General features: G+C 36.1%; 9 protein-coding genes and 1 non-coding gene across 10 annotated transcripts; 5 read left to right on the plus strand and 5 right to left on the minus strand.

Annotated features, from left to right (window-relative positions):
- Positions 1–5,573: 5,573 nt before the first annotated feature.
- LOC143636574 (uncharacterized) lies at positions 5,574–6,616 on the minus strand. The gene has a single exon (XM_077104139.1). It carries the CDS (start codon positions 6,602–6,604, stop codon positions 5,678–5,680), a length of 927 nt encoding a protein of 308 aa, XP_076960254.1. The 5' UTR covers positions 6,605–6,616; the 3' UTR covers positions 5,574–5,677.
- Positions 6,617–8,312: 1,696 nt separating this feature from the next.
- LOC143636584 (putative helicase MAGATAMA 3) lies at positions 8,313–14,561 on the minus strand. Its single transcript, XM_077104150.1, has 19 exons — positions 14,271–14,561; positions 13,979–14,106; positions 13,694–13,891; positions 13,436–13,627; positions 13,275–13,310; positions 13,099–13,184; positions 12,967–13,017; positions 12,741–12,852; positions 11,930–12,035; positions 11,745–11,842; positions 11,542–11,655; positions 11,373–11,465; positions 10,519–10,572; positions 10,381–10,439; positions 10,212–10,296; positions 9,763–10,131; positions 9,558–9,680; positions 8,629–8,715; positions 8,313–8,559 (listed from the first exon to the last, which is right to left on the minus strand). Exons 1-19 carry the CDS (start codon positions 14,536–14,538, stop codon positions 8,356–8,358), a joined length of 2,463 nt encoding a protein of 820 aa, XP_076960265.1. The 5' UTR covers positions 14,539–14,561; the 3' UTR covers positions 8,313–8,355.
- Positions 14,562–16,293: 1,732 nt separating this feature from the next.
- Positions 16,294–21,694, plus strand: LOC143636570 (uncharacterized). The gene is made up of 9 exons (XM_077104135.1): positions 16,294–16,496; positions 17,072–17,319; positions 17,419–17,578; positions 18,029–18,171; positions 18,267–18,444; positions 18,653–19,235; positions 20,173–20,285; positions 20,362–20,604; positions 21,532–21,694. Exons 1-9 carry the CDS (start codon positions 16,294–16,296, stop codon positions 21,692–21,694), a joined length of 2,034 nt encoding a protein of 677 aa, XP_076960250.1.
- A 2,366-nt stretch (positions 21,695–24,060) lies between these two features.
- On the minus strand, positions 24,061–24,846 carry LOC143636575 (uncharacterized). The gene is made up of 2 exons (XM_077104140.1): positions 24,411–24,846; positions 24,061–24,213 (listed from the first exon to the last, which is right to left on the minus strand). Exons 1-2 carry the CDS (start codon positions 24,705–24,707, stop codon positions 24,127–24,129), a joined length of 384 nt encoding a protein of 127 aa, XP_076960255.1. The 5' UTR covers positions 24,708–24,846; the 3' UTR covers positions 24,061–24,126.
- A 745-nt stretch (positions 24,847–25,591) lies between these two features.
- On the plus strand, positions 25,592–25,663 carry TRNAD-GUC (transfer RNA aspartic acid (anticodon GUC)). The gene has a single exon. It is a non-coding gene; the product is annotated as a tRNA-Asp (tRNA).
- Positions 25,664–26,929: 1,266 nt separating this feature from the next.
- On the minus strand, positions 26,930–30,286 carry LOC143636585 (uncharacterized). The gene is made up of 3 exons (XM_077104151.1): positions 30,205–30,286; positions 27,897–28,577; positions 26,930–27,312 (listed from the first exon to the last, which is right to left on the minus strand). The coding sequence occupies exons 1-3, from the start codon at positions 30,226–30,228 to the stop codon at positions 27,229–27,231; spliced, it is 789 nt and encodes a 262-aa protein (XP_076960266.1). The 5' UTR covers positions 30,229–30,286; the 3' UTR covers positions 26,930–27,228.
- Positions 30,287–30,355: 69 nt separating this feature from the next.
- On the minus strand, positions 30,356–31,795 carry LOC143636586 (uncharacterized). Its single transcript, XM_077104152.1, has 2 exons — positions 31,091–31,795; positions 30,356–31,008 (listed from the first exon to the last, which is right to left on the minus strand). Exons 1-2 carry the CDS (start codon positions 31,170–31,172, stop codon positions 30,356–30,358), a joined length of 735 nt encoding a protein of 244 aa, XP_076960267.1. The 5' UTR covers positions 31,173–31,795.
- Positions 31,796–39,485: 7,690 nt separating this feature from the next.
- Positions 39,486–42,232, plus strand: LOC143636576 (cytochrome b-c1 complex subunit 6-1, mitochondrial-like). The gene is made up of 5 exons (XM_077104141.1): positions 39,486–39,540; positions 39,632–39,681; positions 40,565–40,646; positions 41,834–41,923; positions 42,018–42,232. Coding segments are annotated over exons 2-5 (207 nt in total). The 5' UTR covers positions 39,486–39,540; positions 39,632–39,679; the 3' UTR covers positions 42,051–42,232.
- A 4,551-nt stretch (positions 42,233–46,783) lies between these two features.
- On the plus strand, positions 46,784–49,063 carry LOC143636577 (cytochrome b-c1 complex subunit 6-1, mitochondrial-like). Its single transcript, XM_077104142.1, has 4 exons — positions 46,784–46,883; positions 47,195–47,279; positions 48,703–48,792; positions 48,873–49,063. Coding segments are annotated over exons 1-4 (210 nt in total). The 5' UTR covers positions 46,784–46,881; the 3' UTR covers positions 48,906–49,063.
- Positions 49,064–64,501: 15,438 nt separating this feature from the next.
- Positions 64,502–69,042, plus strand: LOC143636587 (dynamin-like protein ARC5). The gene is made up of 17 exons (XM_077104153.1): positions 64,502–64,845; positions 65,448–65,612; positions 65,703–65,822; positions 65,894–66,115; positions 66,302–66,435; positions 66,517–66,609; positions 66,745–66,808; positions 66,878–66,926; positions 67,013–67,095; positions 67,440–67,658; positions 67,732–67,794; positions 67,867–67,967; positions 68,049–68,106; positions 68,185–68,245; positions 68,360–68,532; positions 68,607–68,771; positions 68,852–69,042. Exons 1-17 carry the CDS (start codon positions 64,528–64,530, stop codon positions 68,924–68,926), a joined length of 2,163 nt encoding a protein of 720 aa, XP_076960268.1. The 5' UTR covers positions 64,502–64,527; the 3' UTR covers positions 68,927–69,042.
- The last annotated feature ends 1,692 nt before the right edge of the window (positions 69,043–70,734 follow it).

Genomic DNA, 70,734 nt, shown 5'->3' on the forward strand with positions numbered 1-70,734 from the left:
TCTGAATGGCATTAAGAGGCTACCAAACCATTATGAACTTTAAGACTACCTCTTAATCATTAAAATGATATATTCATTTTAAGTATAATAACATTTATAAAATGAATATAATAAAATTTGAGTGATTTTAATCTTTTATATTATAAAAGTTTAATGGAATGCGAATTACTAAACAACTGATGCACGACTCTACAAAACCATCTTTTTAGCTTCAACTTTTGTAACACGTGATATGATAAATAACTAATGTCTGTGAAAACAATGTTTTGATACTATCCTATTTTCTAATTTTAATCCTTTATTTTTCTCATACTGGTAGGGGGCTCCTTTCAATCACTCAAGACTCAGAGAGTACTTTTAAGACCGTGACTATGTAGTATAAATGTCTTACCCTAAGCATTTTGTGTTATCTGTCGTCCGGTTAATTTCTTTATATTTTGTAAAAATGGGGTGTAATTATAACTCTGCAGCAATCATTTATTTTTTTTTCGCATTTCTAATTCTTTTAATAAAACTAACCAAATAATATTTCGTTAAATAAATAAATAAAATTTATATATATATAAAAACTACTCCACTATGTCGGCCCCGTCGTCGTCTCCATCTTCATCATCGAACTCGTCTTCATCTTCACCGTTGCCCTCGTTCTAGACTTCATTTTCACCTGGAAGACGCCGAAACCAGGCCCGGTTAACGGGCTGGGCATCCGTGCAATGGGATGAGGCCCAATAGCTATAAGAGGCCCAAAGGATTTTATAACACATATATGTATATGACTATATAAGGCCCAAATTCACATTAGTTAAATGCAGAGGAAGAATGACCGAGATAATTAAATTCAGTTTCAAGTTTCAACACAATTAAAACTTTATTAAATTCAGTTTCAACACCAACCAAAATTAACTGAAAAAATATCTAGAAAAATAAAAGGTAGAGTTGGATTATTTAATGGGAAAATGCAACTGATTTTAACAAACTATTAAATATTAAATCAAGATATAATTGAACGTGGATCTTAACTTTTTAAGTCATTTAGTAAGGGTCATGATATTCATACAATCGTATATAAGCTATACGATCGTATGGAATAAAAATACACCAAAAGTACACATGCACGCATAGTGTACGGATTTTGACTGCGAGTCATACGATAGTATGACTCCTATACGATCATATGGAAACAAAAAAACAAAAACTAAAATTATGCTACATGTTTTTTCCTCAAAATATACGGGTCTCGCACCGAACAAACAGGACGTCGTTTACTAGTTAAACATTATAAAAGTTTAAGCCTTTTAAGTTATAATTTCTTAAAAAATTTATAACCAAAGTTCCGAATAATAAAAAGGTAGTTAACACATGCATCTACGCAAAGCTATACCCTTCCTCAAAACTCACACGTTCTAAAAAAAAGATCGTATAGTTGCTTGTTTAAAAAACTCACAAAAGTTGCAAATTGTTAAAAAAACAAAAAAAAAAACTATACTATCGTATGGAATGTTCCTGACAGCAGACAAAGGCTGCGAGAATCTGACAAAAGCTGCAGTCTTATACGATCGTATAAGAGCTATACGATCGTATAAGAGCTATACGATCGTATGTTTTCCAAGAGTGTGTGTAGGCCTTTAGTAAACCGAATATAACCATGAATATTATAATTTTTATATATTAAAATAGATTATAAAAAAAATTATGACGGGTTACGCTCAGGTATATAATCAAGGTAAATGAGGCTATGTAATCGGGTCAGGTAATTAGGTATATTACAAATCACATACCCGTTCAAACCCACGAAAAATTTCAAAGTTAATTGCACCAATTCAAAGGCAATCCCCCCCCCCAAAAAAATACCCTAAGGGGACGACTATTACCCTAAGGAGGAGGCCCAAATTTTATCTCGCACGAGGCCTAATTTTTTATTATCATTCTCGGGGACGGGCCTGGCCGAAACATCCAAGCATGTTGGACCAAATCCGTCATAAGAGCATGTATTTCTTTTGAATGCACAAAATACGCGTTTTCTAGTCTCTGCTTCAAAGTTGTTGGCGCTGGTGGTAGATCATCGTCCGGTATATAAGTTGGACATATTGCTCGACCGGCGTATTCGATAATCATGTTATGCAATATGATATACATATACATAGCGTTTTTCATTTTTCCAACGTCCATAGACGACATAGAGTTTTAACAAAATGTTAACATTGTTGAAGAACCCAAAACAACTATCGAGGTCATTTCGCGAATACTCTTGCACTTTCTTAAAATATTCTTTTTTTCATTGATCGAGTCTCTAAACATTATCACGATAATCGCATACTCCGGATATATCTCATCACCCAAATAGTAACCGTGTGTCGGTAGTAGTTATCGTTAGCCCAAAACGAAGCGACGAGAATGGTATTGGAGATGTAACCCTCCATCAAGGGAACTATTCCAAGACGTTTATGTCATTGTTGGAACTGGCGACACCAAAGAACATCAACCAACTCCAAAGGTTGTATGAAGCAATCGCCTGAAGACTGAACGTTGGTCCTTTTTTATCACCTCGTGTGTATTAACCTCATCATACGGTTGGACAGTTAGCACATTCCCAGTGCATAAAATCTATAATGCCGATCATGCGGGGTACACCATGCACCTTTGCATGTGCCTCGTAAATCTGTTCTAGACGTTACAATTTGACGTCTTAGATAATGTGGAGCTTACATCCTTATTTTTCCTATATAAAATAATTAATTAAAATCAATTTAAAAAAACAAGTGATATATATGTGTGTATATATATATATTAAAAATAAAATATACCGTAGCAAAAATACTTCAAGGTGTCTCGAGTTGTTTCATCGGCCATCTTTAAGTACTCGCCATTGATGTCGGTCGTGTTTCCGTAGGCGAGTACGCGTATAGCCAAAGTAACCTTTTGGATTTCGGTGAATCCTAGCGTCCCTCAATCGTCCCGGTTTTTGCTTAAAGTAATCAAACCCGCGCTCCAAATCTTCGGTAATGCGCAAAAAGAAACGTTTAGACATCCGAAATCGACGTCTAAAAGTCTTCGGGTTCTTGTATCTCGACGACTCATCGAAGTAATCTTCCATCAAACGAGTGTTCTCAGACAAACGGTCTCGTTCAATATATGCCTCAAAACTGCACCCGTATAATTTGTCGCGAGCAAAACTGCACTCGTAATCGCCTCTTCCTCCGCATCGTCATCGGCTTGTTGGTTCGTGCTAATAGTAGTGATAGAATCCATAGGTTTGATTTTGTAGAGAGTTGATTATGTGTAGAGTTTGAGAAGTATGAGTTTTGATTAAAGAGTGGATGAATTAAATAGAAAAAATTGTTTTTTTTAAATAGTTGTTGGTTTCAACAGTCAAAAGGGGGAATGTTTCAAAATTATGTCATTGCAACGTTACCTACAAAATGCTTAGAAAAAACCCAAAACGCTGCCATAACGTTGTGAGTAGACATCTAACACGAATTGGCATCTAAGTTTTACCTTGAATTATCCGAATGGATGGTGCTACTTCTTTCGATTACTCTAGCATTTTAATTTTTAATTAAAAACTAGTTTTATCTAGCAAAACTTTAAATGTCACTCGATACAAATTTAAAATAACATGCCATTATTTAAAATATTTTTTACAAGCACATTCATGTTAGAACAACATAAATTTTATTAGTTGATTTTTGGATTATATTAATCAGTTACACTGATAAAAAAAAACTAATAACCAAAAGTGAACCCTTTTATGATATATCCAACCATGATAAGAATTTTAGAATAATAAATTCTCTCTTCTCTCCTCTGATGTGTATTAGTTCCAGATTTCACTACTCTCCCAAAGTAACCTCAAGAATGACAGTGGTGTTACCGCACTACCCTTGATACCCGCAAGGGAGTCCCCGAAGCTGCCCCACCTCCCATATATATCATATTTATTGTCATGTGACAGTCAATGTATAGGTTTCAGCCAGGATATGTTCAATAACATGACATACACATCTCACACATGTATCATCCTCCTAGGATTCAACAAGATTCATACGTTTGAACTCAGCTTCTCCACCAATTGAACTGGTGCATTCGGTATCGAAATCATCCCAAAACTTGTTCTTAATGCTAGTAGCTAAGAGGTGTATGATCAACTTTTTTGCGTGGAGTGAGTTTGGACGGGGAAGGGAATTTTGTTCTATTTTTTTAATTAAAATTTAACCAAGCTAGCTAGCTCGGTTTAAAACCGAGCTAAGCCCGGACTCAAATTTTCAGCTGGGTTACAAATCCAAGCCCAAGCTAGGTGCGGCTAAGATCGGCTCTTGAACAGCCCTGTACCATACATTGCAAACTGGTAGAATAAATCTCTTGATCAGTCACTGTAAACTGGCAGGTCGGGACCTCGGGCAGGTTAGTCACGGGTCAAACATGGTCAGGTTAAAATGGGTGAAAACGGGTTCACGGATAGGGTTTGTTTTTTCTTTGTTTAGTTATTTAAAATCAGATAATGGCTGTAGTCGCTGCAAGTTGATTCAACAGTGAAGAAGAAGCAAGAATGGTTGTGATTCAACAGGGAATGGCTATAATTGCATTAAGTTAAAGTGGCTGTGATTCAGCACTGTTGTAGTTGTATAGGTTTTGTTATTTTGCTTGTTGCTTGTATGTTGATCTAAGAAGCAATAAAAGAATGAACGGAAAAAATGGAACAATCTATGCTTGTGTGACTGTAATGCACCAGTTTTGTTGCAATATAAAAGTTGTATTTTTGACCAGTTTTGATGTATAAAAGTGCATAAAATAGTAGACTATTTGCAAGCCCATTCCCACAAGATACGTTGACTTTCAAAAAGTCAATCAAAGTAACTGTATAACTAACACACTTAATAACAACCAAAATTAACTACAGCCATTCTTTTGAACTCAATCCAACACTTAGAATGGAATTATACCCTTTAACCTGTTGCTAATACCAAATCACTTGTTTAAGTTTAATCACTTCCAATTGAAAATTTTAGACATTAAACACACATGGGCAATTACAATTAATCATCTAAAACCAATATTACCCAATTAGACAAAGCATCATTTTTATTATTATAGGTTTTGTTATTTAGCTTGTTTGTTTTGTTCTCTCTTTTAATACTCCACTTGGACAGATAACACCATGCACCATATAAACCTGTAACCCTTCTCCATTAAAATTTATTCCTTCTCATTTTTGTCATCTTTGACTTCTTGGTCAAAATATTGAGACAGGATCAGCTCAAGTCTTCATTATAATGAAGGACTTCCATTTGTCAACTATAACAGTTTCTATCCTTACAATTTGTGCATCCATTCCAATAAAACTATTCTGCTTCAATACTATACTTCCAATAATTCCCAAATTGCCTTAATTTCACTAGATTTTCTTCAGCCTTACATGTTGCAGCATATTTATAAACTGATCAATGACCCGTAATTCCGAAATACCCATTATACCCTTTTCTGTTTATTTTTTATAACAACTAAACGTTACTACTCATCCTACTTGAAGGATTGATTAACTAGTATCAACGAGTGACGCTCGTATGGCAACAATATACAAAGAACATCTTTTATTATCAACCATTTATACTATACAAAACAAGCATTCAACAACAAAAGCCAGTCTTAGTCACAACATATTACCTGATGCATTCCCCTATCACTGTCCACAGATCACGTTAGAAGACGGAATATTTATCCGTCTCGGCGGAACACCAGTGTCCATCACCTGATCACCAGCAGATTCACCTAGCAAACAGTCTAGGGTTTCATCATCCTCCTGACTCAATTGTCTTACATCATCATCACTAGCCAACTCCAACAACCTGCCTCTCCTCACACGTTCGTCCGCCTTCGCTTTATACGATTCCGAATGAATGGGACCCGAATTAGGGCTCTTATCAATTCCCTCACCGTCTGCGGCTGGTAATGCATTAACCGTCTGATTTTGCGGTAAATGTGAAACCAGCGGAGACTCTATCGCCACGGGAAACTGAAACGAGTAGTTTCCGGTTATGTTATAAGCCGGAGGAGGCGGATACCTTCCTGTACCGGTAGAATTCACCGGCGGTGGGGGCGAGTTTCTCGAATGATGATTTCTATACTCCAGAATACCTCCTAATCCATGAACAGCCATATTCCGCCCGTAATGCATTCCCGGAACAACGATATCAACGCCTCCGATGGTAATCAAGGACCGGACCGACCGGCGCTGCTCGACGTGGATATCTCTGCCCGGAACAAGCGTGAGAACGGAATTAGCCGAGGGCGTGAGGCTGAGTAAGTCTATCATGGACATACGGCGTGGAATGACGTGGTACCGGAGAGTGGTGACGTAATTGGTGGCCGGCATTGTCATGTCGAGTGCGAATAAAGCGGAATTGATCAGAGCGAGTAAGGTGAAGTTACCGTCGGATCGGAGGTCGTAGTGGAGGTCGGAAGTAGAGATGGCGTTGGCGAAGAGGTGGTAGCCTCTGGCTCTCAGGACGCCGAACATGACTGTGAGTTCGCCTTCGCGGACGGCGGTGGTGGCGGTAAGTAGGAGGATGACGACGGTGGAGATGAGCACGGCGGAAGTAGACGCCATTGTTGACGGAAAACCGTTAAGAGAGATGAAGAACTGATTTTGGCGTCAATTTGTGTTTCTGTTATAACTGAACTGATTATTTATGTGAGGGGCCAAAAGCATGGATGGTCCGACCCGATTTCTATGACCCGTTTTTTACACATTCATTCATTGACTAAAATTGAACGATTATATGAAAGTTAAAAGGTGAAAGGCGATGCTGAATTTGAGTTGAAATTGAACAATTATTATGAAAGTTGTAACATGTTTACAATAAAAAAAAAATCACAACATTTAAACAAAAACAATTAATTAAAGCTAAGTTAAGTTAATAGATATATTGATTTATTCAATTATAATTTATAAAGCTAAGTGAAGTTAATAGATATATTGATTTATTAATTGTTTTTATTTGTATTGTAATTTTACTTTTCTATTTTTTAATATAATTAATGTATAATGCTTTATATAAATCCGAAAAAAATATTATTTTGTTCTCTGTTCTCTTTTTTTTTTCATCTAAAATTTCGAAAAATGTATTACAAATTTGAGACATGTAACCACTATACGGATCGTTTGGTTCATGGAAAGTTATCAAATAAATTAGAAGGGTTATTGGGTTATAGGAATTAGAGCATCTCCAATGATATTATTTGTCATGTGTTTCGTATTCCAAACAAGATTCATGGCCTGTTGTTTATTATTGAAGGGAGCTAGCTGAAGGAGAGAGACACGAAAGGATTTGTGAATACGGAACGGTTCCAAGGAGTCTGGCATGACCCATTTCAGCTTCCATCTTCCAAATCAAATATACACTTTGATTAATTTTCATCTTTCAAATCTCCTACTTGATTCATAAAATCAATCTATTGTATTCAAGCTGAATTGGTATTGTAAGAAAGAATATAGTGCTTTGTGTGTCATAAAAAAAGAAGAGAGGAGGAGGTGAGTGGATGAGAGAAAGAAGGAATGGTATATATTATTTTCTCCTTCTTTCATGTTTATAATCTGAATAATTAATAGAGTAGGGCAATAAATAATTACTTTTTGTTATGATACTTAGAAGATGATAAAATTTAATAAAGTAATTAAATTTATGTGTTTTGTTATTTAATTTATATGATATATGCAAATATAAATTATATAGTTATATTTAATAAAGAGAAAAGTAGGTGATAAGATGACGGTTTCAAACAAGAATAGGTATTTAATTATTGGAGAATAAATAAATGTTTTTATAAGTTGGTTGAAAATATGATGTGACATGCTAAGTTAAATGTATTTATATGTTGGTTTAATATGATGTGACATGCTAAGTTAATGCCTTGATGGTTTGAAACAAAAACTGGTGTTACATTGAAGATGTCCTTAAAAGTCGAATTTCACTGGGCAGATGAACCTTTTCCAATTCAAAATTCCTTTATTAAAAAAAAAAGTGATCAATTTTAGATGGACACTTTTCCAATTCCAATTCAATTCCTTTTTAAATCCATCCACGAACCAAACAGCACATAGTATTTATGGTTGGATTGATAATTTTCTCTTTCCAGGCCATACAAATAATCATATTATCATTAAATCCAATATAATTTGTGGACTAAAAATATATCATACTGAATAAAACATATTTTTCTGTAATAAAACTTATGTTCTAAGGGTAAAGTAAATAATTAAAATATATTTTAAAAGTTATATTAAAAAATAAACTATATTTAAAAAAATAGGAAAATTAAAATTAGCATGGATCCATGTCAATAGAAAAAATAAATATATTATTCATCCATGCCACCATCATCTCCCCCGGCATCATCATCTCCATAATCATCATCATCATCTTGTGGCACTTGATCAACTTCAATGTTCATATCATAATCAGGGTCCATATCAACAGGACCAAATCTATCTGGTACAGCCTCCTCTACTTTCATTGATGCGAGGTTATCATCACTAAAGAATTCCATATACGGCTTCGAAACCTGGAAAAAATAATTAACGAGTATTATAATTAATAATTTCATAGTTAACCAACCAATTATAAAACCAACCTTGAAGAGACAGTTTCTCTCCTCTGCACTTGTAATCAAGTTTTTCCAATGCTCGTCTTTTCTCAGTGCATCGGCTGAACCAACCACCTACGGTGATCATAGCATATATATTAATTGGTTAATTATAACAAAAAAAACGACACTATAAATATAAGAATAAACTATTTAGAAAATAAATGATTTAGGAGGTTGTATGCAATATGCATTTAAAATTGACTCTGGGCAACTTCAACTGGTTTAACTAGAGACGGCAATCCTGAAACGACCCGAACACAACACAAAAAAACATAGGTTTGGTTGGCTGACACAAGTCATTTTCTTAAACAAGTCAACCTAACCACAACCCATTAAAAAAGTGGGTTGGCATGTTAACCCGTTTGAGAGTTTTTAAGTTAGTTCATATTTTGATTCAAGAAATGAAATATGTTAAAATTTATACTTCAGTTTTTTGATTTTTAATTTTCCATATGACGATTTAAAAAGTGAAACTATTCTCTTTTGAACATTTTATCTACTCTGTACTTCCAACAATTTTATTATATTAGTTCTTCGTGTCCATTCTCTGATTATTGTCATTCGCTTATTCTAATCTCGAGCTAAATATATAAACACAAGTTTGTTAATTGAGAATGAAAGATAAATACAATTAAAATGTAACAAATTACAAAAAGGTTTCATATAAATTGTAGTAATTAACTGTTCAAACTGTTACTAAGTCGGTAAGTATTATCATATTGGTAAATGAAAAAAAATGAATAGACCAAAAACACGACCCGCCGACACAATTTTAAGCAGGTTAGACACAACATGAATAAGTTAGTTCTTTTGTTTAAAAACACAAATTAACACATTCCTAAGTAAACGGGTCAAAATCATTAACTCTATAATAGCAAAAAAAACAAGATTTAACAGTTAATGACAAATCATACCAGGACAGAAGCTCTTGCTCTAGTTATACCAACATTCATTCGCCTAAAATCAGCCACGAATCCGATACCCCTCTCTTTACTTGCCCTAACACACGAAAATATTGCAACGTCTTTTTCTCGACCCTGTATTTAAAACGTTATATTGAAGCTTTGAACATAAAAAGAACATATACAAAATTTTAAAAAAAAAATAACAAAATTTAACCTGGAAACCATCCACAGTGTTAATATCCACAACTTTCTCTGAATCGACACCAAACTTTTCCTTAAACTTTGAACGAAAGAGCTTCACTTGATATCTGTAAGGGGATATTATTGCAAGCCTGGAACTTGAATTAAGTTCTGGATACCTGCTGACCAATTCATGATACATTAGCAACACAAAGTCAACCTCATCAACATTTTCCCATGATCCGCTTCCGGAAGGTTGTGTTTCTTTCCCTTCATGTATATCAAAAAAGCAAAACGGTCCAAAACATCGGAATTTGTGCCATAAACGCTTTGTTCTGTCTTTAACATCTGATCCGTCTTCCAATTCTCCATCATAGAACTCTTTTGAAGGGAAGCTTCTTATCTGTGAAATTGTATATCTCTTTTAATCATATATTGACACGCTAATTGTATAAATAATTTGTACAAATGGTACGACCGGACCTCGGGATGCATCCTGTATTGTGTCTTGAGCATTTGCACTGGATACCCTGCCTTTTGAAACCGTTTAAACAGGCTCATACTGTAGCTGCAGTGCAAATACAATGAAGTCAAAGTTGGATGTCAGCTGAAAGGATGATGATAAACGCTGTATTCATTATTAAGTTTTTACCCATATTTCTCAGCAATGGGAGAAATAACTGTTGCCGGCAACTGAACAGGATCACCAACCTACAAAATAAAAGGTAAAAAAATAAAAAGCCATCATTTTTAGATAAATTGATGTTTAGAAAAAGCATATGTGCGATACCAAAAATACTTGTTTGCATCCACTGGCTAAAGGGACTAATGTTGCGGGCTCCACCTGTTGAAGTAAAAATTTGAAAGTGAACATCTTTCAAAAATAAGAATGGTAAATGTAACATTTGATCAATGACGTCATAAATTAAAAAATATGGTATTAGTAGACAAAACGAGCCGAGCCCAAGCCAAGGTAAGCTCGGCCCGTTAAAACTAAAGCCCAAATTTTAATATATATAAATTATAATCCAAAAGTACAGCCTAAATGTGTGTTTGTGTATAAATTATAAACTTTATTAATTATGCATTATGTTTATGTTAAAAATAATATCTTTTTTCCTTTTTATTTATATCAATGTGTGTAAAAATATAAAATTATTTTTTTAAAAATAAACGAGTTGGAGAGCCGAGCCACGAGCTAGCTCGAGCTTTTCAAGAGCCGAGCTCGAGCTCAACCTTTCAGCTTAAAAACAAGCCAAGAACTTGACTCGGCTCGGTTCATGTACAGTCCTATAATAAAGTCCCAAAACTTGTTTAAAATGCATGTAGTTTTGAATTTCTTTCTTTGAATATTAACTTGTTAACTCTTAAATTGGTTTAACAATGGTACAATCTTTTTCTTCAAACATGTTGAATGTCACTTTATCAAACTTGACCAATGTAAAAGTCAATTAGTCATTACTTTCAAAAATCAATGTGTAGTTAGAAGAGTTAAGGGACTTTAATACTTTTCGTGTATATTTTACAAGTTACAAGATTTTCAGTGAAAAATAAGAAAGTATATTGTTTTTTCTTATATTAACACTCGGTAAAATTGATCTTCAAATAACAAATTCCAGTGCCGTATTATCCAGAACAACTTACTGCTTGAGCAGCTTCATCAATCACAACAATGTCAAAATTGCGATTCAGTTTAGTGAAAAGACTTGAACCACTGAAACTAAGAGTAGAAAACACCTGCGAAAAAAACAAAATATTATAACTCATATGATATTTTAATATCACCATAAGGCTGAAAACTGGAATTACATACAATTGCTGACTCATCCATAATTGAAGCACGGATCGTGTCTCGGTCCCTTGCACCACCACCTTGCTTTTGTTTATCAGCAGTTTGGAAACCCATGCTTGCAAGTTTTTGTTCCACCTGAAAGTCAAACAATCAAAATTCCAATGTAATTTCTCATTTTCTATTTTGATAAGCTTTAATGAATGCAGCATTGAAAGAATAAATACCAGGTAATCCATAGATACAGCCTGGACAGAATGATGTGCCTTGAGACCAATTCGAACAATTTTAGGAGCGTAAGAACGATCATTTTCATCACGAATGCCTACAATCAGAAAACTGTGACATAAATGCACAACAAAAAAGATGAAGAAAAATAAAAGATAAAATTGGCATTATATTTGGCAAATACCGGTGCTTAAAAGTCGCAACACAATCTCGTCAAGTGCAGAGTTTGATGGAGCACACACCAAAACACGCACACGGTATTTGCGACTGGAGTTCACGACTTCTGGTTTCTGTGTGGACATTAGAGGAATATATTATATATAATAATATAACATATGTGTGTGTGTGTGAGTGAGAGAGAGAGAGAGAGAGGGAGGGAGGGTTATAGGTAGAACACACAAGTACACAAAGAACAAAAAAATCATTCACTTTTCTAATCTTAAAAGATCTTTGTAATATAACAAAATGGTTGAAATGCAATGTGTATTCATCTTTCCTGTAATTCAAAAACGATAAAAACAAATTTCATTTATATATAGAACTTACATACGTGTATATACACAGTTAAAATTTAAAAAAAAAACATGAACAAACTTGTTTTATGACTTTTTTATATACACCACATTTGTCACTTTTTTAATCTTATAATATCTTTATAATACAAGAAGATGGTTGAATTGCAGTGTTTATTAATTTAAGAACAATAAAAACAAATTTCTCTTATGTATAGAACTTACATATGTGTAGGTACGCGATTAAAATTTAAAAAACCATTAACAAACTTGTTTTATGACTTTTTATATACAACAAACACAATTGTCTTTAAGAAGCACAAAATTTTATAAAATGTAAATCATTGATCAAAAAACCAAACGATTTAGATTGGTTCGTTTTTTCTCGCAATAATGTAGTCTTCTGTAATGAACCGCATATATAAGTATATATGGACCACCAAGATAAATAAAATTATAATAAAACAGAACCGAGTAACTTACTAGATCGTTGCCAGTAGTGGGGTAAAAACCATCATCACCATCTTTAGGCATTATTGCATCTCTAGGATTAATTCCAGTTAACCATGGAGAAGCTTTTGTCCATTGCTTTTTCCTGTTAAAAAATATTAAATGTTTCACAAAACAAGATGCATTGTTATAAAATGTCAATATAAAAGAGATAACTGAGCAAAAGAAGCTAAAAGAATAAAACTGTGAGAAAACATACTTGTCTTCAATATGTAAATCTGGCCCACGTTTTATCTCACTTATTTTACCCCTGCACAAAATATTATGAACAAATGAAACAAAAGATAATAACATGATAACCTTAAGCAATGACTAATAAAGTTATACTCACTTAGTATGCATGCGAGCTGGAGTTGCATGCAATATAGCACTAAGAAGCCCGAGAATTGTTTGTGTTTTTCCTGTTCCAGGTGGACCCTAAGAAAGCATATAATAGAACTTTGTTTCTTTCAGGTGAAAAGTAAATTCAATAAAAGAAATATCAAGAAATCTCGGTACAAGAAAAACCTGAATCAGGACAAAGTTTCTGCGTGAAAGACCAGCCTGCATGAAACAAATATACAAACGAGAGTTAATGTACACGTGTGTGTAAAGATGTTGCCAGCAGTCTACAATCAAGGCAATTGAATGGCATCATGTCAAAGGGGGGCAAATAGGTAAGTGCTCACACGTATAGCTTCCAGCTGTGTTGAATTATGGTTTGTTTGGATATATTCCATAAGTGGCTTAGAAATTCTCCAAGCTTGATCTTCAGACTTGTTAATACTATCAGCAGCTTTCAAAATCAAATCCTTGTATGGCAAGAAACTAATCGAACGCATAGCAACATATTCACGAGCTATGGTTGATAAACTGCAAACCTAAAAAGAAGACAACAATTTCCAACAGAAATACAATAAAAGTTTGTAAAATACTAATTACATTACCTTCATTACATGCCAGCCTACGTCTGTATTGGTAATACGAGAACGCACATTCAAAAGTCTCTTCGAAGTGGTGACGTCGTTTGTGGACACTCGTTTTATTTCTCCATCTAACTGCATTCTAAGTCTAAGCTTGTCTGCCACACGATGCTCAACTAATGCAAACGCATAAGTAGTGGGACGTTTATTATCATGTTGAAACTGCAAAGACGTACTCGCTTTATCGTTGTAATGTGGCAGCATAAAGTTGAAAACATGAGAAAATGAAGATAAAATAATAATGTTCACCTTCTGTTCTGACATTAGCAAGAGGTCATTTTGTGATACGGATCCCCAATCGTCAACAAGTAGCTCAAGTAAATGAAATCCATCGGTTTCACAAGGTTTATTTACAATACCTAGCTTCCATTCGGTTTCTTTAAAACAGGAAAAAAGAAGACATAAATATCACAGTTAAATAGTCATACTACACCTAGGTTTTTCAAATGAGATAACCTAATGAGTCAAATTACAGTGTAATTAGCTAAGAGTGTGCATCAGCTGAAACTTATAATAGTTATAATAATAATAATAATAATACCTTGTTCTTCATCGTCTTTGGCTTGTAAGATTTGAGCTTTAACTTCTTCAAACAGCAGAGGCTCAAACGTGGCGAGATAGTCATCAACGTCTTTGTACGTCTCCTTGACGTGTTTGAGCCCTAAATCCTTTTCGTTTGCTTTATTGTTATTTTTCTTCTGGTCAATGCTATTTTGTACAAGACGAATGTAGTCCCAACCGAGGACTATTTTGTAGAAGCGGTGCAGGCATCCTGCTTCTTCTTCAATTAGGTTCCTCTCTATCGCCATCAACCAAGCAGCAGGGTTTTAGGGTCCTCTAAATCATTTATTTTATACTAGGCCCGTTTAACCCAATTAGGCTAGGGCTAAGATGATGACATTGAGTCGGTCAGATCAGGTGCTTTAACCACTTTAAAATGAGGGCCGCAATTGTTGACGTGACACGAAAATATGAGTCAGTTCGGGTTGACTAACACAACTCGTTTAATATACGAGTCAGTTTCGAGTTAATGTGTATAAAAACAGGTTAACTCCTTAACCCATTTAAGTATTTAAAATAGACTTTTGTAGTTTTATTTTTATTTATGTTTTATCTGTTTTCTAAACTTTTTTAAATACGTTCATAATTTTCAATATATTTTCAAGTTTATAGGAATTTATAAAAAATAAAAAATAAAAAGTATTCATAGTACCCACTACCCATATTAGTCGACCAACCCTAAATTATATCAATTTTGTTTTATTGCTATTTGTTTAAATAAAAGTGTCGTCTTCGGGTTGACCAAAATTTATGTGTGTACGGGTTAAGAACAAAATATTTGACATGAATTATAATATGGGTCCCATACAGGTTGCACATTTCAACCGCCAACCCGCTACTACAACTCATTGACCCGCCAATCCAACACAATTTAAACCCCTACTTTAAGATAAGTCATAAAACCATTTGTTATGGCCATGTTATAGTGGTTTTGGGGGGGCGCGATGCAAGCAAACCCGATGCAAAACATCATTACGATCAAGTGAAAAAGGGTGCCAACACCCCCCCCCCCCCCACCAACCCCATTCCATTACCACCTAAATCACATTATTTCTACATTTGACTTTTTTTATTGGTCTGACCGACATCATAATTAATAAGTTGTTTAACTAACGCCTTTCACTACACTTGATGGGTAAGTCAGTTAATGCATCAATGCTTACAAGACAATGACGTGACAGGACTTTTGGTTAACTCACCTTCTTCCATAACACATAGTCGACATATATAAAGACTCAATTACACATACTGTCCATGTGATTAGAGTCATGTGATTAGGTAGAGTATTAAGTAAAAGAAAAGATAACATGCATGGATATTGTGATTTTTATTTTGTAACAAGGTTTTATAAGGCTATTAACTACAACCATATGTTCTTGTGATTTCATATGTGAATACTGTTAATTTTATTTGATTATGTTTGTTCATTAAAGTTTTAAATGCTTTTAAGGAAAATTGGATTTTAATAATCCCAATTTAGTGCCGTTGGCTGATAATAATCTCAATTTTGAAAGTAACTGTCACTGGTCCCAACTTTCACACTATTTATTTTAGTTGGACCTCCGTTAAAAAAATTTAACGACGTTATGTTTTTTTCCAAATTTCAAACTGATATTTTAGGGCTTTTGATCGGAATGAGAATACGAGTCGATTGATTTAAAACTTACTTCCAAACGGTGGTCCAAACGACTAAAGGATGCTTCAATTTCGGTGTTTAAACATTTAATTAACAAAAATCAAGTTGTTTGAAGCGTCGTTTCGAGTTAAGTTTTACATCAATCGACTCGTATTCTCGTTCCGATCAAAAGCCCTAAAATATCAGTTTGAAATTTGGAAAAAAACATAACTTCTTGTCAATATACAAAATCGAAATTGAAAGAGAAGAGATGCATGTGTGTGTGATTCATATTGGGATTGCCACTATTTGATGCAATTCCTTGGTTTATAAGAATTTATTTGGGAAAAATACAAATTAATCCCTAATTGGATCGGATCGTAAAGAGATGGCCGCAGTTAACAACAACAACAACAAATCGAAGAACATACTGGATATCGTTAGAGACGGATCCATCAAATGGCTTCATAAGAGCCACAATTCATTTCACGACGAGTTTGAAGAGATGAAACGCTGTCCTTCTGCTGCTGAGAAAAACTGGATCTATGAACTCTCTTCAGTCGCCAATGCCATCGTTCGTCGCTGTTCTAAGTAAGTTTCCGTCGTAAACGAACCCAACGCTCGGCCAACTGTTTGGCGGTGACAACTTCATGTTCGTTCGTTTAACAAATTAATTAATACAAATAGAGGCTATGTTCATTCAATCGTGAACGTTCTAAAGTATTTTATGTTCGTTCATTTAAAGATTTTTTAATATTTTTAAGTAAAATTATTAATTAATTATATAAAACATAAGCCAATATTATGTGATTAATTAATTTTATATGTAAAATTAACATATGAGTGTTAAAAAACACGGATACAAACTCGGTAGCCAGAGTGAACCGTTGACACTGATCATTCTCGGTTAGGCAAATTAAATAAAACATCGTATGTCTTCATTCGTGTTTGTTCGTAATCTGTTTCTGTTCACAAACAAGTTAATTTAATTAATGAACAAGCACGAACAAGAAGTTTCGTTCAGTTAGGTGTTTTTGAATTGCCTGCTTGTCCGATGAAAGCTTATCGAACGAATTTGAATAAGACATTGTCCATTCAGTTTGTTTACAGTCCTTCGTGGAATAATGGATTGTGTGTACCGTGTAATGTAATTGTTTAATTGGAAGATTGTTTAGTAATTATTTGATGGCTGCAGAGTCCTTAATGTTTCTGTGGATCAGCTTCGTGCAAACTTTGAGGCGGGTGGCGTCTGACGTCACCAAAACTCCGTCGCGCTATGCTCGGAGTTTTCTAGAATATTCATGTTTTAGGGCTCTTGCTGCCACTACACAAGTGAATGGCTATATGGAGGATAAAAGGTTTAGAAGATTGACATTTGATATGATGCTTGCTTGGGAAGTTGCAGATGCTGCCAGTCAACCTTCCATAGATGTATGTTTCTTGGTGCAATTGTAATCAGATATTATTATACATTCATAGTGTAATAACAATAAATAATATGCAGATAAATGAGGATGCAACTGTGGGATAGAGGCTTTCTCCAGAATAGCTCCAGCAGTGCCTATTATAGCTGATGTAATAATCAGGAATTACATATTTGAGTTTCTTACTTCATCAACCAGAGGCAGGCTTCCATTTTGCACCTTTGAGAAATATCTTATTGGATTGGAAAGGTACTGAATACCTTTTAAAAAAAAATTTGTATAAATGTTGTGTTTATTATGATTACTGTAAGATTGTGGAAGACTGAAATAATTGATTTCCATTCAATAGGTGATCACAATAAAAAAGAAAAACATAAAAAAGGCAGTAATAATACTAATTAATAATAAAAAAAAACTAGTTTCAATCTCGGTCTATGACTTGCAAGTCCCAAATTCCGCCAAAACTCACAACCTACTTGTTTTTGCCATAAACAATAATCCATACTCTTCAATAATTGACTTTAGTTCTGTTTCCATCTTTATATACTGTAATCACCTGCTGAATGGAAACCAATTCAGCCTTTCATGTATGTAGTTTTTTAAATAAACAAGTTAGAAGGTTTTATGCATTTTGAATACACATTGAGCAAACTTCATGAACATACTGAACAAGATTGACCAAACTTGAGTTTCTCACAGGGCTATTAAGAAACTTAAATCTAACTCCGAGTCATCTCTCCTTTTATCTCAACGATCCGGGAGAGGGGAAAGGATTATAGAACTTGATGGTACTGTCACTACACAACCAGTTCTTCAACATCTTGGGATTTCAACTTGGCCTGGTGTGTTAATTAGTGAACCTTGATCATCTAATTAGTCAACCTTGTTATATTGCTGACGTTCTTACATGTGTTCTTGCATGAATTTATGATGTCAGGTCGGTTAACTCTGACGGATCATGCTTTGTACTTTGAAGCTCTCCGTGTTGTGTCGTATGATAAGCCCACAGTTTATGACTTGGCAGATGACTTGAAGCAGGTGGTCAAGGCTGAGTTGACTGGCCCATGGGGGTCAAGACTTTTTGACAAGGCTGTCTTGTATAAGTCAAATGCTTTGTAAGACTTAAAGCATATGCTATTATCATGTTTATCACTATAATTTGTAGGGTTGTAGAACTCGCTAGGCGCTAGTTGGCCGGTGGGGTACCGACTACTGATTAGCTGAAAGTTAATCTTTAACTCACCTATTAATCCTAATTTTTACAACACTGATAATTTGTAGAGATAACACCTCTACTAATTAATACAGTTCATTATAATGTAGATCAGAACCAGTTATTATAGAGCTTCCAGAGCTCAAAGGGCACGCCAGGCGGGACTATTGGCTAGCCATCGTACGTGAAGTTTTATGCGCGCACAAGTTTATTAGAGAATATCATATTACTGGTGCCGAAAGGGATGAAGCACTGCTAAAAGCCTTATTTGGAATATTAAGAATACAAGCTCTCAATAGCATGAACTCCATAGTACCACTATGTTATGAGGCAGGTCTTATGTACAATGCATGTGATCAACTGCCAGGTGGTGACCGGATATTGGAAAAAATTGCTACAATGTTGACTTCTAAAGAGAAAGAGGCTGAAAGAAATAATAGTAAACATGGTAATGGAATGCATTCGGTATCAGCTACTACTATGGCTTCTAGCCTAGGGTTTGTATTTGGGACAAATGCCAATGTGCCTAAACAATCACTGATTAATGTTGGTGAGCTAACTGTTGGAGAGATGACTCCTTTGGAGAAAGCTGTAGAAGATTCTAGAAGCACTTATAAGATGGTTGCAGATGCACAGGCAACAGTTGATGGAGCTAAAGTTGAAGGCCTTGACACCAATTTGGCTGTCCTTAAGGTTTTTACAACAAACAAACAAAAAAAATAGCATTTTTGTTTCATTTGCATCTGTGTTTTGTAGAGAGAGCAAGTTGAGTTGGTTTAATCTTGAATCCGTCAAATAGTTTTCTTTAGCTAAAAGGGGAATGGGTCAGGCGGGTTGAAAGTCACCTAAATCTACTTTTAATGCATACCATTCTGCTAAATGTAGAGTTGTTTAAAAATTTCGCGGCTCAAGGCTTGCTCGAAGTCGGCTCGCTAACGAGCTGATCCTGAGCCAAGGTAAGCTGACTTGTTGGCTCGCTCGCTTGGCCCGTTTAAACTAAACCCCAAATTTTAATATATACAAATAATAACACAAAGTTATAACACAAATTTCAATATATGTATTTATAAATTATAAATAATGTAGTTTACAAATTCTGCATTATGTTTATGTAAAAATAAAGAATTTTGTTTTTATGAATATATCAATATGTGTTAAATAAAAAGGAGTTCAAACTTTTTTAAAAATATATGAGCTAGCTTGAGCTTTTGATGAGCCAAGCTTGAGCTCAACATTTCAACTCGTTAAGATAGATGCTCGGCTCAGCTCGTTTACAGCTGTATTAATAAAAAAAATTGCTTTTTGTAATAACAGGGGTTTTGTAATCATAACTAACACTAACACATGAACTGCTTATTAAAAGTATAAAAAGTACTAAACGTGTTTGCGGTTAGTTTCGACTCAAACCCTTTTGGACTGGACCTATTACCCAACCTGGATGGCCCGTTCAGTTTTTCAGCTCCAATGTTATATAAGGAAGTTAAGTTTGAACGATGCAGCAGAATTTACCCACCCAAATGTTGATTTTTGTGTTAATATTTTTGTAGCATTTATCAAATTGCATTGAAATTTCAGTAACCATCATGATAAGTTGATAACACACTGATTGTTGTTTTTTTGTAATTTGCAGGAGTTGCTTGTTCCTTTAATTAACCTCGGGAACCGTCTTCTTGCACTACTATACTGGGAAGAGCCTGCAAAATCCCTTGCATTCTGTATAATATTTGCAGTCATCATTTACTGGTCAGCTTATCACCTATATATATTATTTCCCGCTAAATTGTTCGAATCATTAATTATACCATGTTTCGTTGTGTAGCGGATGGCTGGCTTACGTATTTGCATTTCTTCTCATATTTTTTGCGACAAGTATGATGCTAGCCCAGTATTTAAGTGGAGGAAAAGCAGTTGATAACCTTAAAGTCACCGTTCCTCCACCAATGAACAAAATGGAACAGCTTTTAGCTGTTCAAAATGCAATTTCTCAAGCTGAAGAGTTAGTAAAAGAAGGGAATGTTGCTCTTCTCAAACTACATGGCCTTAATTATCCATATTTCCACAGGTAATGTTTCCCCTAATGAGTTAAGAACTGCTACATATATAAAACTAATAGAAAATTTTACGAATGGTCCCTGTGATTTGACCGTATTGCAAGTCTTGTCCCCGGATTCTAAAAATTGCAAACTTAGTTCAAACATTTGTTTTATGAGAGGGTTGCATGTAGTGGCGAAGCTTGGACTACGACACCGGGGGGGGGGGGGGGGGACTCAATATGTATACATAATTTCACAAACTGAAGGGGCCAGGCTCAAATTTTCGGCCGAAAACGGCTAAATTTACACTATGTATTAAAAATTTCGGACGAAAACGGGTAAATTTACACTATTACGCACAAAAACCGGGGGGGGGGGGGGGGGCACCCCCGGCCTTAACTAACCTTCACCAGTGGTTGCATGTTTAGTCACCACCATTAATCCAAGTTAGTTTTTAACAGAAAGTGATGTCATGTGCCGTTTATGTGAGGGTAATTGTGTCTTTTCAAATTTAGAACCCTTATAAAATACTCTTTAAAACTCCAGAGTTACTAACATCGACTTCATCACCTTCACTTATACATTGAACCTTTGATTTTGCACTGACCTTCGAAGAACATCATCACCTTCGAGCACAAGGAAGGCAGAATGTGCTGGTTCCATATTTGAAATGCCACAATTACCCTCACATGAATGGCACATGACATCACTTTTCCGTTTAAGACTACCTGGGATCAACGGTAGCGACTAAACGTGTAATCATCTCACAAATGTCCGTATTAAATTTGCAATCTCAAAATCCAGGGACCAAACTTGCAATAGGGTCAAACCACACGGACCATTTGTGCAACTTTCTCAACGACTAATCTTGTGTTTTGTGTTTGTGTTCAGGCAAGCAATAGGTTTGCATGTGCACTTCTGGCTTTAGCTTTACTTTTTACCATTATACCCTTCAGATACGTGGTTCTTCTTACGTTTGTGGAAGAATTTACCAAGTTTTCGCCTATGAGAAGAGCAGAGACGGAAAGATGGATGCGGAGGTTAAAAGAGTGGTGGATTAGTATACCCGCAGCTCCAGTGGTTATTGAAAGAGCTCAAGAAGATAAGAAGAAGAAGTAATGCAATTGCATGCATTGTACCTTGAAGACATATGAAGCATGATGCATTTGGGCTGTGTATGTATATAGATCATAAATTTGTCATTTTGAGTTGTGAGTAGCTTCATGTTTTGTTTGCTAGAGGCCGCAAAAAGGTCGATTGGTGACCCGAAACACTTTTTGTATAGATTTTTTTATAAATAATTTATCTGTTAAGTTTATTGTTATTATTAATTTTGTATTATTATAGTAACAAACTGTATTTTTTTTTATTTTGTGATTTGGTATACTATGGTTGCTTTCAGTTTGTTTGACTCAAAATCAACTTATTTGACTTACTTACATACAGTCTCTCTCCTTGAAGATGAAGGTGTCTTGTTACTCTTGTAGATAATGTATTTCACTAGCTAGTGTATATATCGATCGATAGACACGAGTGTACTAAACATGCATTTAGAAAGGGTAGAAGTAGAACCAGAACAAGTGAACGCGAAACAACACAACTGTTTCTTACAAATGTGCAATAACTTAATGATTTGACAACTCTTGCAAGGATTGTTGAGGCACATATTTAATATATGCATAAACTTGTTTAAACTTTAAACTCTTATGTATAATATGGCTTTAAGAATTAAGAGTGATAATTGTTTTTCGAGAGATGATGTGGCAGTTCAATTTCCTAGTGTTATTTTGTCGTGTTGTTCTTAACAACCTAGATATGTGATCACTACATATGGATTATAGGAATGTCTCAGCCTAACTTGTATCTAGCTTGTTTGTAGTTGATTGCATTGTTTGTCAAGTATTAATTGCTTACAACAGAGTTAATTGCCTCTTATTTTAACTATGCCATTACCTATTATAAAGCTTTTTACCTTATTATTGCCGGTTCAAACTTCAAAGCCTTTATAATTATAATAATGAGATTTAATAAAGGAATTTAAGCTTTATATTTATTTCAGGATTTCAAAAATGATTAAGTCGTCTCTATTCTCACTCCCTATTATCTCACTCATGTTTAAAAACATTCTTAGGAGTCGTAACTTTCCTACAAGGAGCAACACTTGTTTTTAAATAATACCTTTTCTCATGGCATTATTAATAAAGCCAAATGGTTCAAAACCCAATGAATCGATCGGCAAACCATGTGGATGTATGTATCATTAAATGGTCTCTTTACAGATCACTTTCAGATTAAAGTATTTTTTTGATACTCTCAAAATATTTACTCGGATAAAACAAGGAGAAAACAACATGAGTATGTTTTTCGGTTCTTCTGTATGAAAACAAGTACCAAGTTCATATGCAAAAATAGCAAAGAGATTCCTTGCATATATAAAGAATCATCGCAATGTTTTGTTGAACCACTCTTTGTTACATGGTATATCATTGACGGTTAAAATAGTGGAGTTATTGAATGACATTTAGTTCATTAGTAAGCGTTAACTTTAATGTTGACCACCCAAGTTGTTGGTATACACTTACTGCTCATTGTAGTTGTCGTTACTCTAAGTTGCTACTAGTATCACTTGATGGTCATGTTGTCACTACTGATAGCATTTTATCGTTGATTATCGGTTACCATTGTTCAACAGTTGCAAACGACGATAAAACCCGTTCAAATTTTCATCAATCATGCAAATCTGAACCAACTTCTAATGATTTTCAACAAAGTAACTGTTACATTCACATTACGGCTTTTCCATCTATCTCCTACACTCATATAGAGTTATGAATCATTCAAATGTACACCTATTTAAAAATAAATAATAAATATAAAGTCAAAAGAGAAATAACTATTTTAAAGTTCAAGTCAAATAAGAGCGTTAGAATTAGTAAAACATATTTCCACACCAATTTTATAGATTGATCGATATAATCCTTTTAGAGTTTTAGTCTTGATTGTTCAACCGTGTTTGGATCTGAACTTATAAATATTGTTGTTCTCTCCAATAACGTAAAACATAATGCTAGTGTCCGATGCTAGAGAATTATCTAAAAGCACGAACATGTTGACATACCCATCGTGAGCGTTCTTTTGAGCCCAGACCTTGCATCTAGGCTCCAACTTAATACGAAATTCCACAACAAATGAGGCTTTTTACATGTTACAACTCACAACTAACCAGAAAAGGCTAAATTAAAATTTAGGGTTAATTTAATATGAATTTTATGTTTTATTCTTTTCAACCTAAAGAACATGGCATCTTGGTTTAGTCTATTTGCATGACCTTGCTAGTTCTCTTTTAAAAAAGTTACCCCAATTAAAAAAATAAAAAGTACTCTAACACAATAATTAGTGATTAAACAAAGAATACTCAAAAGGTTAATAATCAATCTCTTTCAATGATATAAACACCGGCTCTAATTCAAAACCCCAGCATCTTAATCATATCATCATTAACATAAACCTGACTCAATCAAAGTGTAAGTAACACCAAACATCATCATCATCTACACTTGCAAACCATCAAATCCACACTGCTTGTAAATCAAAGCCTGCTTTGACGGACTTATAGCTATTCCACAATCAATTGACGCCTACAACAAATAAAATTATCATCTATCATTTCACACATATCTCAATTATATTTACAACTGTGTAAGTATGTAATTACACTACTTGATTTTTACAGTGTAATTATACTATTTGATCCTCACCTTTAGCATGCTAATTTAATTTGTTTGTATTTGATCCAAACTCATAATAATAATTACTATTAATTTTACTTAATTACCTGCACAGATGGTGAATTTAGCCCTAGGATCCGGATCTTGGCATTCACATCGCCCATAATCTTCAACTCCACTCGATCATTAACCGTAGCATCTTTAATCAAATCCGCAGCATCCGCTTGCATCAGATTAACACGATCCACAATCACCGTAGTCTGAATCTGCCGTACACTGTGCGCCGGTTGGAAGAATCCAGGGACGGTGCCACGGCCTAACGGAATGCCGCGGTACATGATGCTTAAGGTGGAGGTGCCGTACTGGATTCCTACGGTGTTGTCGTTTTTGGCGGTGAAGAGCATGCGAATGGCGAGTGAGAGTGAGGCGGTGGTGGCTACCGGAGCGGCGAGGTTGATGTACTGTACGGCCACTTGTTGGAGTTCGAACTGAGGTTTTTTAGGCTTTACGGCGAGGATGATGACTAGGACGACGGTTAGGGTTAGGAGTAGGAGGATGAGGCAGCAGCAGCAGCCTCTGATTGACGCGCCACCGCCGGAGGAGGAGGAGGAGTGTGGATTGTAGTGGTGGTTGGTGGTGGTGGTGAGTCATGTTAGTGTTTACGGTGGAGGAATGAGTGGGACGGTGTGGAGTGATTAGTAATGAATAAACCATCTAACAATGAATAATGGCACAACTTTGAGTAAGAATTCCTTAAAGATAAAGGACAATTTGTTTAAACGCATTCTCATAAGTTTGTGCATGTATACTTTAATGTATCCAGAAGCCTTATATTCATGGGGATTCGGTAATTGAGTTTTAGATTATGAGAGCGTAGCCCTTGTGTCGTTAATCATGGACATGCAAGTTTTTTTAGAACTAGATGTAAGTTTAATATTGTTTTGCATGTGTGACCGTATTGGAGTTCTTTGACAAAACATTAATAGCGTAGTTGACTATTAACAAAATGATAAAAAAAAAAAAAAAAACACATCATACTAAACTAAAAATTGTTGTAACAGTTATTTATATAATTAAGAATTTATAAATAACACCAATATTTAAATATCACATTAAGACAAGATTATAAAATGCCTTGTTTGTTTGAGAAGTATGAAAAAGAAAAGCATTGTTATTCTAGACATAAAACGCGAGTATTTAATTATTTATCTTTAATAATAGAAAATGTGTCTCTATTAAATTAAAATTAACGTATATGAATGCCATATGTAAATTGTAATACCAACAAGTCGTTGTAGTATAGTGGTAAGTATACCCGCCTGTCACGCGGGTGACCCGGGTTCCATCCCCGGCAACGGCGTAAATTTTTTTGTCAACTTTTTCCTAGCCTAATCCAGCTCAAACTGCTAGTGGCAACTGATCTCGAGGTCTGGACATCTGCTTTCAAAATCAAAACCAACCAGGCAACAATCCAACCCCAAGTATGGTTCGTGTAAATGTTCATGTGGCTCCATGAACGTTTTGATTTCACGGTCTTTTTGCTTTTGTTGCATGATGTTATTTGCACTTCCGTCTTGGGTGCGTGTATTGTCAGTTTTCATATTGTTGTGTTGGATCACGATCCGCATAAGACCCAGCGCAATTTGGGCTGGCATGTTTTGCATAGGTGGAGGTTAGGCGTAGTATGGTGAATATTTGCATACGCTGGGTTGACGGTTGGCTATCACAAACCTTCGGCTTAAATTGTTTTCGCTTGACGACCCGACTTTTTTGTGCACCTTATTTGGTGTAGAAATAATTTTGAAGATGAAGATGAGAAGTGTAAGAGATGTAAAAATTGTGGCATGAAAATATATATTTATATACATAAAAACGGGTATATAATTTTTTTAAGTCCAGTGGACCAACGCTAATAAATCCATTGATAATGGTAACATGTCTCCACCACGCCATGAGTTCCAATACATGCTACCCTTATTCGCTTGAGCTACTCACCACAACCGTGCTAGCGTGATAGCTTTACCCGGGCTACTCGCTTGGTGTCAAGTTGAAAGCCCCGGTACCCTTAGGGTGCTATAAACATATTCAATAATAATCAAACGTTGGCAAAATACAAGCTAGAGTACATAGACGGTAAAAAAAAAACTAGAACTTGACATGAAACCTTAAAATTCGTAACACAAGATACATTTTTCGGATATTGGATTATTATCAAGAAATTGTGTATATAGCTTTATATGTTCTGGCCCGATTATGAGAAGACACCTATACATTTACCGAAAAATATTCTACTTTACATGTATGGCCCGATTATGATAAGACACCTATTCGTTTACCCAGGCCAAAAATATTCTGCTTTACATGTAGGTTGATTTTAATCTTAAAATTCTATTTCAATCCGATATAAGACTATGATTCACCAACATCGATGTCCCTAAAAGAGTACTTAGAGATGGTATTAGTCATTAACATTCTTCACTTTTAATGATTTAAATTTTTTCAGTTCACAAAACAATCCAAATTTCATATTATATTTCTAATACAATTAACTTAAAACATAAGCTCACAAACTTGATTTAGACAACCAAACCAAACCAAAAACATGATATAAAAGGAGGATGCAGGCTGCAAAAATAAAAGAACAAAAAGCTTGTAAAACCTAATTTTTCTTGCTTCTCTTTTCAAAATAAAAGAAAATGACTAATAAACCATAAAATCATCATAAGCTATTTCTGCTTTTCTCAAGTATAAGAAAAAGAAAAAAAAAACCCAAAAAATTCAGCAACAAAATCCCAGATTTCTTTGCACAACCAGAACCAATTCCCCTGATAAAACCCTAAACCCTTAAAACTGCAAATTCAAGCTTCCTTATGTTATGTACTTCTTATTCTTCATTCCAAATCTTCCACCAAACAAACAACGCTCTCAAGAGTCCAGCTTACCAATTGCCATTAATTGCTTCTGCAGTGTCCCATTTAATATCTTTGAAGCCGGCTTTACATTCATGTACTGCAAAGATAAATATAAGGATCATCATTTTAACATATTATTAATCTTATTCATAAGAGCCAAAAGAAGTGTTTGACGGGCCCGACCCCCCGTCATCCATCAAATTTCGACTCATACTATAAAATTAACTCAATTTTGACTGGAACCCAACTTAACCTGCTTCCCAACCAACCCGAGCTGTCACCCATCAAGATTCAACCCATACTAGGAAAATATCACATTTTGAGCAGAACAAACCTATTCGACCCATTTCCCTACCAGCCCAACCCGTGACAAGTCAAGTATCACCACATACTGGAAAAATGCCACATTTAACCAGAATCCTATTTGACCTGTTTCCCTACTAACCTGACCCGTCAAGTATATCAACCAATGCTAGAAAAACATCACATTTTGACCAAAGCCCTATTTGACCTGTTTCCCTACCAACCCGACCCGTGACCCGTCAAGTTCCGATCCATACTTTACGTTAATGAATTTTGTTGATGACTCATTTACTTTACGTTAGCATTAAGCAAAATCCACATAACCAAAACCAAAATTAAGGTAGTAAAATATCATAAAAAATAGTTTAAAATACTTACATTTTGGAGGAAAGAACTAATCTCCTCTTCAGTAAGGCCTTCCTCTTCCTCCTCTGCAGTTTCTTCCCAACCCATAGCCCGTAAAAGCCGGGCCTCTTCTTCCTCTGAATAAAGAATAACATCAGGGCCAGAACGGGCCTTACCATTAACACAAGATGTCATGGGCTCACCACCAGTATCATCACCATTGCAGGTCAGATCAACCTTAGTCTCAGTCTCACTAGACTGGTCGGCAACAGTTGACCCCGGTCCACCCTCATGAGTAGCCACGGGTTCATCACGGTTTTCATTGGGTTCACTAGAAGACGTGTTACTATTACTCATGGATTTCTTCCTCATAAGATTAAAGAAGTTGCTCCGGCTCTGGGCATGTAACGAGGGTTTCTTCTCCAAATTAGCAACGGTTGGGCCGTTTTTCAGTGGAGCAGGTCCAACAGCAGGAGGGTTATTTGGTAATTTAGTACCGACACCTGTAGGGCTTAAACTATCCTTTGCAGTGAGTGTTGTACCATTCCGTTCTCGTGAGGGTTTGAGGATGAGAAGTTTTCCCACAGTAGATGGCTTTGAAACATCAGGCTTCACGGCAACAGGTTTGGGAGTGTTTGGATTATTGGTAAGGTGTGAACTTTGAAACTGTGATTGTCCAATTTTCAATTTTTGTTTTTCAGAAGAGCTCAAAGCCTAAACAATATCAAAACAAACAGCAAATTAAGGTCTTGTGATCACATTTGATACTTTACTAGTATTAAAATTGAATTAAACATAAACTTGAATGAAAGATTAAGTTAACACTTAAAAGCCTAGTAAATTACAACTAAAGAATCTAAAGACATAAGTAACATAAGCTACAAGTATGAAATTTAAAACAACTACATAACCAGATATACATTGAGTTAATCAGATAAGAAAGTTAGAAACTACGAAAATAATCTAACTTAGAAACGCATTTTGGTATATTTAACTAGTGGCATTTTGGTAAATAAGTGGAAAACTAAAAGCATAATGTACCTAGTGGAAATTAAGTGTATAGAGTAACAAAAACCAAGTAGAGTAGTTTAATTACACTCAACAATTTACATGTGCAATTTACAAGTAGAGAAGATTACTCTGCACGTAAATTGTATAGTGTAGTTAAATTACTCTACTTGGTTTTCGTGATAAAGTGTAATTACACTATTCACTTGATTTCCACTTACCAATTTGCCACCGCGTTCAAAATTCCTTCAGTTCATATTCTTTGCACGTATATTTTACTTTGTATTTAATCTATCCTCATTATAACTATATATACATCTTCCAACATTAAATATAACCTAAACAGTTAATGCGGAAAAATACCGGATATCGGTCAAGGACCGATATCTAAGATATCGGTTATCGCAGTGAGATATCGGTGGGATATCGGTAATTTTAATATCATGTAAAATTCATATATATAACAATTTAACACTAATAATTCAGTATAGTCTTCTACCATTAACAAAGTAACCTTTTGCAAATTGCAAAAACACTAACAATCGTAGCAAGTAAGAATTGATTAAGACATAAAATACTAATGTTGAACACTAAAAGTTGATTATTAAGACTTAAAACAATGATATCGGGATTATCGGTGATATATCGGTCAAATATTAGTCCAATATCGGTCAATATCGTTGATATTATCGGTACCAATATTCCGAACCGATATTCAGATTTATATATCGCCAAGGGACCGATAACCGATATATCGGTGATATATCGGCGATATCGACTGCATAGAATATAACTTCAAAAGGTCATTTTATGAATAAACATTGCGCGTTAGAGAAAATATTCAGGGGGTGTTTGGGATTTCCTTATTTCACTCCCTCATAACTTTTCCCATTAGTTATACGTTACAACTTTGTAACTTATTAACTTATACTCAGAATAACACACAATACCAAACATTTTTTTAACTTTTACAAAAGTTAAGAAGTCATAAGTTTCTAAAAATAAACAATCCCTTAAAAGAATTTGCTCTATCCAAATTAAAGTATTTCCAAATAGTTCTACATTACAAATGTGCATATAGCAAGTCGAAACAGCAGTTATTTACCAAAAATTGAACCCTGGAAACTTTACATACCATATAAATACCATATAATCATTGTTACCAACATAACAAATAGTGTACATGATGTCCAAAAAAAGTATAAAAATGTATTTAGCCCCACAAAAGGAAGTGTATCGACTCTTACAAGATCAAAATAAGGTAATCTAAAAATTTTATAAAACAGAAACCAAACTGTATTATGTATGGGCTAAAAAAACAATAATTGCTTACCGATGTTTTAGACATAGGAGTCATGGGAATTAATTGCCTGGATTGCTTAACAGCAAGCTCTTCAAGTCTTTGAGTTCCCACAGTCAACTACAATGGATAAAATACTAAATGTAAGCATATGCTTATGATCATAAATTCACTATTTTCAGTTTTATGCAATAAATACCATAGGAGTCTGAGTTCTTGGAGGGCCTTGAGCCAAAGTTTCAGCCATGTTTCGTCCACCTGCAGCTCCAGAAACAGAAGCCGGATGCACCAGCGGTGCAACCGATGAGCCATTTCCATTACTACCAACAATCACAGGCACCTCAGCCAGAGCCGAGGTCCACCCATCCCCACCAATCACACCCGAGTTACCAACTGGCAGACTCTGAATCGCAGATGTCACCTTCCCTATATCATTATCCACTCCAAGAGACGGGAAATCCCTCTCAAAAGAAGCTTTCTTCACTATACTCAAATCACTCCCTACCTTTGCGGCCCCCGACTCGACACGTTTACCAGGTAAACTTGAATGTGACCGTCTTAACCCGTTTTTACCAAACCTAGTAGGCAAAATGTTACCTAACGGGTCAGAATAATCGACACGCCTACTTTCTAATCTTTCCTTATTTCTAAACTCAAATATGTCCTTATCCAGATCCCGATCGCGATCTCGATCACGACCCCTATCGCGTTGGTTACGGTTAAAACTACTGTAAGATCTTGAATGAGCCGAACCGTTATTAATAGAAGCACGGCGAAAAGGTCCTAAATCTTTTTCCAACGACTTGTTTCTCACTGTTTTCGAACCACCTTGTTCATCTACATCAAGAAAGAAACTAAATGAATATATACGATAACATAAACCTAAAAAGTTAAAAACAAACATGAATACAAGAATTACCAGAATGCAATGAAGATGACGCGCTCGAGCCTCCACTATTCTTTAACCATTCGGGTACAAATGTAGGCCTAGTTTTGTCCATAATTAATATCAAGCATCATAAGAGAGTAACAAAAATGTCCGAAACTGCATCAAGACTGACTCCAACCAAGAATGTAGTATTGTTTTCTCCTCTAACCAACCCGCTAACCCGTAAACGACTCCGAAACTATCACCTACACTCTAATTTCAGTTTCAAATCCCCATGGTGAACACAAACCCTAAATATTCATCACCAAGAAACACAAAATTGAACCCTTTGTGAATGAATTAACACACAGCCATTTGAAATGAACAAACCCTAGAACGAAATTAGCAGAAAGTGACGGAGTTAGGGTTTATCCGTCAAACGAAAATTCGTCAAAAACAGAGAGTGATTAACCCTAACGAAATTTCGCCTAAAAACCCCTAAAACGGCGGCTATTATATCAACGATTGATTATTAGAAATTAATAACAAGGAAAACGATGAATTTGAATTGGGTTAAATGAGATATTATTATAGAGAGATGAAAAGAGAGTGTGATTAATAACCAACCCTAACCGCTTTGAATAAACTGAAACCGGTTTGATTGCGTCTTGAAGAAGGAAGAATATATTATTATTATTATTATTATCGCAGTGTTTGTGTGTGTGTGTTTGGGGAAGAAGAAGAAGAGATTGTGAAGGTTGGTGTGTGTGTTTATATATATATATATATATATATATATATATATAGTTATACAATTGATTTCAAATAGGTTTTATTAACCCTAATTTTACTATTTGTCTTTGTGTTTTTGTTTTGTGAACTCATACCACTCCCAATCAAACCCTAATTGGTTATTAGAATTATCTATCTACTAAATATAATTATCAAATCGGGCTAAATCGTTAAAAGCTTATAACTTAACAAATCAAGTAATCTGGTAGCTTCTAAGGAGAGATGAGTGATTAGGGCGCGTCACGTAGTATGTTATGAGAGTCAATTCTATAGATTATTATAGATATGGATAGTTTTTTTTTTAATTTAAAGACCAAAAAAGAAGTTTTATTCATATTGTTAGTTGTACCATCGCGTTATGATCGTCTGGTAGTCTAGAATGTTCACAGAACTAACCCATCCGCCTGTTAAAAACTATTATTTGTGTTCCGGTATTGCAAATTATACAAACACTACTTTTCTCGTGTTATTGTTGGTGATCTCGACATGTTATGTACCCAAAGGAAGCCCATGAGTTTTATCTATCCAATCACATTCTCCAACATAACTGGTTTTCTATTGAACGTCAGTATGTTTCTTGATTTTCAAATGTGCTAAATCATGATAAGGCAAACGACATGAAAAATCTTAGACCATTTTGTTTGGACATTAGCGAGTATTTGTACAAACTCCAACAAATTCCTAGTACAAAACACAAAAATTGTTAAAAACAGAGATTACGTTTTGCATAATGTTCAAGATGTGTAATAATCTAAAATAACTAGCATTATATTTTTTATTATTTTTATTATAGATAATTAGTTATAAGTAATACCATTCCTAATCTATGGCTGTAAAAATAGCATTGCTAGTATGGATATTAGTTGATGCCAATGATGAATCCATCGTGACATATCTAGACAAAAAGTCAATGCAATCAATCAAGCTAAGAGAAAAAACTAAAGTATTCACTGAAAATGTATGGCTTTAATAAACGCCATATTAAATATGATAAAAGAAAATAAATCACTTAACAAAATCCGGTCATTTGTAAACAAAGGGAGCAAATTCTTACAAAATAAAATTAACAATTGTAAGACTTAAAAGAGATATAAAAATGTTTAGAACTTTAATTATTTTTATAACTACTTTTTTATATAGAACAGGTTAAAGTTTTAAAATAATTATAGGATCTTTATAAAAGTGCAAGAGAATTCAAATGATTAGAAAAATCTTTCCAAAAGAAGGTCTCCTAACATGTATTATGGTTTTCAATTCAAAACACCATAAAAGTGTGTTGTCTTGACAATTTGAAGGATGACATAAATTTGAGTTTGTTTGGCTTACCTAAATTGTTTGAATTTTATTCTCCTCTTAAAAGGTCAATATTTGGGTTTAAAAGATGCTTACAAACCTACTTATTTACCGATAACCCATATAAAGTAAACTAGGGTATAGGCCCGCGTGACACGCGGGTGGAATAACATGTCACTAAACATAATCAACTTAAACATCAATTTAAACAAATATATATTTCTTTAACTATTAAAACTTGGAGATTTACATGAAGATATTGATTTTGAGTTATAAATTTGTAAGTAACTTCTGAATATAATTGAAATCTTAAATGTTATTAAAATTATTAAATATTGTCTAAAACTTTTTACACATATAGTTATAATTAAAATTATGTAGTAACAAAAATTATATATTATTGAATAAATTGTGTAAATTAATATTATTATTTACAAAACATGCATCATATCATGGATTTTAATTTGAATGGAATATTTTATTTCAATTTTGGCAGATATTTGGGTTTGAGAAATTATTATGACAAATTTTTAGTGCAATAATGTATGGCATATTGGTATAATCACGGAATTTAAAGATAAAAAGAATATTACATGGTAAAATTTTTTGTGGCATATTTTAGGGATTCACTCAACATATATACTCTAAAGATTAAATATGGAAGTTGTAATAATGTTAATTAAAATTGTGTAATCAAAAATAATATATTTTTTTTACTGTGTTGATTTAGTTAAATCGTTATAAATTATGATTATTAAAATTAAACTCTATAAGTTATGAATTCATATTATTTTGAGAATCAGAATTTGATATTCGGTTAGATATATATATTTTATTTTTCACATCTAGGAATAAATATATTAATGAATTTAGTTGAAAGTGACATTAAAATCATAATAACTTGAAATATTTAGATATGGTTATTAAAAATTATTTTTTTATTTAAGGCATGATTATTGAAAAAATTATAAAATGGTCAATTATTCATTAAAATTCGGTTATTTGTAAACTTTATATAAATTGTGAGAATCTGAATTTGAATGGTTAAAATCGGTTTCTAAAATGTCATATTAAATGTGTATTATTTAAAACGTAAAGTACGATAATATTGGAAAGTATAATAATGTTTTAAATTGCGTTAACATTGATGATTGACAGTGATATTAAATTTCAAATGAATCAAAATGATTAAAATATAATAAATGGACTTTGACCCAAATAAATTACATAAATTGTGAATAATACATGAATAATAACAAAAATATACATCAATATTAAACAAAAAATAAGAAATCGTATCAACAAATCCCCAATCCATGAAATTAACTATATCAAGTTGGAGATATAACCTGAAATGGGAAAATTAAATATTAATATTAATATTAATATCACAGTTAACTAAAATATTTGAAACATAAAAAAAATTGGTTAAAAGGGTAGGAGCTTACACTGTTGCAGAAAATTTAATTATGAAAAATATGATAAACGATTATGTGAAGGGTTCGTATTATATAGTAGGATGTGAAGAATATACATTTTGGTAAACGTATTATGTATAGAAACTTTCTAAACATAAGTTTGAATATAATTAAATCGGTTTATTATAAATATTTTTTTCCTAAAATAACCGATTAATTATATTGAAAATGTATATTTAGAATTGTTTACTACATTTAAGGTTAATCAAAATCAGTTAACAAAAACAATAATAAGTTGCTTAATTTAAAAATGAAATAATAATAAGAATAATATATAAACATTAAACTCTCTCCTTAATTATCGTTTTTATAGTCAAACATTATAATATATTTGAATTTTAAATTAGTGAAAAATAAAAGATTAGTGTAAAATAAAGGATTAACATTTTTAGAAACTTCTAAAATATATTATATTTGGAAAAATAAAAGATTGATCATAAAAGAAAGTATATTTAGAATCTATGATTATATACTATTATATAATTAATATTATATAAAAACATAAATTATTTCCTTAATTATAGTTTTTTAGTCAAAACTTTAAATATAGTACGTAATAATTTGAATTTGAATTTCAAATTATAGTTAAAAGGTCAACTAATAACAGAATCAGTTATCACCATTAATATTTGTATAAAATTATATAATAAATTTTATTTGTAAGATGAATATTATAATTTAATATGTATCTTAAAGATCAATATTATAATTTAGTTTAGTAAGCTTAGTATATTTATAATTTATTAAATGTTAATAAAAAAATTAGTAATCTTATAATTAATATTTCAGGAATATTAAATTAAAAATTAAAGATCATAACCCAATAAAACATTAAACAGTACTGAAACAAAACTGGCCGGAAAAATATAAAAAATTGGACGGAATATATGATTCTTAATATTTAGTAAAGAAAAAATAAAAAATTGGACGGAAAAATAACATAAATTAGACATAATTTTAGAATTGGAAAAACAAACAATAAAAAGTTGGGCCAATTTGAAAAATAACATATTTGTGTTACAACATTGATATTGTGGAAGATTATAATTACAATTTATAACCGGATAATTTAAATGTGTCTTACCGGAAAAACGAAATAATGATATTTTCCATGATGAATGTGATTTTTTATTTAGAACCTAGAAGAACAACATGTAAAAAAAAACATGAAAGAAAAATATAAAACTTCAAATAAATATAAAACAACCATTGTTATAAGTATAACAAATAACCGGAAAAACTTAACGGAAAAACTTATCGGAAAAACGTAAATACGTCCACATATTAGTTTCATCGCTGTTTTTGATTTACAACCTAAACTGATTTTAATAAAAATCAGTTAACAATGAAAATAAAGATAAAATGTAGAGGAAACAATAACCGGAAGAAAATATAATGTTGCCGAAAATATATATATCAACAATCGGAAATTTTTTATAAAATATAAACTTACCGGAAAACGATTAATACAAATCTAGATCTAGATCAGTCGGAATATTTGAGAGGAAAGAAAAATATAAAACTTCAAATAAGTATAAAACAACCATTGTTATAGGTATAACACATAACCGGAAAAACTTAACGGAAAAACTTACCGGAAAAATGTAAATACATCCACATATTAGCTTCATCACCGTTTTTGATTTACAACCTAAACTGATTTTAATAAAATCAGTTGACAATGAAAATAAAGATAAAAAGGTTAGAGGAAACAATAACCGGAAGAAAATATAATTTTGCCGGAAATACATATATCAACAATCGGAAGTTTATTATAAAATAAAAACTTACCGGAAAACGATTAATACAAATCTAGATCTAGAGTAGCCGGAATATATTAGAGGGTGAAAAGAGATCCGGCTAATAGAGAAAGAGGAAGAAATATGTTTAGTGTGAAAAATTATGAATTATTAACTCAAATATACATAAAATTTATTTCCATTTTTGAGTTAATTTCCATTGTCCACTTTCAATACAATATGATTTTTAATATATAAGATATATTTTTCATTTTTAAAGACATCAAGATAGCTTAGTTGGATGGTTTGTGTGCTATGTATTAAGACTTTCATCTCGCTCAAAGCCCAGGTTCGAATCCTAGTCCACGCAACTAATTTTTGATTTATTAAAAAAAGGTTTGATGACACGTGCCAGAATATTAGGGCACATAAGAATGGAAACATGCTGACTTGATTGCACATGTGGACAACCTAGAAAAAGGTCATGCGTCCACATTGTATTATTTTAATAGTATTTAAAGATTCTTTGACACAAAAGTGTTAAAAGAGAGGTACAACAAGAAGTTAAATCTAGAGTTTGATGGTAGGTTGTAGCTATGCTTCAACCAATCTTCGAGCTTTTGATATTTTTTTTCTTTAGAAATTAATCTCAATCTCTCATATAAAATCAAAACTTAGACACTAATTGCACCCAATCTTTTGAAAACCAAGACACAAAAATTCATATTCTTTCAAGTGATCATTCATTCACACAACCCATTAATTTAAAAGATCAAGGTTAAAAGGTTGATTAAAGTTTGTTTTGTTTTTGTTTTTGTTTTTTTTTGGAACGACCAACTAAGTAACTTGCTTTTTTTATAATAAAATTTAGTTAACAAAGCAAGTTATTTATGTTCACACGCAAGAACCTTCTTGGTCACTTTCAAGTCCCAGATTGATAATCATACACGAATTAAATGACAAATTTTCGTTTATATTAATAAGAAAATCTAACTTAAAAAACTGATTACAAACATCAAACCCTAACTCGGTTTTACTCTTGATGAGCCCTAACTCGGTTACACCAACTTCACACTCTCTAATGTATAACCATAAATCGGTTTATATAGACTAACCTAACTTGCTAGCCAAGATATTACCAAATATAATAAAACTCTAATTCTTGGGTTGGGTCTTACACTCGAACCAAACAACAATTGAGCCAACACACATCATAGTATCAAAGGATTAGTACGATAATGCCTTATATTGTATACACTCATGATCATGCTACCGACCTCCCCTCTAAACCACACACACTATCTCTCTAGACCTATGTGTAGATATCTAGAGAGAGTGAACAAATATAAGCTTTTTAACTCATTTTAAGAATGCTAAGCTTGCTTGTCAACTCTTTTTATTAAATAAGTAAAGAGTTTTGGGGATATATTATACAAAACCGAGTTGCAGAGGTTTAAGTGGATGTTATCTGATATACTCTACGTCCTCTACCTAATTCTCCAAGGTAGTGATTATCGTTCTCTAACACACTATGTGAAGATAGTATATTTTTTACATTCCTACAAACCTTCACTATATCAAGATAGTATTCCCCTCCAAATGACCAACTAGTGATAACTGATAAGCAACTCATAAGCAAATCACTAGTCATAGATTAGTGATTCCCCAAACACTTATATAAGTAACTCATAAGCAAATCACTAGTCACAGATTAGTGATTCCCCAAACACTTATATGAGCAACTCATAAGCAAATCACTAGTCACAGATTAGTGATGCTCCAAACACTTATATAAGAGAGTATGAATGATGTTGTAGAACTTGTTCTTCTTTTTGTTCTTTCTTCTTCTTGATATCTTTTATTTAAATTGATGATAAACTTGAAGGATCTTAAAAGAGATATGCTAAGTATGTATGTTGAAAGATTAGAGTAAAATGGGTGAGGAAAATGTGTTGCGAAGGGTTCTATTTTTAGGCACACCACCACAAAACCCGTGCAAGGGATTGCACCTTCTACGGTCGATTCATTGATCGTGGACGCGTATGTACCTTGTTTTGGATAGAGTATTTCGGAACATTGTACAAAATCTTGTCCACTTTTACAAGCCCTTTTCTATGGATTAAAATTTGTTATTGAGTTTCCAATGTAACTTGTTAATTGATTTTCAAATGATTTAATAACCAATGTGGATGTAGTCTTTTGTATAAATAGTTAATGAAGTGTGTTGTTGCCACTTTTGTCAATGTAAAATCTCCTTGTAAGAGATGCGTTTATTTGCTTCTATAAATTTTAAGACTTGCTTAATCTTTTGTCTTTTAAAATTCAAATCTGTAAGTAATTCTAAATAAAATATTTAAAATTTTTCGGCAAGACGTATTTAGAAAATTCTTTTATAGTTCCATCTGTCGCAATGCATGTAAATCGGCTAACTGTGCATTGGCTTCGGTCGTAGCACGTATGGTAGTGTGCGGTCCAGACTCTCGGTCTCAAAACAATCGAACATATCTTGTAGTCGCTCCACGTCTGCGCAAGTCCCTTCCTTGGTTCGTGTCGATGACGAGCCCTCCATATTTCCTATTGTTTTTACTTCGTCTCCCAGAGGTCGGGGCAACTCTTATACGTCGTCTTCCACTAAATTAACCCCGTTTTCCTCGTTTTCATCGACAAGGTCAAAGTTACGAGCATCGGAGCGGGAGACGGGTGCGCTCGGATTTGTGAAAGACGAGGTCTTTGAACTTTTGACGGTCGGGATGATTCGCCGGATCGCGAGCGACAGTCATATGAATTGAATAATATTAATTTTCATTTTAACACCGGCGATAAGGGCATGTCACCCCCTCCACGTTCTCAAAAGTTATTGGTTTGGGGGGGGGGGGTCAGGAGACATCGGGGCAATTATCGCCCACTATGCTTGTTGGCTCATAGTAAAACTGAAGCTAGATTTTACCTTTTACGAAACCATAGAGCAAAACCGAAGCGTAAGTTTTTTTTTTTTTCCATTTGTGCCCTCCCCAAATGTATCGGAGGTTGAAAGCGTGAGTGGGCCACCCACCAATCGCTTAGGCCATTGAATCGGTCCTCCACCCCACCCAACTAACGGAATATATTATATTTATATAATAATAATAATAATAATAATAATAATAATATAACTGCTTTCTCTTCTGCTCCGGTGATCCTATTGCGTTTTCCGAACAAGGTATTCATTCTTTCTTCTATTATTATACGATTTAGGGTTTTTTCACCTATAAATTGAAGCGTTTATTGATAAATTGATGATGCGGTTGCAGGTTATTTCTTTCATCAATTTCCAAGTGTAATTCCTCATTGTTTTCAAAATGTATCAATTGATGTGATTCATTAATTATATACACAATCATACACACACACACATATATATACAAGTTTTCATGAACTTTGTCTTATTAATAGAAATGTTAATGGATCGTTTCGTTCATCGTGCTTTAATTTGGATTTAGGATACTTGCTTAATTATACAGATTAACATCTACAATTGTAAACGCTGAGTCCGAGCTCGGCTCGTGAGTCATTTTTTCAAACTCGAGCTCCGGCCAGGCTCGGCTAGTTTATTATTTCGTAATTGTTAATTGTTTTTGTATATTTGAGAAAAAAACAAACGAGCCTAAGCTTGGCTCGAGCTAGTTTGCAGTACCTTAAATGAGCAAAAGCTCGGCTCGAGCTAAGATATGTAGTTTGAAACTAATACATAGAAGTTCAGAAGAGTTAAAACTCGACGAGCCTAAACGGTCTCCCCATACAAGGCTCTAGCTTGGGTTTGATAACTAAACGAGCTTTATTTGGGGCTCGGGATCGATAAGACTTGGCTCTCCTCGAGCTATTTTTTTTATCAATCTGATCTCAAGTATTTTGCGAGTGGCTCGGCTCGTTTGCAACCCTAGGAATGATGTAATTTTGAGAATTTTATGAGGCATCTCTAAATTTCAAAATACCTTTTTTCAATGAAGAATAGAGAACTGCTTTGTATCAAAATTAATTTCCTATAAGTATGAAGTTATAGAAATTATGCAATTTTGCAAGACAAAATCCTGAAGGAAGGTACTATTAGCATGAATATTCTTGTGTTCAAGTGTTAACAAGTTATACAGATTACAGGATTTCTACTTGCATAGTTGAAATGTTATTGATGCTTTGTCTAGTGAAATAATGTATGTATTAATGTTTCATTTTGTTTTGTATTTAAGGGCTGATGAACCAGTTGACCAAATGAAGTATTTGGAAGATTCTAGCAAGCCAAAGTGTGTTAGACCTCTCATTGAGTATCAGGTGCTTTCATAATCCACTCTTTCACATCCTAAGTACTGAATTTGCAGTTGTATTTTCAATATGGTTTAGTATCTAAATTGGAAGTGACACATTTTTTATCCCAAATTGACAAAATACCTTTTTATAATGAACAATAGAGAACTATTTGTTAAACATTCAAGGGGCGGTGCACTGGTAAGCTGTAAGCACCTGATTTCCCTTTAGCAGAGATTCAAATCTTGCTTTCACTGGTTTCTCACCACAACCTCTTGAAGGCCACACCCGCAAAACGCAAGCTGTGGTTTACTTGATCTCGTTGGTTAGCAAAACGGTTACCAAATTTGCATTTTTTATATTTTTCTATGGTAGAGTGCTTAGTTAGTGATTTTCCAACTTAAATTTCTTTACATAGTACTAAGCAACAATGCTTATAACAAACGTGACACTAAATTATGGTGCGCAATCTATGAAAGTAGCTGGAAAGATATATCTGTGTGTGATATACCTCCATAGCCATGCCAGAAAGAAGCATCTCCATAGCCATGTCAGAAAAAAAATCATCTTCATGGCCATGCCATGTCTCAAAGATGTCATGCGTTCACTTTTGCTTGTGTATGATTAGCTTAATTACATTGATATTGTTGATAGGTGACTACTGGTTGTGTAGAAGATGTTTTCATGAACATATTAATGTTATTAAGTTGATGGTACACGAGCACAAGTGGGTACACAACATGTATGTCGTGTATGTCATGGCTTTGGAGGTGGTATTTTCTAACATGGCTGTTGCAGATATCCCACCTGCAACAATGGCTATTTTTGTGATTTTTTTAAAATTTAATCAAGGGTAAACAATAAGATGCATGTTGAATATGTATCTTCAAGTGTTAGCTGGAAGTGTATTTCTGGAAATTGAATGTAATTCCCACATGGGAAGACGACAAAAATGGAACTGCAAATTAGTTCAAAATTGGCATGCACTAGTTGGGTCTGAAAATCTTATTGGCAAGTGTTAACTGAATTTAACATCTATGATGTCCTATATGCTTCAGATTTAATTTTTTTGTATTTGTGTTTTCTTTACATGTCATTCTACATCAATATTAGCATGTGCGTCTTTTTAGAACTGTGTCTTAATTCAAATTGTTCTGTTTGATGAGACCACGAGTTTTTGGTTGCGTCTAATTCAAATATAGTGAAATTTACAGGCATGTATGAAACGGATAGAAGGAGATGAAACTCGAGAAAAACATTGCACCGGACAATACTTTGATTATTGGTATTGTATTGACAAAGCTGTAAGTTTATTTTCCTTTATCCCTAGTTTGCCATGTTGCTTTTCACAATTCAATCTGTTACCAAAACATGCTTCTGTGTTTGTTTCAGCTTCAGGTTGCACCAAGGCTATTTGAAAAACTGAAGTGAAAAAGAGATGTTTTACCAAGATGTATGGATTACATCTTGCTTGTCGGTTATTGGTTTGTTTAAGGTATATTCATCTGCATCGGCTTTCTTGATACTGTAGTCATGTAGTTGAAACGAAATAAGTAGCATCTCATCTTCATGGTGAAGTTTTAGATCTTCATTAATTCACTTGATGTTCTTCCTTTGGGTGTCGCGATGACAAAATGAGACTTACTTTCTTGTTCATGTGGTAATAAGGTCTGAACTCTTTCGTTACCTTCAAAACTTTCCGCTTAATTGTGATGATTCGGAAAGAAATGAAATGAAATTAAACGAGGTTTTATATCTTCGCGTGTTATAATGAGACAGATCAAGGAACTTTGTTTCACTGATGCTTCAAATAAGGAGATCAAATCCTTCTTGTACAATGTTAAATTTGTACTTCACATATCATAAAATATGGCCATAAAATGTCAATGTTGGAAGGTAATAAAAGTATTAAAAAAAACGTTACTTTGTTATAAAAAATAGTGCATTATTTTTCAAGACTGGGGTGCAAGCTGTGATCAAACAGGTGATCCAACTATCATATATAAATACATTTTTTTGTCATACATGGCTGGATATTTAAATGTTTGAAGAGGCTTTATCATCTAAAACTTGCACATCCTGTGGCTCTATTGCATTTTACTTTTGCGTGTGTTTCATCTAACATAAGCACACTCGCAATTCAGTTTGTCTTAATAAATTGCCCACGAGTTTGCGTATCTTTAAATCCTTATTAAATATTGAGCGCATGACCATCATCAATTTTTTTGCCTGCATTTTTAGCAAAAAGAACACCATCTATTCTATCTCACCAATTTGAGCATTCAATGCCAACTGACTAAATTTCTAAACAAAGCCCAACACATTAGTGAAGGACGGCTCTGAAAATTTACGTGTCTCTGCCGAGCCGAAAAAATATGCCCCTTAAACCTTAACATACTAAATAATGTAAACACATTTTTTATACGCCGATTAAAATTATAGCGATTAACATAAAAATTAGAAAAGCATGATATTATAATGAGTTTATGACACACTTAATAGATTAATAGCTAATTGAGGATTTGTGAAGCTCTCATAACATTTTTTTATAGCAAATTGGTGAATTAACTCTTCACAGTTTATGCTCTCTAATGTTCCGTTCTTGATAACTTTCATCGCCAACCCGCTAAGTCTTTCTTGAGGCATTTTGGGTGGAAAATAGGATGTCAATAACTATAATTTTGAAAAACTCATATTTTCAAATGCTATCGTGACTGCTGGTGTTCGAAGTCGACGTGGCTGCTGGTCTTCGAAGTCGATTTTGCTATTATCGCGCCTATTCGTTTCTTTTATTTATTTAGCTTTTATTGATTAATTAAAAGTACTTGACATTTTCCAAATTTTAGTAGGCCTATAAGTCTTTTGTTAATCCAAAAAAATGGGGTCTAAAAGGTGTTTGAGTAATATAAAAATAATGATTATAAACATTCGGGTATTCTACATATATAACACTGAGAATTTTTAAAAATTTTGTGCCCCCAAAGAAAACGTGCCCCGACCGGTCGCCCGCTTTGTACACCCCAAGAGCCGGCCATGTTAGTGATTACTGACGATTTCTTATTTTCACTCGCCATTAAAACCTAGTAATAAATCTCCGAGAGGCTACAAGGAAAACATGCGCATTGAGTTGTCATATAAAATTTTTAAATAGACATTTACTATTGAATCTTATACTTAAATTGCACAACACTGTCTTTTTAAGTGGTGAAGTTTGATCACTTCACATAACTAAACATTTTTTCTTCATACTTCAAAATATCATCATGCCTTTTAACTCCTACAAAGATGGTATAAGAAGGCGACAACATGAAAAAAAGACTAATCTGCAAACTTTTTCATACTTCAAGCAAAGGGCATCATCCTTCCTTTAACTCATAACTTGATAGAATAAAAATTTTGTGACATGAAAGAAGACACTGTTGTGATCAAGATTCTAGAGAAGATGTCTCTTAGAACCATGTTGCCACGAGTTTGATCCTCATCCTCCGACTTAAGATCCCTGGAACGAGACCTTTTGAGGCTTCCAGTATGTCATCTTCATCCTCTGAATGTCTATGCATACACCTTCGTCTGATCAAAGAGTCCTAAATATTCAAGAAACTTCGTGCACACAACATTCAGAAGAGAGCCACAAAACTCTAGTCTCTTTATAACAAGTGTCTAAAACACATCAATACATGAAGACAGTATGACGCTACTTTACATGCTTGCATCCTTCTCTAAATGGTTCTTGCTGGTCCTCTTTAAGACAACAATTGTCATTCTGAAAAACTTCAAAAGATAAGAAGAAATGATCCTCAAATCCTAAAAATATATGAAACAAGTGAACGTAAAATAAAAGCGTCAAGTCAGAAGCCTCCGAAGTCAAGTTTTAGAACACCATTCAAACTATCCTTCTTGTCATTTGTACTTATCATCTGTTCAAACACTTAGCGAGGCCTTGTAACAAAGTATCCCATCCCTTACCTCATGTATTCTCTTAGAATACAATGCCTATTTTAAACTCCTTCATACAACTCAAATATCAATTGTTTTCCACACTTATGGAGAGACTTGTTGGGATCTACAAATTTTATTACCTTGCAGGCTTGCGCACACGTAAAATAATAACCAGTTTAACTAATACGAAGATGTACTTTAATAGGAGAATGCGAAGAAGAAAGGTGGAAGCGGTGTAGCTATGGCTGTGATTTGGTGGTGCGAGCGAGGAAGGTGAAAGAAAAACGCGACGGTGGCTGATAAGGTGTAAGGATCGCAGAAAAAGAAAACACGTGTTAGGAATGAAGCGCTTAGCTTTACAACTACCCACGTTGAAATTCGTATTACCTTGTAGGTTGCACACACGTAAGAAAATAACCAGTTTAACTTATTCAAGGTTCATGAACAGTGAGTTTTGTGAGAGAACCGTCACTTGGTTTTTTATATTAATACACCACCATATTAAATAATAAATAGTAGTATAATAATAATAGTTATTATATAAAGGTGTTTGGGATTTCTTATTTTGCCTCCTTATAACCTTTCATTAAGTTAATAAGTTACAAAAGTGTAACTTATGGAACTCTTCCTCTCACAATATAAGCAATCCCAAACACATTATTACTTTTCAAAAAGTTTATAAGTTATAAGTTGGTGAAAATAAGCAATCCCAAACACAAACCTCCTTACAACTTTTCAATAAGTAATTAATAAGTTACAAAAAGTGTAACTTATTAACTTTTCCCTCTTTTACAAAAAAATCAATGTCAAACATCTTTATACTTTTCCAAAAATTTAATAAGTAGGTGAAGATAAGCAATCCCAAACACCCCAAATAAATATAAAGTAAATCAATAATAATAATAATTTATATAAAACAAAATAACGGTTATATTTAAATAAAATATAATGATAGTTATACAAAATAAAACAATAATAATAATAATTATATAAAACAAAAGAAAATATAAATGAAACTAGTTTGATCCTCCCGTATTACGGGAGTTTGTTTAAAGTTTTGTTTTTAATCGTTTTGCTATTTTATAATGATTATTTTATTTTTTTAACGTAGTTTTGTTTTAATTTAATACATATATATTAGTTTGTTATTATATTTTTTAACGTTTGGGTTTTATCAGTTGAGATGTTTAAGTTTTTTTAGATTTTTAACGAACAAACATAAACGAACACGGGCATGTTGATTTTTTTAAATGTACAAAAATGAACAAAAATATTTGTCTAATGAAAAAAGAGGCGTTGATTTAGTTGACGATGGTGGGTAGTATTGGAAGTTAACCGACGATCGAGATGATAGACCAGCAATGAAGAACATGTAAAGCAAAAAAAATTAAATTATGGTTTGATAATAAAGTGTTTATCAATAAATGAGATTTTATAACCCATTTAAGGGCTATTAGAGTTTGGTAAGACACATAACCCGTGAAAATTATTCTTTGATAATTAATGGGTTATTTCACAAATAAATGAGATGTTATAACCCGTTTAAGAGTTATTCGGGGTTTGGTGAGACCCATGACCCGTGAAAATTATTGTTTGTTTATGAAATAGTTTTACAATTAACTGAGATGTTATAACCCATTTAAAGACTATCCGGGTTTGGTAAGACCCATACCCACGAATTCGGGTCAAATGCATGAGAAATTTTATTTATAAATCAAGCAATCTGGTGGCTCTAGAGTATTGGGGGAGCAATTTCTTGAGTTTTTTTTTTCCATGAGATAAGAAAGGAAATGATAAAATTTTAATTTGAATCTTCATTCTTGAGTTTTTTTTATAAAAGAAATGATAGAAAATAATAGGAAAACTTGGGTGTTTTAAGTCCCAAAGTTTTCTTGCCAATTTGGCGTGATTTGGAAAGAAAAGAAAGGATAAATATTTAAAATTACCACTTTACCCTTCAATCTACATCTAATAACTGTTTTAAAAAGGCTATATTTGTAAAACTACACATTTTTTTCTTTTCCTTTCATTTCATTTAAACTAAAGAATATAATTAACCATTTATTTTCTTCTCATTTCTTTCATTTTTCATTAAACTAAATAATACATCATATGCATGTACTTTCTTTTCTTCTCTCGTCCTGTCCAATCTTATATGTTCCTTCCTTTTAATTAAAAACTCACCTGGTAGGATAAATAAATAACTTTATGTAAATGAATTCGGGTGGTAGGCGATAGCTGTTGAACATAATAGAAAAGCAAACCACTACTCATTGCTTCCGTTGACTGATGCTCCAAACCCTTGACCACCGATCAATTACTCATGTAAGTAAATTAATCCCTAACTGAATCCTCTCAGATCCGTTAATAGTTAATCTCGTGTTTAGATGATTAGGGTTAGGATATCTTCTTATCCATGTATTAGAAGATTTTGGAGTTATTATAGTTTATGAAACATGGATGTGATTCAATCTTTTGAGCTAGCTCTTTCCAGATCTGCTGCTTTTCGCAGATCGGAACCCGATATCGAAATAATTTTCATTTTGGGATATTATAGTTGGATCATAACATGTCTTTGGAAGATTTTTTAAGATAAATGTTATTTTTGTGTAAATTAATAGTGTATTTTGTAATAGGGCGGACGAAGAACCGGTTGACCAGAAGAAGTACTTTGAGGATTCCTGCAAGCCTAAGTGCGTTAGAGCTTGGCTCGACTATCAGGTTATTTATGTTAACCATTGAGCATATATTCAGTGTTTTAAATGGTTGTGTCATTTTGTATTTCAAGTTACCCATTGAGACTTTATTATGTGATTGTTTCAACATTATTACTGACCATGCAATATGATGGAGCTACTAGCTACAAAGTTAAGTGTTTCATCTTTGAGTTGACCGTGGATTGTATGACGGTCTATCCTAGTATTTGATGAAATACAAGTGATATGTGTGTCAATATAGATATTTTATATAGCTTTTGCCAATGTAGGCAACTTGGGAGGGTCAATGGGTCAATTCTGGTAATTTTTGGTACCATTTGAAACAGCCTTGGGTTGACCTGAAACTTTTGTTCAAATTTTAAAAAGGTTTTTGATGGGAGGTGTATGGGATTGCTTATTTTAGCCAACTTATAACTTTTTGAAAAGTTAAAAAGGTGTTTGGGATTGCTTATTTGTGAGGGGATGAGTTGATAAGTTATAATATTGTAATTTATAACTACTTATCCCAAAAATAAGTTAAGGAGGTTAAAATAGGGAATCCCAAACACCCCCCTATGAATAATACGTCAAGTATTATTACAAAAATGCATATCAATACTATACTTTTTTTTTTCTGATCGAAGGGTTTTAGTCAATTGTTTGTATTAAAATCTTGAAGTTATGCTTTATGCAACTGTTGACTGTATTCTTTTGTAATTTAGGGGTGTAAACGGGCCAAACCAAGCTTGAGTTTTGCTCCCTTAGTTTACGAGAGCTCAAGCTTGAGCTTGGCTTGTTTAGTTAATGAGAGCTCGAGATTGGCTCGTTTAGTTTGCGTTTAATTTACGAGAGCTCAAGCTCGGTTTGTTTTGAGCTCTATTTCTAATGCTCAACGTCGGCTCGTCAGTAGTTTTCCAGGCTCGAGCTCGACTTGTTATTATTTTATTAATTAGTTTATATACATTCAAATTTATATTCTATATATACTGTAATTATAATGTTTATATATAACACAACATATATATTTTTACTTATTTTTATCATAATATTACATGTAATAATAATTATTATAAATATGTATATATTTATTATATTAATAAAAATTTCTATAATTAATAGGCTGGTGACCCAGCTTGAGCTTGATAAGTGAAGCTCTGGTTCGGGCTCGTTTGTTAAACAAGCTTAGTTTTAGGCCCTAGCTCGTTTAAGCTTAGTTCGATTCAAGCTTTTAGCAAGCCGATCTCAAGTTTCTTACTAGCGGCGTGGCTCGTTTACCCCGTCGTAAGTAAGGGGGCCAAATTTGCCACTTCTACTTTCCAAGCTAGAGTATGGTCACAGGCAATGCGATTTAAACAAAAAAATATTTTTTTCTGTTACCTTGGGCATATGTGCTCCCAAAAAATAAAAAGCTGCCGGGTTTCTTAGATAAAGTGAATTATGATCAACAGGGATGTGTTAAAAGGGTTGAGGCAGATGAAACCGGGCACAAGCATTGCACTGGGCAGTATTTTGATTACTGGCATTGTGTTGACAAATGTGTAAGCTTATTTTTCAGTTATCTATATCTTTGAATAAATATAAATGTATAGATTTTCATTCATTTGTGTGTTTGCTGCAGGTTGCGCCTAAGTTATTTGAGAAACTCAAGTAATTGGAGGGATTTTATGAGGATTTTCAAGACTGTATCTTGATATTTATGATTCCTGTTTGGTTCTTGGAAACTTGTTTCTGCAAAAAAATTAGACTGAGTTGAACATGAATGAATAGTGTATTTGTTTGGAAGATTTTGATGGAATTTAACTGCTTTGAGTCGGTTTCAAAGAACTACTTTGTGGCCATAAGTTATGATGCAATAGCATAGCGGATCTGGTATTTTTGTTAACTAAGTATAAAAATGTATAATAACGATAAGTATTTGATAACTGCAACAACCTGTTAGCAGTAAACTCACGGCATCCCACCAATATGAGACTAGAAAATATGGTTATAAGTGATCATGTGAATTTGGATAGCCATGCGTCATAACTAAAGAATAGACCAGTGAGCAAGATATATTTAGTTATATTGTTACAAGTCATGATTATAGAGGTAGGGTATCAAAAAGACCCAAATACCCTTAAATACTACTCGCAGGTCATAGAGAACCCTCTTATAAACCACCCGCGGGACACTTGGCCACCCGCATGTTACGAGTAAAGAGGAACGTTCTCATAACACACGCGAAAGCATCCTAGCAACCTCAAAAGTCATCCGCAAGACAGGACGTATGTCCGCATAAATAACTGGAGGACAGTGTAAGTAGGACAGCTGTCACCATTCAAATACTTTCTAGAAGAAAGGCTCATGAATATTACTTGGGGAATACGTGACATACTAACCAATGAACAAATGACACCTGGCCAGGTTGTTATAATCGTGCACATGGTCAGGGTGCGATCTATCCTATCAGCTGGTGACATGTGTCCAGGTTGTTATACTCATGCACATGGGACGTATAGCCCAATCTATCACAAGAAGACACGTGGCCAGGTTGTTATAACCGTGCACATGGTCAGGGTGCGATCCATCCTATCAGCTGGTGACACGTGTCCAGGTTGTTATACCCATGCACATGGGACGAATAGCCCAACCTATCACAAGAAGACACGTGTCCAGGCGGTTATCAAAGATCTCCTAGAAGAGGACAGCTGCCCCAATCATCTTCCATCATCCTTCGGCTATAAATATCTTGTCAAACGATATGAGGTATTCATTCATTCACTCACCTGTATTCCGACTACTCTTGGTCTTTGTACTTGAGTACTTTCTTCATTACGAATGTTACTGATTCTCACGCCGGAGGGTGGTTACAGGAAGACCCCCCCTCTTGTCCTTCCTGTAACGAGACTCACGGTGTTTGTTTTGCAGGTTCCGGCCACTGGACTTTAGGGAACTTTACTCATATCGTGGTAGTAGTTATCGTATTATACCCTGTGGACACACTGGATCCAGGACCCATACCCGGGGAGTGGATCCGTGTTTCTTCATTGGCGCCATCCGTGATTTGTGTTAGAACAGCAATAGTTTTCGTTGGTTTTTTGGTTCGTTTGATATGAGTAAACTTCCTGAAGAGTCGACGGGAACCCCTGCAACTGAGTCACGTGTAACTAACACAGAAGCACCTCCGGGTCTTAGTGTTTTTGCACGCATCACGACTCCAAGTGGCCGTACTCTTGAGCGAGTCACAGCTCCAGGGTCACGGAACATTGACGTAACACCTGGGGGTTTTACCCTAGAGAACGTCACAGCACCAACCGGTACCACCCCCAGATATGGGATGGACCTCGGCACCGGAAGGTTCTAATTTGGGTAATCTCAGACGGATTACGGAAGAAACTCGCCGAAAGCGGTCGGTGTTGGATCTAGAAAATGATTCAGGTGACTCTGAAGTGGCGAGATCTCATAGACGTAATTCCAGATCCAGAGGAGCCTTGACTCCTGAAGAGTGGCTCCATGTGCAGCAACAAAGTTTGGTGGCTGAATACGAGCGTAGAAAACGTAATGAGCAACTTCACGCCCGCACGTTGGATTATGAGGAATCCCCTAGGGGATCTCCTTCTCCAACACCAACAGTACGAGGAAGTCAAACCCGTAACAGTCAACAGACGGAACTAGAGTTTGGCGAACTTCCAAGGCTGCGTCCTCGTCCTCGCATAAATATGCGGATGCCATCTTATTTAGATGAGTTTGACGGTTACGATTCATCCTACCACCCGGGAGACTATAGTATGTATACCGGAGACAGTAGGATGAGTTCTCAGGCAAAAAGCAGCCGTCCGCATGACATAGTCCGCCATACCGAATACCATAGCAATGCGGAACGAGACTTTTCTAAACCATACCGCCCCGTGGCCTTCGCCGAAAAATCAAAGTTCATAGCAAGTATTGCCACAACACCCTTTCCCGTTAATGCTAAGATACCTACATCGGTGGGTACGTATAATGGTATGACTGATCCAAGTGATCATCTCCAAAACTTTATTGCAGTAGGTGGTGTTAGTGGTTGGACGCTGCCTTATTGGTGTCACATGTTCGCATTGACACTAACAGGGGCAGCAAGAGAATGGTTTGAAAAGTTACCCAACGGTGAAATTTCTAGTTGGGACGATCTGGTGAAAAAATTTTCCCAACACTTCAGTCAACAGAAAAAACATACGCGAGACCAATAAAAAATTTTGGATGTTGTCCGCCGCGATAACGAGTCCATAGAAGATTTTATCACCAGGTTCAATGACGAAAGTTTAAACATCGGTGGAATCAGTAAAGACATGCTTCGTGGTGCCTTCCGCAAAAACGTCAAATTTGACGATTTAGTCTGCACACTTACGGGCAGAGATGGAATGCCAAAAGAATGGGACGACCTAATGACTGCGGCAAAGGTGTATGCTAACACTGAGAAAACATTGAGGAATGGTAACACGAAACAAAAATTTAAAGTTGAGTTTCAGAATCCGAGACCTAATAGACAGACGAAAGGCCCTATTTGGCCAAGACTTCAGCCAAGGGCGGAAGCGTCAAAACCGTTTGACGCAAGATCCTCATATGCAACAAGAAAAAAGCAGGACCTGTAAACCGAGGTCCCAACAATTGGACTCCTCTTTCAAAGACTCCCGCTGAAATTCTCACCACAGAGAATATAAAATTTAGAAAGCCACAGCCATTAACAAGAAGATCATTCTTGGATGCTACTAAGCACTGTCCGTATCATGACGACATTGGTCATAATACGAATGAATGTAGAACATTGAAAAATGAAATTGAGACGGCTGTGAAATCTGGAAAACTCAAACACTTGGTAAAAAATGGAAAACCAGACAATGTAAAAACACATGTTCGGGACATCCAAGGCCCGAGTAAGAAACAAATTAAAGATTTGAATGTTCATATGATACAAGGAGAGTTCCATACAGGGAATAAGAGAAAAAAAATCTGATGATGAAGAGTGGAAGAATGAACCAGTGATCTTCCCTCGAATTAAAGGAGGCCCGAACAATTAGAACCCCTTGATCATCACTGCTCTCTTCGGACACTATCGTTCTCATTACGTCTTCTTCGACACCGGCAGCACATCAGATATCATGTATGAACAATGCTTTGATCAGCTAGACGAAGAAGATAAAGAAATATTGAAACCCATCCACGCTCCAGTGTCGGGATCCAGAGGAGAAATAATGCATCCGGGGGGTGTAATTTCATTCCTAGTCACCCTGAGTGATGGAATTCATTCGAGGACCGAGGAGGTCGAATTTCTGGTTTTGCCAGCAACATCAAGACATGATATTATCCTTGGACGAGAAGCGATTGGTGATTTCAATGCTCATCCGTCCACAGCACACGGTGCAGTAGGAGTCCCAACTTGTACTGGCATCGCAATAATTCATGTTAACAGGCACTGCTTTGCAACCGAGAGTTCAAAACCAAGCAAGATTCCAAAACAAGCTTTGAGAACTGAACCGGAAAAGTGGGTCTTGAACAAAGATTTCCCTGATCAAACTGTAATAATTGGACCTGCTATCTCCGAGATAGTGCGGACTTTCTTGAAACAGTTATTGTCAAAGAATGTCGATGTTTTCGCATGGCAACCTGCGGAGATGACGGGTGTCCCACGGAACATTGCGGAACACAAACTAAGGTTAAACCCGTTGTTTGCGCCAATTGTTCAAAAACAACGTAAGGTGGGTCCGGAGCAAACAAAAGCAATGAATGAACAAGTTCATGACCTCTTGCAGGCAGGAATCATTCGTTCAATTCGTTACCAAATTTGGGTCGCCAACCCAGTTATCGTCCCCAAAAGCAATGGCGGCATGGCGAATGTGTATCGATTTCAAGGACCTAAATAAAGCATGTCCCAAGGATTGTTGTCCTTTACCCGAAATAGATCTCAAAGTTGATGCTGTGGCACCATTCAAATTCAAGTGCTTCTTGGATGCTTACAAAGGCTACCATCAGATCCGCATGGCAGTGGGTGATGAGGACAAAACAGCATTTCGTACCGATCAAGGCACCTTTTGTTACAAAATGATGCCTTTTGAACTAAAAAATGCGGGAGCCACATATCAACGATTGATAGACACAGCATTTAAAGGACAAATTGGTCGAAACTTAGAGGTGTATATGGACGATCTTGTAATCAAAAGTGTTGAGGAAGATCAGATGCTGAGAGATATTGAAGAGACTTTCGAAACATTGAAAGGTATTAACATGAAGCTAAATCCAGCCAAGTGTTCATTCGGAATGGAAGAGGAAAAATTTCAGAGAGTGATTGTCACGGATGCGGGCTTCAAAGCTAATCCAGACAAAGTTCAAGCTATAGCTCGCATGCCTTCCCCGTCCTCCCTCAAGGAAGTTCAGACACTCAATGGGCGTTTGGTTGCTTTGAATCGATTCTTGGCAAACTATGCAGCCAAATTTCACCCATTTATCTCAACACTAAGAAATTGCCTTAAGAAAGCACATTTCAATTGGACTGCGGAAGCAGAACAAGCTTTTTAGGAGGTTAAAAAATGTTTAATGGAGCTGCCCACGTTAACAGCACCCAGTGCAGGGGAACCTTTAACGTTATACCTATCAGCGTCAGACATCGCCATTGGGGCCGTCCTCCTGACAGATCGAAAGAATATTTAAACACCGATCTACTACGTCAGCAGAACATTATCGGACCCGGAAACAAGATATTCCATGCTTGAAAAACTTGTTTTAGCACTGGCCTATGCTGCCCGACGCCTCCGCAGATACTTTAAATGGCACCCCATCAATGTTTTCACCGGATACAAGCTCAAAAATGTTCTCAGTAAGCCCGAATTATCTGGCCGACTGGCCAAATGGGCCATCGAATTAGGTGAACATGCAATAGAATACAAACCTAGGCCAGCAATCAAAGGGCAGGTGTTGGCGGACTTCGTGACAGAAGTTCCGCATCACAAAGAAAAAGAATGTTTAATCGAGAAACAACCCCAAACACCTCCGGAATTAGGACAAATTTGGTTCTTATTCACGGATGGAGCTTCAAGCGATGAGGGATGTGGCACAGCCCTCATGCTGGTCAATCCCGAAGGCCATGAGTTTACATATGCCATACAGCTGGACTTCAAAAGTATCAACAACGACGCAGAATATGAAGCTTTCTTGGCAGGCTTGCGGATAGCCAAAAAGCTCGGGGTTAAACATTTAGAAGCCCGGGTGGATTCCATGTTGATTGCGGGACAGATCAATGGTACATACAAAGCAAAAAACGATATCATGGCTTCATATGTGTCACATGCAAAGGATTTGATGCTTCAGTTCTCTTCTTGCAAAGTCATTCATATAAAGAGAAGTGAAAACAAATCAGCGGATGCTCTCAGTAAATTGGCTTCAACGAACTTCGAACATTTCGCCAAGGACATCCGCATTGAAGTATTAGACAGCCCGTCTGTTCCGCAACATCAGGTTTTAGTGATCCAAACAGGAATAGAATCCTGGATGACATCCATTATGGCATACTTGTCATCTGGAGCACTTCCGGAAGGAAAAGCAGCTGCCCGGAAAATAAGGACAAAGCCTTGAACTATCAGATTCTTGATGGTATTTTGTACCGACGTTCTTTCCTCGGACCACTACTTCGATGTGTGGATGCCGAGGACGCGAATTACTTAATCAGAGAGGTTCATGAAGGCATTTGTGGTTTTCACGCTGGTTCGCGGATGGTTGTAGCAAAGATAATGAATGTCGTGTATTACTGGCCGGGGATGCATATGGATGCTGTACATGAAATCAGAAAGTGTGATTCATGTCAACGCTATGCTCCTAACACGCTTCGACCAAAAAACTAGTTAGTCCCAGTCACTTCAGCTTGGCCGTTCCAGAATTGGGCAGTTGACATAATGGGACCTTTCCCTGAAGCCCCGGACGTATCAAGTTCCTGATAGTAGCCATCGACTACTTTACAAAATGGGTGGAGGCCAAACCAGTTGCTTCTATAACAGTAGCGAGTGTTAAAAAATTCTTGTGGGAATTCATCATATGCCGTTTCGGCCTCCCTCTAGAGCTCGTTAGTGACAACGGGACACAATTCGCGGACAGTGGGTAGCAAGAATGGTTAAAAGAGTTACACATTTCTCAAATCTTCACCTCTGTAGCCCACTCGCAAGCGAATGGTCACGTCGAAAGAACAAATCGGACGATCAAAGAAGGAATCAAAATGAGGCTGGGAACAAAACGAACGGGATGGCTGGACGAATTGCCCCATGTACTATGGGCCTTCCGCACTCAAAGGAATTCCAGCAATTCCGAAACCTCCTTCAGTTTAACATATGGCACAGAAGCCATGATTCCCGCCGAGATTGGTATCCCATCCGCCAGAGTCCTTATGATTGAAGATAACGATCATGAGCTCCGGATGAACCTCGACCTCCTCGAGGAAAGGAGGGAAATGGCATCGATCCGCGAGCATAATTACAAACGACAGTTGCAAAAGTATTATGACTCGCGGGTTCAAAGATGTGAATTCGATGCGGGAGATTATGTCTTCCGCAGTAACGAAGCCTCAGGGCAAGAGCCTCCGGGCAAGTTGGCCCCTACATGGGAAGGACCTTATAGAATCCAAAAAGTTCTGTCTAAAGGTGCCTATAAACTAGAAAGGTTGGACAGGACAGAGGTCCCTGGAACTTGGAATGGGGCCCAACTGAGGAAATGCTACATTTAGTATGTTTATCTTTTGGCCTGCGCGCCTAACTAGAAGTTCACAACATTTGTAATTTCATTTCTTGTAAGTTGGCTTATGCCCTAGTTATGAAAATTTTCATTTCAGTCATTTGAGACTTGTATTATTACGTAATCCTTTATTGGCATACAAAGAAGATCCTACTAAACACTTATATTATGACAAAATAAACAAAGTGTAACGGATGCAAAATTGAAACTTCTTTATATACACAAATGGGATTACAACAAATGATCAAGTTACAAGAAAAAAGAAAATTCTATCTATGGCGAGGCATCTTCGTGTTCCGCATCGTTACCTCCAGCATCTTCAGCATGGTCTTCTTCTTCTTCTTCGTTACTTCTATCAAGTTCAAGAAGAGTCTTTAGTCGTTGAATGCTATCCTCTTCGTCAGCAAGTTCGGATATCTGGTCCGCCAAAGGAAATTTCAAAGAATCAAAGTCCTTTGATTTCTGTTTAAGAATGGCAACAGTATCCTGACCAGCCAAAACGTACTCCTCAGGAAGCTTGGAAGTGGAACCAAACTGATAACCTTCTTTAAAGCCCAGTTGGCGACCAGCTTGCTTCGAAGCTTTGAGGAGGATAGCAACACAATTCCCAAGTTCGTCACTAGGTCGTACATCGGCAATGACCTGATAAGACAGTTACACATAAGTAACTCTAAAAATACTGGGAATATTTATGATAAGAATGAGACACATACCTTGGGAATAGCCTCTGCCAACAACCATTTTTGATCTGCCTTGGCCTGAATAAATTCCATTTTGTGTTTGGCACATTCTAAGGCTTGATCACGGTTTCTGGCATTAAGGTCAGCTAAACGCTTGTCTTTGGCCGTCGACTCAGCCCGAAGGGTCTCCAATAGCTTGGCTTGTTCAGCCACATCTTAGACTGTTCATCCAGTTGTTTCTGGAGAGTGACATTGGCTTCCTCGGCAACAGACCGAGCAGTTTCTTTCGCCTTCAGGGCCCGTTCGGCTTCCCTAGCTTCATTCATGGCTTTAAGGGCTTCTTCTTTGGCATCGGAAGCGGAGGCCGCTAGCTCGTCCCATTGCTCATTCATCGTCAACCAGTCCCTGGTTATTTCATGGGTGGTGGAAATAGTGTTCGCCAAATAGTAAGAATGAGAGTTCAGTAACTCTTGGCGAACACTAAGACGTCTCTTCTCGTTTTCACCGTGCGGGAGACACTCCCCCAGAAATTAAAAACATGTGTCCACGTTACGGATTGTCGAATCCCGACGTAAGGAACAATCAGGTTGATGAGGGGTGGGGTCCTCCTCCTCAGGAGTAGGAGAGGTTCAGGAAGAATAGGGGAACGTGCTTATGCCCCCTTGATCCCTGAATTGGTGTACATTGTACGAAGGTGACACCTTGGCGTGAACAGCGGTGTCCGCCTCCTTATTCTTCAACGGAGAGTCGTCCGTCACAACAACCGGGTGCTCAGCAGTATTAGGAGGCGGCAGTGGCGGACGAAGAGGTGAACTTTTCAATCCGGAAATACCCTCGGAAAGATTATCCAGGTTCACTGAAAAACACTAACAATGATTTAACATCACAATAAACAAAGAGAAAAGGGAAGTAGGAACTTTGCATACCCAGCGAATGGTCCTCCGCATTAAGGTGTTCCAATCGTGCTTCCAAGGCGGAAGGTTTGGTCTTTTTTGAATTCTTCTTCTTGGGAACATCCTTTACAGGATGAATTTTCCGCTTGCCCGCCGCCTTGGAGGCGCCCGCATCAACGGCCGGGCGTTTACCCTCAGCAGTAATATCATCAGGTCCCGAACCTCGACTTCTACAGTGGTGTCAGCATCATCTAGGCCCGTTGATTGAATAGTCGCGGCTCGTTGATGGGTGAGACCTGCAGTTGAGCCCATAATTTTGTTAACATCAATCGAGCATATTTCTCCAAACAGTGACGACTCCTCGCTAGACGAGAAGAGCACAATCACTCCGCTGGAACTAATAGCAGTCACAGTTTGGGTTTCAAAGCGCCCTCACCTTTCTGGATGCATTCTTTAACATATGCCTCACCTTTGGCATACATCGCCTCAGAAACTTTGGGTTCCGGGCGGAAAGCTGTGGGAAACACGAAATTAGAACAGGTGCGCTCAAGAAAGGATGCATCCCTTTTATCGATTGGGCGGCGCACCATCATTCCCCCCTTGCGATCTAACAAAGTGCTAAAGGCGGAACCTTCATCTACGAAAAGCAAGAAAACAAATTAGAAAATTCTTAATGACAAAACAAAGACAACAATAAACTTACTCTTGTCGGTCTCCTCGTAGTACGGTTCCAGAGTTAGAAATTGCCACAATCGGCTCATCCTCGCACTCACCATTGCCCCTTCGTGGATTGGGCGCATGGGAGTCGGTGTGGAGATCAGCGTTTGATACCATCCTGATCTTCATGGGCGGAGGCCACAACCACTGGCATAGCCTCTTTCGCCTTCCGTTTATGCATCGCGAAAGGAATAACATCCTCTCGGATCCAGAAAAATTTAGGTTTCCAGCCATGGAGGCTACGGAGCCATTCCGTGCCTATAACTCTCTTCTCCACAGTCGCGAAGCTGTACCATCCATCACGGAAGGTTATCTTGTAAAAAACGGCGAACATGCCAACATTCGGTTCAAGGTCATGGGTCTGGCAACAGAATTCGAAGTGTCGAATAAAATACATCCCGAAGGGATGGATCTGGGAAAGATGAATCCTATAAGTTGTCAAGACCGATTGGACAAATTGGTAATCGGAACCCGGAAGTTCCCTGTTGTAAAGTGGTCTATGTATACAACTATTTTATTTGAAGGCGGACTAGTAGCAATAGAACCACTAGCAGGAAGTTCTGGTTCCCAATCCGTCGTCAACCCATAAACATTGACATTATAGTCTTCTTCTTTAAGACAAACGACAACCTCGTCGATAGTATGGGTACTCTTCTTCTCTTTTGCCATTTTAACTTCAAAAAGATCAAGAAAATCACAGAAAGAGGAAGAAATATCAAAGAAAACTGAAAAACTTCAAACGTTTGAAAGAAAAGAAATCTGAAAGTGATAAAGAGCAAATAGAAGATACAAGGGCCATATTTATACTCATCGCAATTAATGCGATCCATAAAGCGCCAGAGGAGAGAGAAACCACGGACCGACAGATGACTGACACGTCAGGAGGGAAATTCAAGATAATGAAAACAGACTGTCGGAAGCGTCATATACGTCCTGTCAGTTACCCTCAAGAAGTTTCTCTCTCCGCCACGTCAATATAGTTATCCAAAACTTTCAAATATTTCAACAAATTGAAGGATTCAGAAAATTCCTCTCAGAAGGTATTAAAAGCAGTAAAAAGATCACAAGAAGTCAAAAGAAATATTCTTCATTAATGTTCCAAAAAACATTACAAGAAGGAAAGAAAACTTTTTACAAGTTATAAAAACAGTAAATCTATCCTAAGGGTTTGAAGCGGACGGGTCTTCCGGAGCCTTCACAGACGTATCTTCCGAAGAATCATCCTCAGAGTCTTCCCCAAGATAGGCCTTCAAAAGTTGTAGGCCATCATCTGCGGATGCAAACTCCGGAAGCATTTGCTGAAGCGGAAACACTAGGTCATCATGTTACTTTACCCGCGTAACTCGGGCTTGCTTGACATAAACTCCATGAAGAGGATGATCTGAATGTGCGGTTGCTCTGAGCATACTTCATCCCTTCATGAAAGCCCACAACACGCCCAAGTGAGGAAGAAGCAGAAATCGCATTGGCAAAGCTGTCATTTAGCTCCTTACCTCCTTTGATATGGCGAACAACCTGTTAAGACAAAAACATAAGTCCCCAATATTAAAAGGTACGAGTGAAACAAAGAATGATAAAGTGTGACTTACAGCATCAACTCCCCGAGTAAGGAACCATTGACGGTCGTGTTCCGCACGCTCGGCCCGCGCTCAGAACTCCTTTGATTCTGCGATGGCTTCCTCATGAGCTTGGAGGAGGGAATCATAAGCAGTCTGTATTTTAACAACACTTTGATCCTTAAGTTCAGCCCGCTCCTTCTGCAGCTTTAGCTCCGCTTCAAGATTGTGAATTCGCGCACCTTGAAGGGCTACTTGATTTTCTAATGAAGTATTAGCCTCTTGAACACGAGCCAATTCATCCCTTTCCCTTTGAGCTTTAGCTCGAGCAGCCTCAAGAAGGGAATTTTGCTTTTCACAAGCTTCTTTCCATCGCCGGGCAGCCTCAGCATTGCGATCCTGCTCGTTTTTCAAGGCGATTTCCGCATCAGATTGTTTCCATTTGGCGGTTTGGGCCGCAACGCGATGCTCCTCAGCCTCTTTCTTGGCAATCTCAGCCGCCCGACGAGCTTCCCCCACCTTCTCGCCTAGAGTATGCCACTCACTTAAGACCTCCTGGCTACCGGCTAAGGCATTAGCCAGATGATAAGCAACATTTGTATGAAGGTCGTGGCGGGAAAGATCACGCTGATATGCCATCTCAGCAGGGGGTGCGCAATGTTCAACAAATTCCATACAAGTTCTCGGTTGGGAAAACCGAGAACCATTGGTAATGCCCCATGGAGGGACAAACAACTCGTGTTTGTCACCTAAGCCCGTATCCCCGTAATAACGGGAACCCGAGGGTTTAAGGCGAGCCGGGGTGGAAGAAGACTGTTGAGGAGGACGTTGGTGTGGAAGCTCGTCAGTCTGAATATGATCCTCCTCAGCAGTAGGACTGTCTTGCTGATCACCACTACCACCCCCACCTTGACACAAATAATCAAAACGGGTATCACGGCTGGACTGATCGTTCGGACCCCCCGTTGAAATATCAATCGGAGGAGTAGGCATCTCCTCATCCACAGTAACCCCAGCCTGGGGAAACTGATCCTCCACGTTAGCAGCATCAGGCAGAGTAGATGGTTTATCCTCCGCCCCTCCCCTTGAAAAAGGGGATGATGGTTTTTCAGTATGAGGAGTGGGTGTTGATAACTTAGATATATATTCACTAAAAATCAACGGATCTACACAACAAGATTTATACTTAGAAAAGTACTAATAAAAAAATAATAAAAAATAATAATACAGTATTTAAAGGCTGGCATGTAACTTCAACAGTGTCAAGACGGTCAGCAAGGCTATACTGTGGCTTCTTGGGATGGTGTATTTTCCGTTTTATCTTGGACGGTCCCGCCTCAGAGTCCGCAGCCTTCTCGTTCGTACGACCCGTCTGGGAAGCTAAGAAAACTCTCCTTTGCTCCAATTCTGCCAATAAATGTGAGACAGAGGAAGGTTCAGAAGTATCGAAATCCTCTTCTTCGGAGGCAGAAGACATAGAAACGTTACCACCGTCATCACTTGACGATAAGATGGCAACTATCCCGTCCGAAGTAACGGTAGTAAGAGGAGGAGGGTTTAGAATACGCACCTGTTTTAAAGGTGGCATTTGAGATTACAGGTTTAGCCCGAACTTTCTTCGGAAACAGAAATTGAGATTTAGTTTTGTCAAGAATGGGTTGGTCCCCCGCCTCACGGATACCATTACTGACACAACCCCTATCCCCAAAAAGAACGTTAAACATGGTACTCCGACCTTAGGAAATAAAAACTTAATCATTCAACGATTCAGAATAAAGAAGAAACAAGTATACAAGGGAACTTACGCTCATGCAAGTCTACAAAAATAGGCTCCATGAATTCCGTCGGCCACAGACGACTCATGCCTGCCCACACCAATGCCTCTTCCGGCAAGGCACGCATAGGTGAGGGCTCCATTGTAAGCATGAGATACCATTCACGACCCTCATGAGCAACTGTCACTACCTCCGGGAGAGCAGAATTCACAGGGCGGCGAACCATGGGTAGAGGCACCACGTCCTCGGATATCCAGAAAAACTTGTTGCGCCAGTCGGCGGACAACCTTTCAACCTCATTCCCAAGGCTCCGATCGGAAAATCCTTGGCACGTATACCAGCCATTATGGTTAGCAAGGCGATAGAAAACCGGGAATCGATCTATGTAGGGAACCATATCATGTGCTATGCATACAAATTCATAATGACGAATTTGCATCATAGCACGCGGGTGTAGTTGAGATAAATGAATTCCATAAGCGGTCATAATTCTCTCTAAAATTTTTGTTATAGGAAGACGAAAATTCCCGTGAACAAAATAATCGGCATACAAATCCAATTTTCCCAGGTGGTGGGAAACTGGCTATGGATCCAGGAGCAGGGAACTCTGGCTCCCACTCCGGTGGAATGCCATAAGTCTCTAGCAACTTCTCGTAATCAGAATAGTCCCACGACACTTCTGTCTCGTCAACCTCAGTTTGAACATTCGACATCTTAGAAAGATTTGATGAGAGAATACAAGAAAGTTCAATGCTTTATCAGAAAAAAAATTAAGAAGATAATCAAAGCAAAAGAGCGATAAAACTTCAAAAAGAAGGAGTCTCTCCTTATTTATACCCATCGCAGTTAATGCGATGGGATATGAACAGCAGAGAGAAAAAAACATTACCCAACCAGTGACTGCCACGTCACGCGTGAAAATCAAAAAAGAGAAAAGTTGTACAGTCGGGTACAGTGACAGCCGTAAAAAACGTTCCATCATCTGTTCACGCGCCTGCGAGTACTCAACTTGTCCTTTTTCGTGACTATCCATACAACAGAAGATATTTTCTACCTAACCTCCGAACAACAAAAATCCCCAAAACATACATTAAGTCCAGAAATTTCACCCGCACAAAGACTTTACGCGGAAGAAACACTGGACTGAGGGGACTTGTAGAGGTAGGGTACCAAAAAACCCAAATACCCTTAAATACTACCCGCGGGTCATAGAGAACCCTCTTATAAACCACCCGCGGGACACTTGGGCCACCCGCATGTTACGAGTAAGGAGGAACGTTCTCATTACACACGCGGAAGCATCCTGGCGTCCTCAAAAGTCATCCGCAAGACAGGACGTATGTCCGCATAAATAACTGGAGGACAGTGCCAGTAGGACGGCTGTCACCATTCAAATACTTTCTAGAAGAAAGGCTCATGATTCTTACTTGGGGAATACGTGACATACTAACCAATGAACAAAGGACACCTGGCCAGGTTGTTATAACCGTGCACATGGTCAGGGTGCGATCCATCCTATCAGCTGGTGACACGTGTCCAGGTTGTTATACTCATGCACATGGGACGTATAGCCCAACCTATCACAAGAAGACACGTGGCCAGGTTGTTATAACCGTGCACATGGTCAGGGTGCGATCCATCCTATCAGCTGGTGACACGTGTCTAGGTTGTTATACCCATGCACATGGGACGTATAGCCCAACCTATCACAAGAAGACACGTGTCCAGGCGGTTATCAAAGATCTCCTAGAAGAGGACAGCTGCCCCAATCATCTTCCATCATCCTTCGGCTATAAATACCTTGTCAAACGATATGAGGTATTCATTCATTCACTCACCTGTATTCCGACTACTCTTGGTCTTTGTACTTGAGTACTTTCTTCATTATGAACGTTACTGATTCTCACGCCGGAGGGTGGTTACAGGAAGACCCCCCTCTTGTCCTTCCTGTAACGAGACTCACGGTGTTTGTTTTGCAGGTTCCGGCCACTGGACTTTAGGGAACTTTACTCATATCGTGGTAGTAGTTATCGTATTATACCCTGTGGACTCACTGGATCCAGGACCCATACCCGGGGAGTGGATCCGTGTTTCTTCAATGATGTTAAATATGATAGCCATGTGCCATGACTTAAAAATAGACCCAAGAACATGAAGAAATTAGTTGTATGTACCATTCAATGATCTATAATCGTCAAACGTTTTCCCTTAAAGATTTCCTAATCACAAGTTTAGGTGGTGATTTCTGTATCCTAAACGCGTGTTAGGCTGCCCCCATGGTTTAATCGAGTGGTTTTTTCTGTATCCCGAAATCTATCCATTTCAGTTTGATTATTCAATTTCTTATTCGATAAGGGTTTAATTGCTATCATTTGGTCTGATAGTCAGAAGGTTTTCCTTTAAAGATTTTCTTCGTGGAGAGGTCTGGGGTTCATATATTCAAAACATCAAGCTAATAATGTACGGTTAAAATTCCGTCTTAAAACTTAAACTCAGAAACTCAGATATTGATGATTGATAGGCTTAATGATGTACTACATACTCAAAACACCGTTAAACAAAACTTATCTTCACTTCTTAAAAATAAACACCTTGGTTCTAGACATTTCAACTCCTTTGTATTTGGCGGTAGGCTTTGTTTAACTTTATTCAGCTAGCTTGTTTAGTTGTTTATAAAGAAAATAATTTGAATACCATATTTTAATAACAATGAATATATTTCATAAAAAGTGAATAAAAGGAAAGAAAGAAAAAAAGAAGATAAATAAGAAATAATAATCGCCACAGACTCACTCCAATTAACAACACTTTTTTTGTTTGTTTATAATAATAAAAACACAAAAGTCAAAAAAACACGTACACAGTCACAGTCACAGTCACAGTCACAGTCACAGTCCAGCCTGCTTCTTCAAACTAGCTGAAATGGCGAACAACAACGGTGTCGGCGAATGGGAACACAACTCAAAGTTATACGAAGCCTACAACGAACTCCACGGACTCGCACAGGAGTTCGAAACTCCCTTCGACGCACCAGCCGTGTTACTCGTCGGACACCAGACGGACGGCAAGAGCGCACTCGTAGAAGCCCTAATGGGCTTCCAGTTCAACCACGTCGGCGGAGGCACCAAGACTCGTCGTCCGATTACTCTCCACATGAAGTTCAATCCGGAATGTGACTCGCCGATGTGCCATTTGATTTCGGACTGTGTTGCTCAGGAGAAATCGTTACGAGAGGTTCAGGTAATTGTTAGGGTTTGGTTCGTTACTGAACTGAAATTTGTATGTTTGTGGTGATTATAGTGGAAAATGTGGACGACGTTATTCGTATTTGTCCTTTTTCTAATATACACTCATTTTCATCACTCTTGTGTAAATGGCCGAGATGCGATTTTGAATGAATGCCAATTTTTGAAATACTTTAGAATTTGAACATGTATCGTTTTGATTTATACTTAGATATTCCCGTATTTTGTTATATATATTAGTAAACTTATGGTATTTGACATGTATATAATTTCCAGAAAATTATAATTTACCATGCCAGAGTACTCCCCCACCTAGACCGAGTATTCGCAACAGCCTGGCAACGCTTAGCGACTTCTGCCACGTTGATTTTCATATTACTTGTTTGTGTTAATCACTTACCGTTGAAATGATTGATAATTCCTCCATAAAGCTTTTCCTTGTTTGCTCTAATAACATTAGCCAAATTTGCCTTTATATCAAGAATGAATGTTATTGTATTACTATATCCCAATTCGGTGCATGCTTCTGTGTAAGAACTTTAGTCACTATTATGTATGTACCTAGTATTTCTTTAATCCCTTTTGAATAATATATAGGAGTACATTGAAGCTGAAAACATGAGGCTGGAGCGTGAAACCTGTCAGTTTTCTTCAAAGGAGATAATTGTTCGAGTGGAATATAAATACTGCCCGAATCTTACCATCATAGACACTCCTGGGCTTGTTGCTCCTGCTCCCGGACCAAAAAACCGAGCTTTACAGGTTATTTATTCATAATATATATTCCTTTCTGCAAGACTTTGTAACTTTTTATTGCTTTTAAAAATCTTTAACCCTTTATATAATTTACAGGCTCAATCTCGTGCGGTTGAGTCTCTAGTGCGTGCAAAAATGCAGCATAAAGAGTTCATTGTGTTATGCCTTGAAGACTGCAATGACTGGAGCAATGCAACTACTAGAAGAGTAATGCAAGTATGTGATTCTGTAGTGCATTATATCATTTTTGAAAACTACGTTTGATTAACGAGTTATTATTTGTGCAGATTGATCCTGAGCTTTCCAGGACTGTTGTCGTTTCAACTAAACTCGATACAAAGATACCTCAATTTGCACGCGCTTCAGATGTTGAAGTTTTCCTTTCTCCACCAGCTTCGGTTCTTGATGGTTTCATGCTTGGTGATTCACCCTTTTTCACATCTGTACCTTCTGGAAGAGTTGGTTCAGGACAAGAATCGGTTTACAGATCCAACGATGAGTTTAAACAGGTATTGCTTTAAATGATTGAGCATAATATGTTGTGTATAATCTAAACAAGATTGCTTTCATGAATCTGTGCATAGTGACATACTGCAAAAGGGTGTTTGGATGCGCGTTTTAGAAATGATGATGTGATATTGAATAGTCAGAATCAGTTAATCAACTGTAATAAAAAGGAATTGTTTATTTTACAGGCTATTTCTTTAAGAGAGATGGAAGATGTGACATCTTTAGAGGAAAAGCTTGGAAGGCCACTTTCAAAGCAGGAAAGAAGCAGAATAGGTGTGAGCAGCCTTAAATCATTCTTGGAAGAATTGCTGATGAAAAGGTACATGCCTTTGAAAGGGTTTGACTGACTTCTTTGTTATTATTATTCTTATTGATAAGTTGACTTTTATATTATTTCAAGGTATATGGATAGCGTACCCTTGATCATTCCTCTTCTTGAGAAGGAGTATCGTGGTACAACACGAAAACTAAATGACATAAATCAGGAACTCAGGTTCGCAGTTATGACCTTTATAGTTACATGTCTCTTTAAGAATATTATACAATGATATAAACCAAGGGTTATTTATAACTTAAAGTTTGTGCTTCTAGAATGATAAGACTTTCTTTGCTTTTGATGCTATCCTAGTACTTTAGATGAAGTCAAACTAAAGGAAAAAGGAAGAGCTTTTCATGATCTTTTTCTTACCAAGGTATGGATTTTATTTTTCTAAATATATCTACATATGATGCTTGATTTTTTTTCTTTTTATGTGTTACAGTTATCACTGTTATTGAAAGGGACAGTTGTTGCACCTCCCGATAAATTTGGTAAATATCCCTTTAACTCAGACATTCTAAATAATGATTTTAGACTTTTAGTTTATATCCTATGTCTTTGCTTCCATTGATTATAGGGGAGACGCTACAAGATGAAAGGGTTAACGGAGGGGCACTAATCGGTATTGATGGCTCTCAGTTTCCACACAAGCTAATACCTGTAAGCTTATTTACAAGTATTAAATTTGTTAATGGAACAATATGGTTTTGTAATCATTTGTGACACACTAGCTATTATTTATAGGGATAATTTCATATATCCCCTCTAAAACTTGGTAGTTGGTATAACATCATGTTTATCCATAAAAATTTATGATATCAGATATACCCATTTCCATGTTTATGACATTTATGCCCTTCTCTTAATACTTGCTTAAGATACAAGAGTTGGAGTGTAAGGAGTATGATGGTCATATTTTAAATTGTAATTAATGAAACGGATGAATATGAAATTTAAGTATTTTGAATGGGTAAATTTGAGATGACCATTTTTGCTACCACCAGAATGCAGGTATGCGTTTATATGGAGGTGCTCAATATCACCGTGCGATGGCTGAATTTCGGTTTGTTGTCGGAGGGATAAAATGCCCTCCAATAACACGTGAAGAAATTGTAAACGCATGTGGAGTCGAAGATATTCATGACGGAACAAATTACTCTAGGACCGCATGTGTCATTGCTGTTGCAAAAGCTCGTGATACTTTCGAACCATTTCTTCATCAGGTTCTTCTTATTCTTCTTTTCTAATCCTCATTAATTTTTTGTTGTTTCATTAAAACTCTCATTTTGTTTACAGTTGGGCACTCGACTTCTCCACATCCTCAAAAGATTGCTTCCCATATCCGTTTATCTTCTTCAGGTGCTTGTTTTGACCCATTTGACCTGTTTGACCAATCTGACCTGTTTTGACCCATCACCCGTTTTGAAACAGAAAGAAGGTGAATTCTTAAGTGGTCATGAAGTATTCTTGAGACGCGTGTCTTCTGCCTTCAACAACTTTGCTGAATCAACTGAAAGATCATGTCATGAAAAGTAATAAAATTAGTTTATATCATTTCATCCTTTTCACTTCATGTATTTTCTTTTTATATAATTTCTTGACCTCATTTACAGATGTATGGAGGATTTAATAAGCACCACACGCTACGTCACCTGGTCCCTTCACAATAAGGCATAAACATCACGACCCGGCCCGTTTCAAATTTCAGCTTCCTTTTTATCTTCTAAAATTTTAACATTTTTCTCTCAGAACCGTGCTGGATTACGCCAGTTCTTGGATTCTTTTGGTGGAGCAGAACAACCGGCTAATGGTAATAAAAGACTGATACCTAATAAAACTTATTGCAAATGTCATGCCAGCTTTTGGAGTACATGTGGATGTCATGTCAACAATAACTGATTTCTATCTTGTCATTTGATCTAAGGTACCGACTTAAGTACAAGTGTTCAGAACACAGAAACAAGATTAGCCGATCTTTTGGATAGCACACTTTGGAACAGAAGACTAGCACCTTCATCCGAACGTATCGTTTATGCTTTGGTACAACAAATATTTCATGGCATTAGAGAATATTTCTTGGCTTCAGCTGAATTGAAGGTGACTCATTTTTACATTATTTATATACCAAAATGTTAATATTCTACTAAATTTGTTTTTATGTTTATTTGCAGTTCAATTGTTTTTTCCTAATGCCGATTGTAGAAAAATTGCCCGCACTTCTTCGAGAGGATCTTGAATCTGCATTCGAGGATGATTTAGATAATGTTTTTGACATTACAAATCTTCGACATTCACTGGGCAACAGGAAACAAGAAACCGAAATCGAAATGAAACGGGTATTTTTAAATATTATAATCTGCTAGTGTTAGCACTTAGCAGTTTTGAGCTAACTGAGTTAATCTTGGAATGATTGCAGATTCAGAGGCTTAAAGACAAATTTAGAAAAATTCATGAGCAGCTTAGTTTGCATCAAGTTATGCCAGGACCATGAGTTCTTCATGATTTACAGGTAATTTATTTCTCTAATTTTTGGTTGTGTTTTTGTGTATAAACAAACATACAATTAACAGCATGAAGAATGCAATGCCTACTTCATTATTTTCTTTACATGAATTTGGTGTTGCGTTGAAAGTTAATGACCTCTAGTGACCTGAGATGGAAGCATAAAGAGTGTCAATACATCATCCCAACGTGATTGAAGTTTTATGATATCATAACACATCCGGGTTAGCAAACCTTAGAACCGTTTGCTAACCTTGAACCCATAACGATAAAGAATGTGGAATATAATTTCTGATCTTTGTGTAAGGGCGTTGTAGTTACAGGAACACTCTTGATCATGTCTAACTTATCTGAGTGTGGAAGCGATCTCACTTCCACACCTTAGAGATTTTAGAGTCCGGCTGATTCCCATGTTCCTTTTCGAAACTAAGTTTGCTTTGAAAATGGTGAGGGTGAGATTAAATTAAACGGTTTTACCATGGTTGGGTGGCTCAGGCCGATGCAAATATGCAATAACTACCATGTGGTTAGCGGCCTACCGTTGCCATGGTTTGCATGCGGTCACATAGGCTAGGCACACGCGTTTTAGGAACCGTCGTCAAATATTGTCCGTTTATAAGTGCCGATAGTGGAGAGACGAGGGAGGGGGCATAAAAAATGTTGATAATCGTGAGAATCACATAATCTACATGTATGTAGTGTTTTAGATGTGATGCATGCAGTAGTTATGTAATATCCTCACTTTCTCTATTCACTACTTCGATTATGTTCTATGCACCATATATATATAATTACATAATTACTCTACTTGATTCTCACAATTAGTACACTAATAATACATTATTGGTTTTGAAATGAACATGCCCATATATAATATATAAATAACTAAATAATTATGACTAAAAATCATTTTTACATAATAACATTTTTGTTTCCTTCATACCAGATTACTAGATGCTTATGTTTGGTACCGAATATGATTTGTAGTTATCCTTGAAAACTTAGATAGGCTAGTCATTGCTCGTGTTTGTTAACAGTATATGCCACACACTGATTCGTTGTATATTGGGAGAGACTCACCATATACCCAAAGCACAATGTTCTATTAAACGGTGAGAGCGAAATCACTTAAAGTGGGAATGAAATTAACATCTTGATGCAGTAAGTTGTGATTGTCGTGTTCAATTTACATCAATTGTTACCCATAAACCATAAAACCAACGTTTATAATTATGTAATTGTCGTCATTCGAACTTGACACTGTTCTAACATAATGGTTTTTTAACGAGACCATTGTTTCATAGACACGAACTCGACACTGTATCAAACATCATAATAGTTTTTTAAAGATACCATTGTTTCGTAGACACGAACTCGACACTGTATCTAGCATCATAATAGTTTTTTAAAGAGACCATTGTTTTGTAGACACGATTACTTGGAAGGGATTTTAGAAAGCTCCTCTAAGTATGAGAAAGTTTGATTGAAACAATCACATTGAGAAAAAGTGGTTGAAGCCGCTTTTTATGTAAAGAGGATGTCATTAGGTGTTCTAAGCTCCTTTGAGGGTCATACCTAATTACCCGTTTATTGAAATTAAATAATTTATGTTAAATAGTTTTTCAATATAAGTTTGGTATGTCAAACAAAATCTGTTACTGTTTTTTTTTAAAGATGAGCTTAAAATGAATAAGTGTGAAGGTCCAAGGAAAATAACCAAATGGACTCAAATAGGATAAGATAAAACTGAATTAAAACTTAATTAAAACTGAAGGCTCATCAAACCCTAATAAAATC

The sequence above is a fragment of the Bidens hawaiensis genome, unplaced genomic scaffold (assembly GCF_021521415.1).
Source record: "Bidens hawaiensis isolate Kalapana, Puna unplaced genomic scaffold, B.hawaiensis_p1.1 tig00008011_1, whole genome shotgun sequence".
In the NCBI taxonomy this organism is placed as follows: Eukaryota; Viridiplantae; Streptophyta; class Magnoliopsida; order Asterales; family Asteraceae; genus Bidens; species Bidens hawaiensis.

Coding starts and splice junctions, on each gene's coding strand:
- LOC143636570 (XM_077104135.1), top strand. CDS start 16,294: ATGGCCGCAGTTAACAACAACAACAACAAATCGAAGAACATACTGGAT. Junction 16,497..17,071: donor ATCGTTCGTCGCTGTTCTAA/GTAAGTTTCCGT, acceptor TTTAATTGGAAG/ATTGTTTAGTAATTATTTGA. Junction 18,172..18,266: donor TGGGATTTCAACTTGGCCTG/GTGTGTTAATTA, acceptor TTATGATGTCAG/GTCGGTTAACTCTGACGGAT.
- LOC143636577 (XM_077104142.1), top strand. Junction 47,280..48,702: donor GAGCTTGGCTCGACTATCAG/GTTATTTATGTT, acceptor TATGATCAACAG/GGATGTGTTAAAAGGGTTGA. Junction 48,793..48,872: donor GGCATTGTGTTGACAAATGT/GTAAGCTTATTT, acceptor TGTTTGCTGCAG/GTTGCGCCTAAGTTATTTGA.
- LOC143636586 (XM_077104152.1), bottom strand. CDS start 31,172: ATGGACAAAACTAGGCCTACATTTGTACCCGAATGGTTAAAGAATAGT. Junction 31,009..31,090: donor GTCATCTTCATTGCATTCTG/GTAATTCTTGTA, acceptor TTCTTGATGTAG/ATGAACAAGGTGGTTCGAAA.
- LOC143636585 (XM_077104151.1), bottom strand. CDS start 30,228: ATGACTCCTATGTCTAAAACATCG. Junction 28,578..30,204: donor CTCCTATGTCTAAAACATCG/GTAAGCAATTAT, acceptor GATATTGTTTAG/GCTTTGAGCTCTTCTGAAAA. Junction 27,313..27,896: donor TTAGTTCTTTCCTCCAAAAT/GTAAGTATTTTA, acceptor TTATCTTTGCAG/TACATGAATGTAAAGCCGGC.
- LOC143636584 (XM_077104150.1), bottom strand. CDS start 14,538: ATGGCGATAGAGAGGAACCTAATTGAAGAAGAAGCAGGATGCCTGCAC. Junction 10,297..10,380: donor CCCATTGCTGAGAAATATGG/GTAAAAACTTAA, acceptor TTTGCACTGCAG/CTACAGTATGAGCCTGTTTA. Junction 8,716..9,557: donor GAGCAAGAGCTTCTGTCCTG/GTATGATTTGTC, acceptor TGATCACCGTAG/GTGGTTGGTTCAGCCGATGC.
- LOC143636576 (XM_077104141.1), top strand. Junction 40,647..41,833: donor GACCTCTCATTGAGTATCAG/GTGCTTTCATAA, acceptor TGAAATTTACAG/GCATGTATGAAACGGATAGA. Junction 41,924..42,017: donor GGTATTGTATTGACAAAGCT/GTAAGTTTATTT, acceptor TTTCAGCTTCAG/GTTGCACCAAGGCTATTTGA.
- LOC143636574 (XM_077104139.1), bottom strand. CDS start 6,604: ATGGCGTCTACTTCCGCCGTGCTCATCTCCACCGTCGTCATCCTCCTA.
- LOC143636575 (XM_077104140.1), bottom strand. CDS start 24,707: ATGCTCTTCACCGCCAAAAACGACAACACCGTAGGAATCCAGTACGGC. Junction 24,214..24,410: donor TAAATTCACCATCTGTGCAG/GTAATTAAGTAA, acceptor TATTTGTTGTAG/GCGTCAATTGATTGTGGAAT.
- LOC143636587 (XM_077104153.1), top strand. CDS start 64,528: ATGGCGAACAACAACGGTGTCGGCGAATGGGAACACAACTCAAAGTTA. Junction 64,846..65,447: donor AATCGTTACGAGAGGTTCAG/GTAATTGTTAGG, acceptor AATAATATATAG/GAGTACATTGAAGCTGAAAA. Junction 68,107..68,184: donor CCTGGTCCCTTCACAATAAG/GCATAAACATCA, acceptor TTTTTCTCTCAG/AACCGTGCTGGATTACGCCA.